The sequence below is a fragment of the Thamnophis sirtalis genome, unplaced genomic scaffold (assembly GCF_051295495.1).
Source record: "Thamnophis sirtalis isolate CommonGarterSnake01/CBP01778 unplaced genomic scaffold, rThaSir2_p1.2 scaffold_11, whole genome shotgun sequence".
NCBI lineage: Eukaryota > Metazoa > Chordata > Lepidosauria > Squamata > Natricidae > Thamnophis > Thamnophis sirtalis.
This window is the reverse complement of record NW_028261391.1, coordinates 2,366,793-2,437,967: the sequence shown is the minus strand read 5'-3', so window position 1 is coordinate 2,437,967 and position 71,175 is coordinate 2,366,793. Positions and strand designations below refer to the sequence as shown.

Below are 71,175 nucleotides of genomic sequence, written 5' to 3'. Positions count from 1 at the left end.
GGGCCGTCTGACTGGCTTATAGTAAATGCAGTGATTCGCTTAATGACGGTGGCTAGGAAAGTTGCGGGGTGGAGAGGAGGCTCCCCTGCATGAGCGTTTCCCGTTAGGCACCGAGATGTGGGGCTCAATTGTGGTCGTAAAGTTGAGGACTACTGGTAATCAGGGCCCCTGCTGCCTGGATGTGGGTATCAGCTGCCCGACGGATTAGCAGAGCCCCTGAATAACTCAGCCATTGAGCCTCAGATGGGAATTCCCTTTAGGGAGGGGGGAATGCCTTAAGGGGGGGGTTTATAAAGGGGGGGGGTGAGAAGGCCGCCATCTGACCTGGCCTGGCCTTGCCCACCAATCAGGGTCCTCCTTAAGCACCCCCCCTTTATCAGCCACATTCACACAACACTTTTGCCTAGCAGCTGAATTAACCCATTCCTGGTGTTTACTCATTGTGTAATTTACTCACTGTGTAACGTTACATAGATAGTCCACAATTGAGCCCAAAATTTCCACTGCTAACTAAGCCAGACGTTCGAGGAGTTTCCCACCCCTCGTTATATGACCTTTGTTCGCGGCGTTGTTAAGTGAATCAGTACAGTTGTGATCAGATGGTCGTTAAGCAAAACCATCCTCCCCCCCTTGACTTTTGCTTGTCAGAAGGCTGCAAAACACGACCTCGGGCACTGCGACTGTCGTAAGTACGACTCAGTTGCTGAGCGTCCAAATTTTCAGTTCCCCAACCAGTGGCAAGAAAGGTCGTTGAATGGGTCAAAACTCACTGAACAGCCATCACACTTAGCGACAGAAACTTTGGGCTCAATTGCGGTCGAAAGTCGAGGACTACCCGCAGTTGAAAAAGGCCACAGGAACGCAACTGGCAAAATGCCCCCCAAAAAATTCAGGAGGAATCTGGAATTCTGACTCGTGAATTCTTCTTCCCGAGACCAAAGGGAGATAAAAATCGATGGTTTTTTTAAAATGATTTTTTAAAATTTAAATCAGATTTTTTTAAATTTTTTTATCAAATTTATTTTAAATTTTGGAGCAAAAACCTATCTAAAGGTGGTTTTCTATTTAAGATACATTAATAATTGAGTTTTATTTGGCAGGAAATGCAGCCTATGAGGCTGTGCATTTTGCAATATTTACATTTTTGGGTAAACTTCATGCAATGAATCCAAGCTCTCTCCAAGCTGAGATGCATTCAGACAATTTCCCAGCGGAGATGACAGCTGCCCTTTAAAAATTATGATTGAAATCAAGCCTTTTTTTTAACTAGTGATTTAAATCGCGATTTAAATCGATTCGATTGAAATCAAATCCATCCTGTCTAGAGGCGGAAGCTTCTGTGAGCTCAGAATAAAATTTCAGGGAAGAGAAAAAGCGTTCCCAAGATCCTCCTAAAATTTGAGGTCTTCCAAAAATGCGGAAAGCATCTTTGTAATGCCGGCAGATTTATTTCCAATCCTAAAAGACCCCCCAAGGGTGGAATTTGCTGGCTTTTGGATTCTCCAGCTCCCACCCACCAAGTTAACATCTGTTCCTCCATCTGGTTCCTTCCCCCCCCCTGCAAGAAAACCCCCAACCACATCTGGGGAGAATATCTATTTCACTCATCTGGATTTGGGAGTTTTCCAGCTGTCAGCCGAGCATGGAACACACACACACACACACACAGAGCAACTTTTAAGACTTGTGGACTTCAACTCCCAAAATGCCAATATTTTGCGCGGCTGTCCAAAAGAAGAGGTGGGGTGGTCATCTTATTGTCCAAAGAAAGCAGGAGGAGCAACAGATGGAAACTTATCACGGAGAGAAGGAAGCAATCTTGGAATTAAAGAGGAATTTTCCGGACAGTGGGGGAACAATTAACCCATGGAACTACTGGCCACAAGAAGTTGTGGGTGCTCCAACACTGGAGGTTTTTAAGGAGAGATTGGACAGCCACTTGTCTGGAAGGGTATAGGAATTCTCGTTTGAGCAGAGGGTTGGACTAGAGGACTTTAAACATCCCTTTCAACTCTGTTGTTCTGTTCTGTTCTGTTCATTTTATTCCATTTCTATTCTGTGATTTTATTCTATTTTATTCTATTCTATTTCTATTCTATTCTGTAATTCTATTTTATTCTGTTCTATGTTCTATTCTATTTCATTCCATTATGTGTTTTATTTCTTTTCTATTCTATTCTGTAATTCTATTCTTTTTTATTCTATTCTGTGTTCGATTTCTATTCTATAATTTTATTTTATTCTGTTCTGTCTTCTATTGTTTTATTTCTTTTCTATTCTATTCTGTAATTCTATTTTATTCTGTTGTGTTCTATTCTATTTCATTCTATTCTATTTCATTCTATTCTATTTCATTCTATTCTGTTCTATTTCTATTCTGTAATTCTATTTTATTCTGTTCTATGTTCTATTCTAGTCTGTATTTTCTTTTCTAGTCTTCTGTAATTCTGTTTTATTCTATTCTGTATTCTATTCTATTTCATTCTATTATCTGTTTTATTTCTTTTCTATTCCATTCTGTAATTCTATTCTATTTCATTCTATTCGGTGTTCTATTTCTATTCTGTAATTCTATTTTATTCTGTTCTATGTTCTATTCTATTCTGTGTTTTATTTCTTTTCTATTCTATTCTGTAATTCTGTTTTATTCTATTCTGTATCCTATTCTATTCCATTCTACTGTTTTATTTCTTTTCTATTCTGTTCTGTAATTCTATTCTATTTCATTCTATTCTGTGCTCTATTTCTATTCTATAATTCTGTTTTATTCTGTGTTCTATTCTATTCTATTTTATTCTATTATGTGTTCTATTTTTATTCTATATTCAGTAATTCTATTATGTATTCTGTTGTTCTCTATTCTATCCTAGTTTTATTCCTATCCTATTCTATGTTCTGTTTTGTTCTATTCTAATTTGCTAAACAAATGGGTATAAATCAAGAATTATCTGCGTTCTAAATAAGGACATATTATTTAAGCAGAGTCACCCCTTATTCCTCAATTCTTTTTCAGAGCACTTTTATGCGCAAGAAATGTTTTCTCAGGCCAAAATTGCTTTGACTGACCCAAGGCCCGTCTGTTTTTCTCTGCAGTCAAGAATTAGCCACAACGCCTTTATTTTCCTGATTCATAGGAATATTTTCTTCCACTGTGTCCTTTGACACATTGTCGTGAAATTGTCTTTTTGAGTGTTTTGTAATCTCCTCTTGGGTAGTCCTCAATGTGCAGCCCATTCATTTCACGACTGTTCAAAGTTACAACTACTTAATAAAAGTGACTCCGTTTTTCACACTTACGACGGTTGCACATGGTGATCAAAATCTGATTGCTTGGACGATGTTGGAAATGTAATGCTGCACGAGGGACCTTCTACCATATGTGGTGGGAGTGCCCGAAACCGAGGGATTTTTGGCACCCAGTTGCAATAGAGAATGTTGGAGATGTGATTGTGTGGATGCTACATATTACCATATATGGTGGACTTGCAAAAAAGGTTAAAGGAAATATGGTGGATTATGCAAAATATTTTTAAAAAGGGTATAAAGTTTACCCCTCAGTTATTCTTGTTAGGTATAACTACTGATTGTACTGTCATAGAGACTAATTTGATTCTGAACCTAACAACGGCAGCAAGACTGTTGGTGGCGCAATACTGGAAGAAGGAAGACTTGCCTACTATTCAAGAATGGACGTTAAAAGTAACAATAGCAATAGCAGTTAAACTTATATACCACTTCATAGGGCTTTCAGCCTTCTCTAAGCGGTTTACAGAGTTCAGCATATTGCCCCCACAGTCTGGGTCCTCATTTCACCCACCTCGGAAGGATGGAAGGCTGAGCCAACCTTGAGCCGGTGAGATTAGAACCGCTGAACTGCAGATAACAGTCAGCTGAAGTGGCCTGCAGCACTGCACCCTAACCACTGCGCCACCTCGGCTCTGCCTTATCGCTTATCAGAGATGACTAAAATATCAGCATATCTTAAGGACTATTCAGATGAGAAATATAAGCTGGAGTGGAGAAGATGGATTGATTATATTCAAAATAAATATGGGACTAAGAAACTCCAGATAGCTTTTGACTGAAGAAGCAAGGAATGACATAATTTGTTTAGAGTTAACTTAACAAAAGAGGATTTAAAGTATAAATGAGGATATGTTGCTAAAGTTTTTTTTAAGTTCACTTTAGAATACGATTGTTAAAGATTTATACCCTGCATTTGCTCTGGGAATTTGGGGGGGGAGGTAAGGGGGGGAGAGGGTTCAGGAGGGGAGGGTGGGAAGGGGAGGTAAATATTTGTAAAAGCTTGTTAAATTTTCAATAAAAAAAAGAGAAAGTATTTGGAAGAGATGCTAAACTAAAGGATGGAGTTGAAGCAAGAATTATTTCTACTAAGGGATCACAAAAGGAAAACATGGCAAAGGTGGAATATATTTAATGCTGCATATTTTAACGGCGGCAAGGCTGGTTCTTGCACAAAAATGGAAAAATAAGGAGGCTCCCTCGGAACAAGAAATAATAAATAAGATACTGACCTGCGCAGAGATGGACAGACTGACTCTTAGAGCTCAAAGACACAGGAGAGACGGAATATCACGGAATCTGGGACAAATGGTACTGATGGTTAGAAAAGGCCGGGACAGAGAAACACAGACAAGTTAAGAATTGGAAAATATGTTATTAAGAAGGTGTGATAGGAAGGAATCGGATATGTATTTGAATAGTTAGTAATTGTATAAAAGAAAGGATCAACTGACTGACTACGTACAGCTATGCAATGGATATAAAATGTAATTGTTGCAAGATCTAATCACTATATGGAAACCTTTATGCCAGAAATGTCGCACTATCTCCGATGTTTTTAATGCTTATCTAATAAAAAAACGTTTTATTAAAAAAAAAATTGGCTGCTTGGCAAAGGACTCGCATTTATGACCGCTGCAGGGGTCACGATTCCCCCCCCTTTTTTTGCGACCTTCTAACCAGGAAAGTCCATAGCAAAGCTGGATTCGCTTAGCGACCGTGTTACTGACCCAACAACCGCAGTGAGTCGCTTTAACAATTGCAGCAATCGAAGTCATAAAACGGGTTAAAACTCAATTCAACTGCTTTGTAGTTCGTCAAGAAAGAAAATAAAGAGTATGTGGATTCCTGCACAGGATTTGGGGGTTAGACTAGATGACCTCATAGATCCCTTCCTACCCTGGGGGGGGCTAATTTGCTCCCTGATGCTTCAGGCTTTCTTTTTTCTTGCATCTTAAAAATATACCAAAATAAGGAGACGATACAGAACAGAATTAAGAGAATCAGGGCAGCCAATACATCTCAATTAGCCTTGCGGCTTGGCTCACTGACTTAAGCTCTCCCTTTACTCGATTCAAAAGAACCTTCCTTAAGCACCCTACATGAGAATCACAGGCAAGAAGCTAATTTTGACATTATAAACTATTTAAGAAGAGGGGGGGGAAATAACCCAAATCCTATATCCTTTAACACCCCCTCCCCCCCAAAAAACCCACAACTCAGATGCTGCTTCTTTAAATCTTGCTAAGGAAGAATCTTCTTTGTGTCAATGAGGCCTAGCACCATGCTATTTTCATTTTGGAAGGCCCAGTAGGGCCCCAGATGTTGAGTGGATTCCTGGTTTTAACTTGTTGAAGGATTTCAAACCCCCCTCCCTTGAGATTTCCTGCACTCTCCTTTGAAACAGATAGAGAAATGTGAAATACAAACGAATATAAATAATTCTATATTTTTTTTCTATTTCTAGGAGGGGTCACATTTGCTCCCAGAGAAGGGATCAATTTGGATGGGGGGGGGGGCGGAATCAAAAAAAAAAACTGCTGGGGGAATCAGGACAATTAATCCCACCCACCCCCTTTTAACTAACCCACATTAAACTGCATGGTTTCAGGCTGCAAAATTTCTTGCAACTTTTATTAGCAACTTTGCAACTGAACTCTGGTTAGGCAAAGCATTCCCCCCCCCCAATTGCAACCCGTTTTTCTTTCCTTTCATAAAAAAGTGTGCGGTTGCAACTACTGGAAATGCAACACACACACACACACACACACACACACACACACACACACACTCAATTCCACCAACTCCACCCTTATGGCAAAGCTTTTTCTGCGAATTCATATAGATTTTCTTTCGTTTCTGCTTTAAAATGCGGAAGGGTCGCCTTTTCTGGAAATGCAACACAACACACACACGCACACACACACAACACGACACAACTCTTCCCCCAGTACCAGAAACCAGGGGAACCCCAAATGCAACACAACATACGCACAACACAGACACAAATCTTGCACCAGAAACCAGGGGACACCCCCCCCCAAATGCAACACAACGCATACACACAAAACACAAAGACACAAATCTTCCACCAGCAGCAGAAACCGGGGACCCCAAACAAGCTAGAGGCACGGGGCCCATCCATCCAAGTTTGCGATAAACCAAGATCAACTGGGGAGGGGGGGGGTAAAGTTTGCAACCAACTTCCACCCAACGCGCGGTTCTTACCTTGCTCGCTGCCTCTGTCCAGACGTTCCGGGCGACCCTCCGAAGGAGCGGGCATCGATCCGGAGGAACCCCCCCACTCCCCAGCCCCAGCCTGCACCCGGTGGCTGCGTCCTCACCCGGCCTGCGATCCTGAGCTCTCGAAACACGCGCGCCGATCTTCCTCGTAGGAGTCACGTCTGAATGCAAAAGCGACCGTCGGGGAAGCGGCGCCCCCTGGCGGCTGCCAGGCGCCAAAGTTGCGCGGCTCTCGATTGTGCAGGCGGAGAAATGAATGGCCAGGTTTGAGTTTTTGCAAGCCGGAGCCCGCGGGCGACCGGTGGAAATGTCGAGCCGGGGGAAGGGGGGGTGAAAAGAACCGTTGTCCCGGGCGGCTCAGGCTTTGCAAGCGGGAGCCCGCGGGCGACGGGTGCAAATCTCGGGATGGGCAATGAGCCGTCGGGGGTTGCGCTGCGAGGTTTAAGCCTTTGCAAGCGGGAGCCCGCGGGCGACGGGTGCAAATCTTGCATGGGCAAAGAGAGATGCCCTGGTTACGACTTGGGGGCTGCCAGCGTTATAACGCCTGGCACTCGGTCCCCGCCCGGGGAAAACAGTAAGAGCAAAGAGGCGGGAGGAATAACAGCCCCGGAGGAAGAGGGAGGTTTTTAAAGGGCGGCTGGAGGCAGGCAGTCCCACCGGTGCAGCTTCCAGATGACCCGACGCCGCTGCATAAAGTTGGCAAAAAGCCCGGGGCACGGCAAGGACTTGAGACGGGGAGGGGGGAAATGCCTGCAAGACAAGCAAAAGCGCACCCGACGAGCTTTGCAAGACGCTGGGCAGAGCCCGCGGCGGCCCCAGGGCCGCTGCCAACCCGCAGAGAGCGACGTCTATGCTGGCACAGCCGCCTGGCTCAGTCCCCGACGGTCGGGAAGAGATGGCAGTTTGCATGCGTCTGGCTCCGGGCTGCAGAGTGCAAACGGGGAGTGCCCGTCCCGTGCAAAGGGCCCCCGTCTTCTGTCCCCGTCCCGGGTCGCTGTGCGGAGCAACGACGGCGTCAGAGGCGGTCCTGCCCCGCTTGCACCCCGCGGAGGCGGTTCCCTTGCTCCTGCACGCCGCGCCGCTCGACGCCCTCCTGCCCTGCCGAGTGGCTCTCCGCCTGGCAGCGGACCCAAGTCGGTGCCCCCAGACTCGACGGCTCGTCCCGGCCCTCCCGCTCGCTTTGCGGCTGGTGCTGGGCGCGGAGACCCACCTCCTGCTGGCCCGACGCCCGGACCGCCTGCGCCACGCTGCCCGCCGAGCCCGGCCAAAGCCCCGCTTGGGACCCCGACGGTTGGGGAGGCGATTCTGCGCCGGGCGGGCGAGGCTGCTCTTCCTGGACGCCGCAACGAGGCTCTCCGAGGCGGCCGGCCTGCTCCTGCGCCCCCGCGCCCTCCCGCTCGCCGGCCCACAGCACCCAGCCGCCGGCCCAGGGCAGCCCGACGGCCCGCGCCCGACGGCGCCTCCGACGGCCCGCCTGGCTGTCCTCCGCCGCCGCCACCTCCTCCTCGCTCCCCTCGGCGGGCCGCAGGGTCTCCTCCTGCACCCAGACGCCCCAGGCCTGCTCCTGGACGGCGCCCACCAAGCCGCCCGCCTCCTGGACGCCGCGGCTCAGCCCCAGCGCCTCCTGGCCCCAGCGCGCCCGGATGGCTCGGCTCCCACGACGGCTCGGTCGCCGCCCCTCGCCGGCCGAGCTCTCCTGCCCGCTCGGGGACGGGGGGAAGTCCGACGGGGCGCCCCTTGTGCGGCCGCAAAGGCTTCCCGCAGGTAGTGCGATCCTCCCGGGCTCCTACCCACGCGGGTCGCGCTAAGCTCTCCTGCCCAGTTGGGGAAGTTCGACGGGGCGCCAATAAGTTCGTCCCGCAGCTTCTGCGACCCCTGCCCAGACTCCTACCCACGAGGATCCCGCAAAGCTCCCCTGCCCGCTCGGGGAAGGGGAAAAGTCGACGGGGCGCGCCTTGCACGCCCACAAACTCCTCCCGAAGACTCTACGACCCTCGGCCGGGCTCTTAGCCACGCGGGTCACGGCGAGTGCCACCCGCGCCCGGGTTCCTACCCACGCAGATCACGCCGAGCTGTCCTGCCCGCTCGGAGACGGGGAAGTTCGACGGGTCGCGCCTTGCACGCCCACAAACTCGCCCCGCAGCTTCCGCGACCTCCTCTCGCCCGGGGTTCCTACCCACGCGGATCACGCCAAACTCTCCTGCCCGCTCGAGGACGAGGAAAGCTCGACGGGGCGCCCTTTGCGCGCCCACAAACTACCCCCCGCCGGCCCGAGTCGCCTCTCCGGGGCTCCTGCCCACGCGAGTTTCTTAAGGGGAACGCAGAGGGTCCGGGCTGCCGTCGGCGGGGGCCGTGGAAGAGCAGGGGTGTCTTTCCACGAAGCCGTGGGTGGGCTGGGGTCAGCCCCGCGCGGAGGTCGTCCTGCGTGGCAGCCCCCGCCGGAGAGCCTTAGACGGGAACTGCGGGCGAAAAGCGGCGGCGGGAGGCACCGAGAGTCCCCCCCCCCTTTCCTCACTTATCCACTCGGGTTATATAAGCGGGCCGCGATGACGACGCAGCTCCGGGAGGCAGCGCCGCGAGGCCGCGGGGTAAGCGCTTCCCCCAGCCAAGGAGAGGCGGCGATGAAGGATGCGCTGGTCCAGCCGTTCCTGCATCCCAGCATCCTTCCAGGACGCAACTCGCCGCAGACGCCGCCTGGGCTGGATGGAGGCGGCCGAGGAGAGTCGACCGGGGGTGGGGGGAAGGGGAAAGGGGGGGAGGGTGGCGCAGTGGCGAGGGGTGCCAAAGCTGCGTGGACACCTTCTTCCGGGCGGGGGGGGGGAGGGCACCGAGTTTTGGGGAGGGGGAGGCTGGGGAGGGGATCTGCCACCTAGCCGGACCAGCTGAGCAGGAAAGTTTGGGAAAGGGAGGTTGGGGAGGGTCTGTTCCTGTCCTTGGGTTACGCCGGGGTCCCCGGGGATACGGCCGCGGCTGAGCTGGAAGGTCACATTCCCCCCTCCTCCTCCCCCCCCTTCTTCCCTCTCTGCTCCTGCAAGCTGGCGCCCGTGAGCCTTCCGGAGCGAGTCAGCTGGACGAGACGCCGAAAGCGAAAGGAAGGTGGATTTGCAGGATAATTAATCTCTCTTTTTTTGGAAAAGTTTTTTTATTTTTTGTTCTCTGTTTACAATTATCGGTATACATTCACATAGTTGTTATTCTTTTTTTTTTTTTTTGCATTCGTCTTTTTACAGGTTTGTTATTCCACTTAAAAGGTTATAATATACAGTTTGGTTTGGTTTGTTTACCATTTCTTCCTCCTGTTTTAACACCACCTTCTTTTCCCTTTCTTTTCTCCCTTCCTCCCTTCTCTACTTTCTTCCTCCCTTCTCTACTTTCCCTTCCTTCTTCCCTTACCTCTCCCCTACTCCTACTCTTCCCCTTGCTACCCTCTCTCCTTCTCTTTCTCTCCCTTCCATCCTCCTTTCTTCCTTCCTCCTCTCCTTCCCCTCCCTTCTTCCCTTACCTCTCCCCTACTCCTACTCTTCCTCTTCATACCCTCTCTCCTTTCTCTCCCTTCCATCCTCCTTCCTTCCTCTTCTCCTTTCCCTTCCTTCTTCCCTTACTTCTCTCCCACTCTTCCTCTTCCCCTTCATACCCTCTCTTTCTTTCTCTCCCTTCCATCCTCCTTCCTCTTCTCCTTCCCCTTCTTCCCTTACCTCTCTCCTACTCTTCCTCTTCCTCTTCCCCTTCCTACCCTCTCTTTCTTTCTCTCCCTTCCATCCTCCTTCCTTCCTTCCTCTTCTCCTTCCCCTCCCTTCTTCCCTTACCTCTCCCCTACTCCTATCTTCCCCTTTCTACCCTCTCTCCTTTCTCTCCCTTCCATCCTCCTTCCTCCTCTCCTTCCCCTTCCTTCTTCCCTTACCTCTCTCCTACTCTTCCCCTTCCAACCCTCTCTCTTTCTCTTTCTCTCCCTTCCATCCTCCTTCCTTCCTTCCTTCCTTCCTCTTCTCCTTCCCCTCCCTTCTTCCCTTACCTCTCCCCTACTCTTTTTCTTCCTCTTCCCCTTCCTAACCTTTCTCCTTCTCTTTCTATCCCTTCCATCTTCCCCTCCTCGCCTCTGTCTTCCTCCCCTCCTCTTCCTCTCAACGGATGATTCATCTTTTTTGGGGGGGTTATTAGGCAGGAGGGGAGGGATTACACAATATGTTCATCCATCAGGTAACGAAAGAGGCTGGGATCAGGCTAAATACTAAATAATAACAACAACATGCTAAATGCTAAATAACAACAACAACAACAACAATAAATTTCTAAACTGGGAATGCACCTGGGAAAAAGGTTGACCTGACCTGAGTTTGCATGTCATGTGGAATTGTTATTGGGAAGGTCGGTCTGGCGCGGCTGAATTTGGCAGAGGGTTTGACCCAGAGGGCTGTCTGGATGACAGCTGTAGCCCAGCAGGCACCAGGATGGAAAAGAACAGAAAGTAATAAAACGCCTGAAATGGGACTTGTGCGAAGGGGAGGGAAAAAAATTGCATTCTGCTTTCTCGGAGCCCAGCTGCATTTTCTTGGCAAGTTCAGCACAAGTGCCAGGATGGCAAATTGGTGCCTGTAGATGTAGATGCAGAAACGTCCGTTCCCCCCCCCCTCCCGGGGGCTGCTTCTCTCTGCTCCTGTTGGGTGGTGGGAGATGGGAGGGAGGAAAAGGGGGGGAATGAAAAGGGAGGGAGGAAAGAAGGAAGGAAAACAGGGAGGGAGGGTTGGGAAGGATGGAAGGAAGGGAAGGATGAAGCGAGCTAACGGGTGGAGAAATGAAGGGAAAAAAGGGAGGGAGGCAAGAAGAAAAGAGGGAGGAAAGGATGGGAAGGAAGAAGGAAGGAAGGAAAATGAAAAGGAGGGAGGAGGGGAGGGCGGAAATAATGAAAGGAGGAAAAAAACAAGGGAAGCAGGAAGGGTTGGGAATAAAGGAAGGGGGGAAGGAAGGGAAGGAGGGAACAAGCTAGCAAGAGTGGGGGAATGAAGGAAAGGGAGGGAGGGATGGGAATGAAGAAAGAAGGAAAGGAGGGAGGAAGAAAGCAAGAGTGGGGGAAGGAGGGAGGGAGGAAAGAAGGAGGGAAGGAGGGAGGGTTGGGAATGAAGGATGGAATCGTGGATAGTTGGAAAACCACTGCTCTAACTCCTTCCTAAGCAAATCAGCTCTCTGGATTTCACTGGATAGCAGCACGGATTGGCTGAGGATGATGGGAACTGTCATCCACCACACCTGGCTGGCGCTCACCATTGGCCTCGACGTTCAGAGTTTTTGTATGGATAAAGTTCCTTCTGTCTTCCCTCAATGGGGGCTTGGGGATGATGATAATTTAATTAATTAATTATAATTAAAAGGGAATAATAATATTCAAAAACAATTGAGTTTGCATTCTTGAAAGAGTGGGGGGGGGGGTTATCTCCTTCTTTGGAAGATTGCAAACAAAGCCATTTTGGGTGCTTTAATCTGGATTCCTACATAAAACTGGGGAGTGGGTTGGGGGGAGATTTTTACCTCCTCAAGAGCCCCCCCCCTCCAACTCCAGGATTCCACGATGCAACACGGTCCCGTTCTGCTTCAAGATTCAGAAATCTGTAGTCATGAGGACTAGCACCTTGAGCCAAAATGAAAGGACACCGAACCACCACTGGGGTAGGCGCCTACCCAGCTTCTGTCCGATTTGCTGCAATAAATTTGCCCAGAAGTATTCGGAAGACCCTCCAAATTAACCACGGAGAAAGTCACCTTTTCTTCCGGAATACAAGGATTGTCTTTGTTGTTCACTTTATATTTCTATTTATTTATTTATTTATTTTATCCATTTATCTATTTATTTTATTATTTATTTATTTATATTTCATTTTTCTTCTTTTTCAAGTTTTTTTTTTTTTAGTTTTTTTCAAGCATCTCAGTGTGTGAACAGTGCGGTATTATAAAAAATAATATTAATCATATTTGTTTCATTTAACAAGCTTATATAATACTAGGAATAACACACATCTTTATATTAAATGACAATCTTTCATTGTTTAGCTATTCCGTATTCCAATATGTTATTCTTATACCAATCCCCTTATGTTCATTATTATAACTTTTAATATGAATAAAATATTATCAATCAGATTTGTTAACATTTCACAAGCTCATATAAATTAACATTAATGCCAACACATATATTACATTAAGAATCTTCCATTATTGCTTATTCAGCTTGTTATCTGGTTATTCAATATTTCCATATATTGTTGTTCTATCAATCGCCATATTCTACATAATACAACTAAGATATTATTAGTGGTATTTATTACATTTAGCATATATGTGCATCTTCATGTTTCATCTTTCTGAATGTCCCTCAAAGAGGAGCTCTATCCGGTGTACAATATAATGTAACCGATAAGTTAAAAATTAAGAATTAAGATAAGAAAAATTGACTCCATTGAGCCAACTGTCCTGTCGCACTTAGTAACGGAATCTGATGCTGTTGCTCCAGATACCGGATGCCAGCTTCAACCCAACCCCTGGAGAACAGAGAGTAGTAAAGCCGCTAATTTTCAGCATCTGTACCTAAATCAGGATAGATCTGGAAGGGACCTTGGAGGTCATCTAGTCCAACCCCCTGCACAAACAGGAGACCCTATACAATTTGAGACAAGTCCAGTTTTTATTCTTAAAAATCTCCACCAGAACTTCTGGTGGCAAGTCATTCCACTGGTTAATTATCTTCACTTGTCAGGAAGCTTCTCCTTAATTCTTAGTTGCTTCTCTCCTGGATTAGTTTCCACCCATTGCTTCTTGTTCTACCCTCAGGTGCCTTGGAGAATAGTTTGACTCCCTCTTCTTTGTGGCAACCCCTGAGATATTGGAAGACTGCTATCATGTCTCCCCTGGTCCTTTTCATTAAACGAGAGATACCCAGTTCCTGCAATCATTCTTCATATGTTTGAGCCAGCCTCCAGTCCCCCCCCCTTCCTTCCTTCCTTCCTTCCTTCCTTCCTTCCTTCCTTCCTTCCTTCCTTCCTTCCTTCCTTCCCTCCCTCCCTCCCTCCCTCCTTCCTTCCTTCCTTCCTTCCTTCCTTTCTTCTCCCTCTATCCATCCCTCCATCCTTTTCCTTCCTTCCTCCCTCCCTCCCTCCCTCCCTCCCACCTTTTCCCCTTCTTTCCTTCTTGCTTGTAGTCCTGCCTTCGGATGTTTTGGAGAATAGTTTGACTCCCTCTTCTTTGGGGCAGCCCCTCAAATATTGGAAGGCTGCTATCATGTCTCCCCTAGTCCTTCTTTTCATTAAACTAGACATACCCAGTTCCTGCAACCGTTCTTCATAGTTTTTAGTCTCCAGGACCTTAATCATCTTTGTTGCTCTTCTCTGCTTTTTTTCCAAAGTCTCTCAACATCTTTTTGGGAACCAAAAGTGGATGCCAGGATTCCAGATGTGGCCCTGCTAAGACTTTATAAAGTGGTACTAATACTTCACATAGTTTTATGCCTCTGTTTATACATCAAAGCAGTGTTTTTCAACCTTGGCAACTTGAAGATGTCTGGACTTCAAGTCCCAGAATTCCCCAGCCAGCATTTGCATTTGCTGGCTGGGGAATTCTGGGACTTGAAGTCCAGACATCTTCAAGTTGCCAAGGTTGAAAAACACTGCATCAAAGGATTGCATTTGCTTTTTTGGCTGCTGCTGCACACTCCTTCCCTTCCCCACCATCCGGTCAGAGCTGAAGAAGCTTCTTGGAGGAGAAGCGAAATGTCTTCGAAGTAAAATCAGAAAGTCCAAGTTGCCTCTTGGCGGAAAAAAAATCACCTTGACCTGGGGATGTTTGAGAAACTCCATAGTCATCCATCATCAAGGGTGATTTTCAAGAAGAGACTGGACAGCCATTTGACCGGGATGATATAATGATGGCAAAACCTATGGCACAGCTGGCACATGTAGCTCTCTCTGCAGTCACACAAGCCGTCATGCCAGCTCAGGTCCACCGTGCATGCGTGTCAGTGGTGGGTTTCAAATTTTTTTTACAACCTCTTCTGTAGGTGTGGCCTGCTTTGTGGGTGTGGCTTGCCGGCCATGTGATTGGGTGGGAGTGGATTGCCGGCCATGTGACCGGGTGGGAGTGGCTTGCCAGCCATGTGACTGGGTGGGCGTGGCCAACTTGTAAAATGTGGTGAGACTCACTTAACAACGCTCTTGCTTAGCAACCAAAATGTTGGCTCAGAAACTCTGGCATTTGAAGCACGCAAGTCTTAAAGCTGTCAAGTTACAAGACCCTCGCACCCCTAACCCTTTAGGAAAAAAAACCCAGGGGTGTTTCAAACTTGAAAGCTTTAAGACTTGTGGACTTCAACTCCCAGAATTCCTCCTCCAGCCATGTTGGCTCAGGAACTCTGGCATTTGAAGCAGGCAAGTCTTAAAGCTGTCAAGTTACAAGACCTTTGCATCCCTAACCCTTTAGGGAAAAAAAACCTCAGGGGTGTTCAAAGTTGACAGCTTTAAGACTTGTGGACTTCAACTCCCAGAATTCCTCCTCCAATCATGTTGGCTCAGGAACTCTGGCATTTGAAGCACGCAAGTCTTAAAGCTGTCAAGTTACAAGACCTTTGCACCCCTAACCCTTTAGAAAAAAAAAACCTCAGGGGTGTTCAAAGTTGACAGCTTTAAGACTTGTGGACTTCAACTCCCAGAATTCCTCCTCCAGTCATGTTGGCTCAGGAACTCTGGCATTGAAGCATGCAAGTCTTAAAGCTGTCAAGTTACAAGACCCTTGCACCCCTAACCCTTTAGAAAAAAAAACCCCAGGGGTGTTCAAAGTTGACAGCTTTAAGACTTGTCGACTTCAACTCCCAGAATTCCTCCTCCAGCCATGTTGGCTCAGGAACTCTGGCATTGAAGCACGCAAGTCTTAAAGCTGTCAAGTTACAAGACCCTTGCGTCCCTAACCCTTTAGAGAAAAAAACCCCAGGGGTGTTCAAACTTGAAAGCTTTAAGACTTGTGGACTTCAACTCCCAGAATTCCTCCTCTCGCTCTTCATCTTGATGATGTGCCGACGGGCGGGGGGAGGGAGGGAGCTGGAACCAGTTCTAAACGGCACGGTAGATTTATGGAAACTCTTCTATAGAAGAGGTTAGAACTGGCAGGAACCCACCCCTGCCACAGGTGCCACCTCCCACTGGCCAGCTGATTTTCAGGTCTCTGCCAAGCATGCAGCGGGGGGGGGGGGGGGGAGTGGGGGGAATGCAGCACACTTCCCCCCAACCATTTATGGTCCCAGGAAGCTGCAGGGAGGCCTGCTAGGCCCAAAATGGAGTGGGGGGGTTGCACATGCATGCAGGGAGCGGGGGGGGGGGGTGCAGGATGTCACGCACACATTGCATTATGGGTATTTTTGGTCTTCTATCCTTCTATCTTATTCGTCTATCTCAACCAGAAAGAGCATGTAAACATGAGAGGCAATTTGACTGTAGCTGCGCTTGTCAACCTTTTCCTGGCTACAAACTGGGTTAAGGTTTATTTATTTATATTTTTTCCCAGGCCCATTGTGCAGTCAGCAAGACGGTGATCAAAAGGACTAGCCAACCCACTGGGGATTTGTTTTGAGGGCTCAAAGGAAATTATGCTGGAATTAAAAGCTGCACATTGAAAGCTGTTTACAGTATTGCAAACTTAAAGGGACGGCCATAAACAGATCTCTGGCGCCACCTGCAGGTCAAAGGGTGTGCCTGCAGCCCTTTTGTTGGAACAGGTAAGTCCTCGACTTACGGCCACCACGGAGCCCAAAATTTCTGTTGCTAAGTGAGACACTGAAGTGAATCTCGCCCCGTTGTACGACCTTCCTTGCCAACGGTTGTTAAGTGAATCGCCCCCTTAGTTAAGTTAGAAACCTGGTTGTTAAATGAATCTGCCTTTCCCCCCCATTGACTTTACCTGTCGGAAAGTCCCAAAAGGGGATGGATCACGTGACCCCGGGACATTGCAACCGTCATAAATATGAGTCAGTTGCCAAGCATCCCAATGTTCATTGCGGGGCAGAACTAAGGAGAAATTTCCCGGCAGAACAATTAACCCACGGAACGGCCTGCCACCAGAACTTGTAGGTACTCCATCAGTGAAAGTTTTTAAGGAAAGGATTGGACAATGATTTGTTTGTAGGGTCTCTTGGCTGACTAGAGGGTTGGACTAGAAGACCTCCAAGGTCCCTTCCAGCTCTGTTATTCTGTTAGTGGAACAACTTGCCACCAGAAGTTGTGGGTGTCAAATCACTGGAAGTTTTAAAGAAGAGATTGGACAACCATTTGTCTGGAACGGTGTAGGGTTTCCTGCCTGAGCAGGGGGTTGGACTAGAAGACCTCCGGGGTCCCGTCCAACTCTGCTATTGTATTGCATTGTAAGATCTCGTCCTAAGATCCCCTTTTGGGTCTTTCTGACAAAGTCAAAGCCAGATTCGCTTAACAACCCTGGCTTATGGCCATTGCCGCATCCCTCCAGGCTCGTGGGATTTTTATTTGGAAGCTTGACTCGCATTTATGACGGTGTCCCAGGGTCGTGGAATCCCCTTCTGACCAGCAGTGGGGAAGCCAGATCCACTTAACAACCGTGTGACTAAATTAACAACGGCCGTGATTCGCATAAACAACTGTGGCAAGGAAGATTGCAAAATGAGGCAATGTCTCACTTAGGGACAAAGATGTGGGGGCTCAATAGTGGTCGCAGGTCGAGGACTAGATGCCTTTGCTTTCCACCACAAAGATTCCCATTTCTTTCTGGGTGCCCCAGTGGATTGCACTACGTGTCCCATCATTCTCTGGGGTGAAATGGAAGGGGAGGTTTATTTATTTGTCTCTTCTCTTCCCCTTCATACCCTCCCTCCTACTCTTTCTACTCCTCCCTATCTTCCTCTCCTTTCCTCTTTCTTCTTCCATCTCCTTTCCTCTCTTCCATCTTCCCTATCCTTCCTCTCTTCCTTTCCTCTTTCTAGTGTATATTTTCCTCTTCCGTCTGGCGAATTTTTGGGATGATTTTCCTGCAAACCTGGTTCTGCCTTTATATTTGCCATTTTACATTCAATTTTCCAATCTATTATTTGCACATACCTCATCCTTTGAACCTGTATTTGTATATTAATAATTTTCTGTTTCCTCCCCCCTCTCACGCCCCTTCCTCATTTACTAATGTGTCATCTGGATTTCTGTTTCCTTTTCAGGCGATTTTTCCTGCAAAATATTCTTATAAGAAATCCACTCGGCGTCACCTCCCAGCCTGATCCAGCTTTATTAAATCTCTTGGCTGCCCATCTCTCTCTCTCTCCCTCCCTCTCTCTCTCTCTCTCTCCCTCCCTCCCTCCCTCTCTCTCTCTCTCCCTCCCTCCATCTCTCCCTCCCTCTCTCTCTCCCTCCCTCCCTCCCTCCCTACCAAGCGATTCTGGATGGCTTACACTAGAATAAAGTAGGATCACCACTTGAAAGATCAGACATTAAACATTAAAAGATTAACATTAATATTAAAATGGATAATTAAATCCTGTAATTACTTTCTTCTCTAAGGCACACAGACCAGAGTCACTTGGAATAGAATAGAATAGAATAGCAGAGTTGGAAGGGCCCTTGGAGGTCTTCTAGTCCAACCCCCTGCCTCGGCAGGAAACCCTCTACCGTTTCAGACAAATGGCTATCCAACATCTTCTTAAAGACTTCCAGTGTTGGGGCATTCACAACTTCTGGAGGCAACTTCTGTTCCACTGATTCATTGTTCTAACTGTCTCCTCAGTTCTAAGTTGCTTCTCTCCTTGATTAGTTTCCACCCATTGCTTCTTGTTCTACCTTCAGGTACTTTGGAGAGTAGCTTGACTCCCTCTTCTTTGTGGCAACCCCTGAGATATTGGAAGACTGCTATCATGTCTCCCCTGGTCCTTCTTTTCATTCAACTAGACATCCCCAGTTCCTGCAACCGTTCTTCCTATGTTTTAGCCTCCAGTCCCCTAATCCTCTTTCTTGCTCTTCTCTGCACGCTTTCCAGAGTCTCCACATCTTTTCTACATCGTGGCGAGCAAAACTGGATGCAAATATTCCAAGTGTGGCCTTTCCAAGGCATCATAAAGTGGCATTAAGACTTCAGGTGATCTTGATAGAAGGGCGGCATCTAAATTGAATAAATAAATAAACCTCTCCTTCAATTTGCAGCCCAAAGACGTATGGGATACGTAGTGCCATCTGGAACCTGTCTACTAAACCCCTTTCAGATTATTATTTTTAAAGTCCTCCATGCAAAACTCCACTCCAGATTATTGTGTGCGGGTTTTTGTGTCTGTGTGTGTGTGTGTGTGTGCATGCGCGCCAAATCCCGAACCATCACTAGATGGCAGGAGAAGCCCCCTCCCCTTAAATTATAGCCCTTTGATGCTCAGCAAGGCTGACCTGCTTTGGCATCGTCCCAGGAGACCCTCCTTCAACCAGCCGGGCTCTGTTGACTTTACCGACAGAGGGAAGGTCCTGGTGTGCTTTGCCATCTGCTGAGCCGCGGTGAAGTCAAGAGCTCACAGCTCCTACGTGCGGCTTGTGCCGCTCGGCGTGTGCAAGGAGAGAGCAGCAGAGACAGGCCTCTGCCTCTCTCCTCCGGCACAGCGTTCCCGGCGTCTGGCCTCCGAGGCAGATGCTGATGTGATGCTGTTGTGCCAGAAAGGGGTACAGATGTTCCGAAAGCTCTTTGTGTTTTGTACAGATCCGTCTTCTCCCTTGTGTTTTCCCCGCGCAAAGTCTGTGCTCTGCCTCTTTTTTTTGCTCTTTAGAAGATCACAAGAGGGGAGGAAGAGGAGGAGGAGGAGAAAGGGAAGGGAAGAAGGAAGGGAAAGGAGAGAGGAGGAAGGAAGAGGTTAAGGAGGGTGGAAGGGAGAGAAAGAGAGAAGGTAGGAAGGGGAAGAGTAGGAATAGGAGAAAGGGAAGGGAAGAAGGAAGGGGAAGGAGAGGAGGAAGGAAGGAAGAGGTTAAGGTGGGTGGAAGGGAGAGAAAGAGAAAGAGAGAAGGTAGGAAGAGGAAGAGGAAGAGTAGGAGTAGGGGAGAGGTAAGGGAAGAAGGGAAAGGAGAGGAGGAAGGAAGGAAGAGGTTAAGGAGGGTGGAAGGGAGAAAAAGAGAGAGAGAGAGGGTAGGAAGGGGAAGAGGAAGAGTAGGGGAGAGGTAAGGGAAGAAGGAAAGGGAAGGAGAGGAGGAAGAGGTTAAGGAGGGTGGAAGGGAGAGAAAGAGAAAGAGAGAAGGTAGGAAGGGGAAGAGGAAGAAGGAAGGAGAGGAGGAAGAAATTGGTAAGGAAGATGGAAGGGAGAGAAAGTGACAGAGAGAGGGGAGGAAGGGGAGGAGGAAGTCAGAGTAGGAGAAATGGAAGGGAAGGATGGGGAAGGAGAGGGGGAAGGAAGAGGTAAGGAGGGTGGAAGGGAGAGAAAGAGAAGGAGAGAGGGTAGGAAGGGGAAGAGGAAGAGTAGGAGTAGGAGAAAGGGAAGGGAAGAAGGAAGGGGAAGGAGAGGAGAAAGGAAGAAAGAGGTAAGAATGGTGGAAGGGAAAGAAAGAGGGGAGGAAGGGGAGGAGGAAGTAAGAGGAGGAGGAAGGGAAGGGAAGAAGGATGGGAAAGGAGAGGAGGGAGGGAGGAAGACGTTAAGGAAGATGGAAGGGATAGAAAGAAGGAGAGAGGGTAGGAAGGGGAAGAGGAAGAGGAGGAGTAGGAGAAAGGTAAGGGAAGAAGGAAGGGGAAGGAGAGGAGAAAGGAAGGAAGGAAGAGGTTAAGGAGGGTGGAAGGGAGAGAAAGAGAAGGAGAGGGTAGGAAGGGGAAGAGGAAGAAGGATGGGGAAGGAGAGGAGGAAGGAAGAGGTAAGGAAGATGGAAGGGAGAGAAAGTGACTTAGAGGGTAGGAAGAGTAGTAGGGGAGAGGTAAGGGAAGAAGGATGGGGAAGGAGAGGAGGAAGGAAGGAAAAGATTAAGGAGGGTGGGAGAGAAAGAGAAGGAGAAAGGGTAGGGAGAGGAAGAGGAAGGAGAGGAGGACTACTAGTTGAGTATGGTTTGCCAGCCCGTTACAAATCCAACTGGTGCAGCGGTGGGATTCACGTAAGGTTTACCGCCGGTTCGCAGCTTTGCATGCGTGCATGCATGCATCACGCGTGCGCCTTCTGTGCATGCGATACGGGCATGAGAGCACAGCGTCAAAAACAAGGCTCTGTAGTACGAACCTGCAGTTCGCCACCACCAGTGTGAAAAGTGCTCTTTTCAACAGAATAACCGACTTGGAAGGGACCTTAGAGGTCTTCTACTCCAACCCCCAGCTCGAGCAAGAAACCCTGGAATAGACCATTTCAGACAAGGAAATTTTAAAGGATCTTTGCCCATTGGGGTACAGATGGGCCGTGTTAATACCCAGTTGTGACTCCTCCCACGGATCACTTCGGAGACCAGAAATTTCGGGTTTTAGCAATTTTTAAAACATTTAGATGAATCATCCCAAATAATAAGAAGGGTTAACTAACAATGATGCTGTTAATAGTCATATGGAGAACTCAAAAGTGTTTTTTAAACAAGTGGTGTTCTGTAAACAACATTGAACCCAGGAAGTATTTACAGCCAGCTTCCGCAAGGTTGTATAACACACAAAAAGGTGTGCTTGTGTTTTCTGTGCCTCTGAGTGTGTGAACAACTGTTGAGGGGGACCTTGGGGTCCCAATGGACAATCATTGAAATATTGAGACGTTGGGAAACTCATCAAGGAGAGAAGCAAGCTGGAATCAAGGAGAGACTTGCTAAAAGTTTAGAACAGGGGTCTCTAAACGTGGCAAATTTTTAAGACTTGTGGACTTCAACTCCCAGGATTCTCCAGCCAGCTATGCTGGCTGGAGAATCCTGGGAGTTGAAGTCCACAAGTCTTAAAATTGCTAAGTTTGAAGACCTCTGGTTTAGAACAATTAACCAGTGGAACGGATTGCCACCAGAAGTTGTGGGTGCTCCCATCACTGGAGGTTTTTCAAGAAGAGACGTCTGTTTGACCTGGATGTTATAGGGTCACCTGCTTGAAAAGGGGGGGGGCTGGACTAGAAGACCTCCAAGGTCCCTTCCAACTCCATTATTCTGTTAATCAGTGAGACGGATTGCCTCCAGAAGGTCTGGGTCCTCCCATCACTGGAGGTTTTTCAAGAAGAGACTGGACATATCTGTTTGTCTGAAATGGTAGAGGGCCTCCTGCTTGAGCATGGGGTTCGACTAGAAGACCTCCAAGGTCCCTTCCAACTCCCATTATTTTGTTAAATCAGTGCAACTGATTGCCACCAGAAGTTGCGGGTGCTCCCATCACTGGAGGTTTTTCAAGAAGAGACTGGACGTCTGTTTTGACCTGGATGTTATAGGGTCTCCTGCTTGAAAAGGGGGGGGGCTGGACTAGAAGACCTCCAAGGTCCCTTCCAACTCCATTATTCTGTTAATCAGTGGGACGGATTGCCTCTAGAAGGTATGGGTGATCCCATCACTGGAGGTTTTCAAGAAGGAACTCACCACAACCATTTGTCACAAATGGTCCAGGCCTAAGATCTCCTGCTTGAGCAGGGGGCTGGACTAGAAGGCCTCCAAGGTCCCTTCCAACTGTTATTATTCTGAAATGTCTGTATGTGTGACCCGCCATGTGCTAAATAAATAAAATGGGTCAAATCCAAAGCTTTTGGATCCAATTACGGCCTTGGGCTGGGCTTTCCTCCGGAGGACAAACCAGATGAGTCCCCTTCGGGGGGGGGGGGGGGGGGGGAAGGGCGGCATATAAATAAAATCAATCAATCAATCAATCAATCAGATGGAATAATTTGCAACCTTGGCCAGCAGCAATTCGACTCTTTCCAAAACTTTTTGAGAGCCTCTTCTCTTGGGACGTCCTTCTCACTGTCTCCCCACCCATGTCTTTCTCCAGAGTCAGAGCAAAGGGGGTTCCATTTCCTGGGTCGAAAAGCACGAGAGGTGGTCCTTGACTTACAACGTTTAGTAACCAAAGTTACAACGGCACAGAAAACAAGCAACGGAGGACCGTTTTTCACACTTACAACAGCCCCCATGGTCACACGATCAAAAATCCAGCCACTTGGCAACCGACTCGTATTTATGACGGTCGCGGTGTCTTTGGGGGGGGGGGTGTCACGTGATCTCCTTTTGCGACCTTCCGACAAGCAAAGGACATGGGGAAAGCCAGATCCACTTAGCGACCATGTTACCAACGTAACAATCGCAATTCATTTAACAACAGCGGCAAGAAAAGTCGCAAAATAGAGCCGAGGTGGCGCAGTGGTTAAATGCAGCACTGCAGGCTACTTCAGCTGACTGCAGTTCTGCAGTTCAAATCTCACTGGCTCAAGGTTGACTCAGCCTTCCATCCTTCCGAGGTGGGTAAAATGAGGACCCGGATTGTTGTTGGGGGCGATATGCTGACTCTGTAAACCGCTTAGAGAGGGCTGAAAGCCCTATGAAGCGGTATAGAAGTCCAACTGCTATAAAATGGAATAAAACTCACACCGCAAATGTTTTGCTTAGCAACATATATGTTGGACTCAATTCTGGTTGTAAGTCAAGGATTGCCTTTCTTTCAAATACAACATACCACTCCCTCACCCAACAACTGTCCCTTCCCACCAACCACACCCACCGCAGATTCCCCACAATAATCACATTTTCCAAGCTGTTCGGCTTGTGGTTTTTTTTCCTTTTAATGAAGGAGAAAATTCAGGTTTTGCATTTTTTCAAACAGTGATTGCATCGAGAGAGAAAGGTCTCTTTTAACGCTAGAGAGAGGAAAAGGTTGCAGCTTTTATCAGGGTGAACGACGACACGTGGTGCCTGGGGGGGCCCCCCGTGTGATTTTTTTTTTCTTTCTCTTTCCACAACTATATCTAATTTGCTTTTTAATTCACCCGGGATGCATGCAGTGCTAGGCAAACGATATATACACACACACACACACAAGTGCCTCTTGCTTTTATGGAAGACGGGGAAGAAAACGTCGCACGGGGAAAAGTTTAACTAAGCCACAAACGAAGAAAAGAGGTCTGAAGTGCAACACCGCCTTGGATTTGAACTGAATTACCGACACCCGGAGATGGCCTTAAAAAAACCGGGGGTACCGTCCTCTTTGCGGCTCAAGCAAGGTATTTTTTACAGCCAAGCGCGCCTGGGATTTTCTTCATCGCAAAAAGTCAAGTTTTCCACGTACAAATTCAAATATTTTTTTTAATTGTTTGGCCCTCTGCGCCAAACAACGCAGAAAACACAAGCCAGCGAGGGGTTTTGGAAAGGCAGGGCGAGTTGATTATGGTTCAAAGTCAGCTTAAAATAAGGGTTGTGCAAACTTGGGGCACTTTTAAGACTTGTGGACTTCGACTCCCAGAATTCCCTAGCCAGCCATGAATGGCTGGCTAGGGAATTCTGGGAGTCGAAGTCCACAAGTCTTAAAAGTGCCCCAAGTTTGGACAACCCCTGCCTTTTAAAAAGGTTCCCTACGGGTTCCTTAAGACCAGAAATCTTTCGGCTATAGAGATGGCAAGGAAAACACAATATCCACAACATCCGTCAACTGGCTTTTCCAGGCCTGGCCTGATTTCTGACTTGCCCAAGAAGATTCCTCTTATCCCAAGCGATTCCCACGCATACATCCACCCACCCAGGAAATCATTCGAAGCTTTTCAAACGAGAGAGAGAGAGAGGAGGGGGGGACAAGAAAAGGACACGGATGAAGATTTAGAGAAAGTCCATGTCCTTTTAAGTAACACGCGTGGCTCTAGCTTTTCTCTGGCATCACTCCTGCGTGCCACGCGCTGTTTGGAGAACAAGCCAGGATTCCTGGTTGAGAAAGGATGCGTGCACGCACAAACACACCTCGCGCGCGAAAGGTTCTCGCCAAGCCAGCACCGAGGGACGCTTCCCTCGCCCCCCCCTCGAGACAGAAAGAGAGAATTGTACCATGTTCCAAATAATTCATGTTAGATACTAACGACGATGCTCTGCAGGCGACGAGCATTTAAGATAAAAAAAAATTATGGGGAACACTGTCCCCGATAATTATAAAGACACCCTTTTAGTGCAACATATGGAGGTCACTGCCTCCGATATAACACTCTTGGTAGGCAAAAGCTACCTTGTTCTTGGACATTATGGGAGACCCTGCCCCCGATAATGGGATTCACCGTCACTCTGCAGGACTGGAGGCTCTTCGGCAGTGGCTCAGAGATGGATACGAAAGCCTGTAGCCGGCTCCCTTCTGCTTAGCCCTTGCCGGCAAAGGCATGGGGGGGGGCTAGGTCGAAGCCCACATGGGGAGGGGGTCTGCAGTGGCTGGCCGCTTCTGGATAGGCAGAAATCTAGGGAATGTGGACCAGGTCCCCCCTGAGTGTGTCGAGCGAAGCAACAATCCAGAGCAGAGGTCTCCAACCTTGATAACTTTTAAGGCTTGTGGACTTCAACTCCCAGAATTCCTCAGCCAACAGAGCTTATGACTCTCTTGCAATCCCTTCCTCTGCGATCTCTCCACTTTAGGGAGGGCAAGAGAACAGGAAACGCATATGGCGGGCTGGGGAATTCTGGGAATTGTAGCCCACAAGTCTTAAAAGTGGTCAAGATTGGAGACCCCTGGCCCAGAGGGATCGAGGCCAACGTCGGCCGTCAAACGGGGCCACCCTCCAAACACGACCAGAATTTAAAGCGGGCACAGCTGCTCAAATCCTGGGGGGCTCGGCCCAGCACATCTGGACGGTGCCAGGGTGTTTTCTGCCCTCTCACCACAACAGAAGAAGCAGCAACTGAAGACCTTCTCCCCTGTGAGCTCTTAAAATGCCGCAGCGGAGGGAAATTCACTTCCCCGGTTCTAAAACTTTTGGGGTCCCCCAAACCTCCAGTCCTCCTCACGGTTTAGCAGATGCTGCTTTTTATTACTTATATATCAAAAAAACGACAGTATAACTGTCATAATTATGGAAGTCACTGCTTCCGATAATTATATTCGGTAGAACACAAATAGCATTTATAGTGAACACTGTCACTGATAAATAAATAACTAATAAATATCTCTCAGGGCCAAGAGCCCAGGTGAACTCGCCCTCCTGCCCAGTGCAACTGATGGAAACTCACTCGTGTTTTCCCAGTAGGCCACAAAGCAAGAAGACAAACACGAACCCGGCTCTCCCCAAAAAGGGCTCCCCCGTTGCTAATTCCTAAATCGTGCCCACCGGACCCATCCCCTTCACCTCATTTCCCGAGTAAGCGGCCGGAGGGGGAACCGGACAGAAGGCTCCATGTTCCAGGGCTGATGCAAAGGCTCTTAATAATGTGCGGGAGACTGGAACTCGGCTCCCGCCTCCCTCCCCACAAGCCGTCGAGGGCTAGCAATTAAAGCCTTTTGCTCTGCGGGAGTTTAATGCCAACTGGAACGTGATCGGGCTTATGGACTTTCTGTCCAGCCAGGGCTCGCTTACTCAAAAAACAGAATTCCTCTGCACACAATTGGGCAGGGACAACGATTCGCATCTAAAATCTCTCCCAAGATTTGAATCCTTCCTCCTCGACTTCTGGGGCCTCTAAAAATTCTGCTGAAAAGCTAAAGGGAAAGGCGTAACTGGGCAACGGGTTGGGGGGGGGAAGAGGGTGTGTGGGTCTTTTGGAAGGGTGGGGTGGGGGAATCAGGGGCTTCAGAGTTCGTTGTTGATGTCCCAAACGTCGCCCGAGAGGGTGTTGGCTGCTCCTTGGATGGTCCACGTCAAGAGAGCCAGCTGGTTCCTGAAGAGGTCTTCGTCGAAGGCGCTCGAGTTGGTCTTCAGCAGGCTGACGTGTTCCAGCAGGGCCTGGGCGGTGTGGGATCCGGAGCCCAGGAGGATGTGGCGGAAAGGCGTATCCATGGGGGAGACGTATGGCGAGAGGAACTGGTACTCCACCTGCAAAGAAAGGCAGCGTTGAAGGCAGCGTTTGGCAAACGTGGCCACTTTCCCAAGAAGGGTGGACTTCAATCCCCAGAATTCCCCAGCCAGCAAGACTTGGTAAAAAGACACCGCTAAAAAGATGCTGAGACTTTGGAGAAAGTGAAAAGCAACTAAGATAAATCAATTAGCAATTTAATGGGTTTATATGCCGCCCAATCCCGGGGGGGGGACTCAGGGCGGCTTACAAGTACGAAAGGCCTAGAGGCTAAAACATACAAAGAAAGGCTTGCAGGGTTTGGGATGGGCCCGTTTAGAGAAAAGAAGGACCGATGGGGGACATGATAGCAGTCTTCCAGTATCTGAAGGGCTGCCCCAAAGAAGAAGGGGTCAAATTATTCTCCAAAGCACCAGAAGGCAGGACAAGAAATAACGGAGCGAAACTAAGAAAGAAGCAACCTGAAACTAAGGAGAAACTTCCTAAAAGCGAAGCCCATCAGTGGAACGGAAGTTGCCTCCAGGGGGAAGGGAGGTGGGGTCTTAGGGGGGAGGGGGGGATATATAGTATGTGCTAGATTTTAAAGTAACACGACTGCACTTGTATACCTGCACTCGTATACCGTTGCTCTTTAATTCCAGTGTAAAAATAGGAGAAGCTGAATATATTAATAGATAGTAGAAATACACCGAAGGGAGGAGTAGAGGGAAAGAAGAAAGAGGGGTAGAGAGGGTGGGAGAGAGGATTGGAGGGAGGGTGAGAAGGAAGGGATGGAGGAGTGGTAGAGGGGGAGGGGAAGTAGGGTAGAGGGGAATGAAGGAGGGAAGATGGAAAGTTGGAGGGGGGCGAAAGAAAGGGTGTATGGAGGGTCGAAGTGGTATATTGGGTTTGTATTTTGGGGGGTACTGTTGATAAGAGGGATGGCTGTGTTTATTGTTTAATGTTATATGGCCCCGGTTCTGTACAGTATATGTGTGACTGTACGAAAATGAAAATGGAAAATAAAACTATCTATACAGAGAAGTTGCCTCCAGATGTTGTGGGTTCTCCCCAACCTTTTAAGAAGAGAAGGGACGGCCGCTTGTCCAAAATGGTCCAGGGTCTCCTGCTTGAGCAGGGGACAAGAAGACCTCCAAGGTCCCTTCCAACTCTATTCTGTTCTTCTGAACACTTTAAGGCAACCAACACGACTCACTCTGAAAGAACCAAGATTAGTTGGCGAAGAGAAGTGTGGGAAACTACCCCATAATTGGCGGGGTGAAATTAGCTGGGATCAATAGGATAGGATAGAATATCTATCTGGATCAATATCTATCTGGATCAAAGAATCCCAGTGAACATTTGCCAAGAGCCATATGGAGAAAACAGTCCTGGGAAAGCTTTTAGATAAGGAAGCCGAATTCATTTCGAGTGTCTATGTGAATAGCAATACACAGATACACACAGAGATGAGAGGCCTCTATTATCTGAGATATAAACACACAGAATTAGCCTTGCATCCTTTTGCCGCCTCGTGTAACAAATCAGTCACTCCCATATGCCTAATGTAGCTCTCTGTATGATTTACAATTCCATACCTCCTCATTTCCCCTTATCAAAGAGTACCTTTTGTCCCTCCTCCCTGCCTTTCTGCCAGAATGTGTAATCAAGAAGTGATTTGTAACATACTGTGAGATCCTTTGTTTGTATTAAACTGCTGACTAGCTTTCTTTGAACTTTCCTAATAAAAAGTGTTCTGGTTTAGCCAGAAACCACCATTTTCACCCAGTCTGCAGTGTGTGTGTGTCTCATTGCCAAAGCAGCCTAGGAATTAGAATTCGTGAAGTGGTCCATCGGATTGTGAGAATGCTTGTATCCTCAATGCAAGCTCACTCTCACAGAGAAGAAAATTGAGAAAGGCACACTTTCTGCAGGGATTCCTATTGATGAGAAGGTGATAAGGAAAATATTAGAACGTGCAGAAATGAACAGATTAACATTAGCAATTAAGGAGAAAGAGCAAACTGAACATTACGTGACTTGGGAAGTTTTTTTTTTACCAACGGTTGGGGAATAAAAAAGGAGTTTGGAAATGAAGGAGGCTGAAAAATAACCAGAGAGTGATATAAATAAGATGAAAACTGTTAGTATGCATACGATGAGAATAATGGCGTTTAATGTTAATATGATATCATTACTAGAAGATAGTAAGAAGAAAAAGGGAGCGTTTTATAATGTTTAAATGCTCAATATATTATAATACTAAACTTAGGGAAATAATGTTAATGAGAGCGTGAAAGATGTTGCACACAGATGTTTGGTACCCAGACAACAACACTGCATAAGGAAAGATGGAATGTTTAGTTTTGCAATTGAAAAATAAAAAAACCTCTTTTATTAAAAATAAGAGAGAGAGAGAGAGAGAGAGAGAGAGAGAGAGAGAGAGAGAGAGAGATAAAGGCTCACTTTCATCAGCCGGTCATTCAGGAGACGGGACGCATCCCTGTCGTTGAGGTCTGTGTTTTTCACATCCTGGGTCAGCGCAGTGGTAGCGCGAGTAAAATCTCCGCGGGCCCGAAAGAGCCACTGGATCTCCAAACCTCGCTTCTGCAGCAGGAGAGAAGCAGGATTGTTAAGTTAGCAACAAGGATGCGCAACAGAGATGCCTTGCCATTTATTTCGGGGTTTGTGACTTTGTGAGACCGTTATTTGCATTCCGGACCCAAACCCGTTAACACGTTTCAATGTTTGTGTTGTGCTTCTCTGGCAGCCTTGAACCTTTCAACGCTTCCCCAAAATCTGGCAACATAAAACTTCAGTTGTAGCCCCCAACAGCCCAGATGTGTCCAGAGCATCTTAGGGGTCCTGGGTGCTCTCTGAGCTTGGTGGTTTTCTTGCATTTTATTGCCCAGTGAGGCGATGTCATCATTGCACACCTCCCTCCCTTTTAGTATTGATGATGTTACCCTGTTTGATCATGAGATGTCTGCAAGAAAGCTCACAGAGCACCAAGAACCCCACCGTCCTCCTTTTTCTTCCTCCCTCCTCCTCCTCCCCCTTTCTGAAGCCGAGGTGGCGCAGTGGTTAAATGCAGCACTGCAGGCTACTTCAGCTGACTGCAGTTCTGCAGTTCGGCTGTTCAAATCTCACCGGCTCAGGGTTGACTCAGCCTTCCATCCTTCCGAGGTGGGTGAAATGAGGACCCGGATTGTTGTTGGGGGCGATATGCTGACTCTGTAAACCGCTTAGAGAGGGCTGAAAGCCCTATGAAGTGGTATATAAGTCTAACTGCTATTGCTATTGCTATTCTCCAAACCCTGACTTTCTTCTAGCACTGATGATGTTAACCTAGGTTGGTTCATGAGATGTCTGAAAGAAAACCACCCATCTCAGGCAGCCCCTGCACCCCACTGTTCAGCCCCGAGCTATAAATATTTTCTTTGGATACCCGAGCATTTCCAGACCAGGGCACTCTGGATTCTAATTGATTTAAACTGTTAACAGGTTTTGATTTGACGGAGCTCCAAGCTGCCCAAAGTTGCTTTGACAATGAAGTGGGTGGCATATGCATTGAACAAATAAACGCCCCCCTCTTTCTATAGGTGGGCGCGATGCCTCAGCGGTTAAAGATGCTGAGCTTGCCTGCTGAAAAACCGCCGGCTCAGGTTCGAGACCCGAGCGCTACATGACAGAGTGAGCTCCCGTTCCTTGCCCCCCCTAACAGCTCAAAGGCACCCCATGCGATTAGATAAACAGGTACCCCCCCTTTGGCAGGAAGGGAGCAGCGTTCCGTGCACCCGTGGGGGGGTTAGCCATGCCGGCCACACAACCACAGAAAAGGCCTTTGGACGAGGGTCTACGACACCTCGCCGTGACCAATTCTCCATGGGAGAACTCGCTGCAGGACAAGTTACGCTACGATCGAAGAGATATCGTCAAATAGAATCATTTTTCAAAAAAGGATGCCGAAGGAGGGACAAAATAAAACGGGAATGACAAAAATTAAAACAAATCTTTGATTATTTTGAATAATTAAATGGAATTGCTGAATTGCCCCACAGCGAGTCGACTACGCCTAGTTCTCCGTGTTTGTTCGGACAATGCTGGCTCACTCCGATAAGAAACAGAGTCGGGACACGACTGGACAGGGGAAACCTTCTGCTTTTATTTTTTAACCTTTCTAGGGATGAGAGTCCTCTGCCCAGCTGCTGTTATCATCTCTTTTAACGTAAAACGAACCGTCTCCTTCTTACCTTCATTTCCCTCTGGTAAGGGAGCAGGCTGGTGACAAAACTGTGCAGCCGACTGTCGTAGCTCTTGTAATCCAGGTAGAGTTCCCGGTCGTGGGTCAACCTGAGCGCCATCCGGCCGGCGATTAGGGCAGCCAAACGCATCGCATTCTCCATCGTGGTGACGCTGTTGCTAAAGACCGCGAGAAGGTTGCCCGCATTGTCCTCCGCCGTGCCGAAATAGGGGTAGGGGTAGGAGTCTCCGCCCTGCGAGGGAGAAGCAGAACAGTGAGCCGTTCCCACGCTGAGTGGGGTCTTTTTCGGCGCCCACCGGCCTTGCCCCCATTTATCCTCTCGGAGAGCTTTCCACTAGCAAAGGATGGTCGAGAGAGAAAGTGGGAGTTTTGTGAGTTGTGGGAAACAACCCATTTTTCGGCTGCTTCCTTAGTGCTTAGAAGCAAGAGTGTTTTCCATATTTGAGACACATAAAGGTGAAGGTTCCCTTTGTACATATGTGCTAGTCGTTCCCGACTCTAGGGGGCAGTGCTCATCTCCGTTTCAAAGTCGAAGAGCCAGCGCTGTCCAAAGACGTCTCTGTGGCCATGTGGCTGGCATGACTCAACGTCAAAAGCACATGGAACACTGTTCCCTTCTCACCAAAGGTGGTCCCTATTTTTCTACTTGCATTTTTCTACTTGCTTTCGAACTGCTAGGTTGGCAGAAGCTGGGACAAGTCACGGGAGCTCACTCCGTTACGTGGGGCTAGGGATTCGAACTGCCGACCTTTCTGATCGGCAAGCTCAGCGTCTTAGCCACTGAGCCACAACGTCCCCTTTGAAACACACAAAATAAAATGTTCAAAACTTGTGGCAAAATTATGTCCCACCTTTTGCAAGATTTCACAGCACGGAAACTACCCGATCGCTGTTCCAATTGAAAGGCCCCCCTCTGCTGTACAGGTAGTCCTTGACTTACAACAGTTCATTTAGTGACCTTCCGAAGTTACGATGGCTTGGGAAAAAGTGACTTATGACCGTTTTTTCACGTATGCAGAATCCCCAGGGGGGGGTCACGTGATAAAAATTCAGATTGCTTGGTAACTGGTTCCTATTTATGACGGTCGGGAGTGTCCTGGGGTCATGGGATCCCCCCCTTTGGTGACCTTCTGACAAGCAAAGTCAATGGGGAAGCCGGATCCATTTAACGACCAAGGAAGGTGTGTTAAAAAATGGGACAAAATTAACTGCCTATTTCGCTTAGCAACAGGAATCCTGGCCTCAACTGTGATTGTACCTGCAGTCAAGCCCCCCCCCCCCCAAGACCTTAAGCAGGGGGATGTCCAATTTTAAAAGTTGTGAACTTCAATGGCCAGAATTCCCCAGCCAGCTAAGAATTCTGGGAGTTGAAATCCACAAGAACTAAAGTGGTGACCTCTGTTGTAGTCCACTGGTGGCTTCCTGAAGTCTGGGGAAGACTCTGATGAGGGCTCTGTGTCGGAGGCAGAGAGGGGGCCAGGGCCATCTGGGAGTTGCTGCCTCTGGAGCCTCCAGAGCTGGACATCAGCGAGGCAGAGGAACAGCTGGAGCCTGTTCCCAGTGTGCGCATGCACAGTTGCCAGAAGGCAAGAATAGTTAAGACAACAGGGGCGACTTGGGAGTAAGGCTTGGAGACGATTGGCCCCTCCCATAAGACATAAAAGAGGCACACACAGATGTGAGCCTTTGCAGGAAGCATTTTTGTTCGTGCTGGTTCTGTTTAAACTCTGAAGCTCCGTTTAGACTCTGTGCTCCTTTTGGCCTTGCAAAACTAATTGGCAATTAGGTCTCTGGCAGCCTTTCAAGGGAGATAAAGGCGGGTGCTTATCCAGCCTTATCCCGAAAGACTTTGGCAGACTTCTGTCAGACTCTTTACAAACTATTCGGGACTCATTACGGGCTGTGAATGAACATAATTCACAGCCTTTGAAATAAAATGAGGGTTTTTGGGACTAAGTGTGTACTTTTTACTGTATCCGGAAGCCTGGGTCAGAACCACCCCTGCCTTAAGACTTGGGAGCTTCATCCACTGGAAGCTTTCAAGAAGAGACTGGACAGCCACCTTTCGGAAATGCGGCAGGGTCTCCTGCTTGGGGTTGGACTAGATGACCTACAAGATCCCCTCCAACTCTTGTTATTCTATTCTGTTCTACTGGCTATCAGAGATCTTGCTCGATGAACGCAGAGTAAACATTTCAAAGCCCAACTACCGAATGTGGGTATTTCCACATTAACCTGGAATTCGCTGGCCAGCAAGAAACCCCAAATTCTGAAAGCAGCTTGCACCCCCCCCTCCCGACGTCTTCAGAGGCGGTTGGAAAAGCTGCAGCGCCGAAGGGCGAGTTCAGAACTCACGTTGTTGATGCTGAAGGAGACGGAGGGGATCCCCGAAGAGGCGATGAATGTTCGCGCTGCGTCATCAAAGCGAAACGGAACTCTGAGGATAAGGAAGAGAGAGGGGGGGAAAAGTTTCAGCCGCTGCTTTAGAACTTTTTAGAAAACCAGTATGACCTAGTGGTTAAGGTGCCGGTGTAGAAACCAGGTGTCGGTGAATTATAATCCCACCTTAACCCAAGACGTACTATTTCAGCTATGCTATTACGGACTTGAGGTCATAATGCGCCCCTCATACAATTTTCTTAATCTATGAAAATAATAGGTGGGATATGTTGTTAAATTTACTTTGTGTAGTTAACCATTTTCATTGGTTGATCAAATTAGCACGTTTTATAAATCCTATTCGCAACTGGAACGGTCCATTTCTAAAAATAGGGGTGTTCCGAACACTTCTGAAAACTGCTGCGGTCACTGTGACCCCAGGTCTGTGGTTAAGGGTTAAGCCAGCCGGGTGAGTTTGAAACCATCCCCAGGAGAACGTGAGTTCTGTTCCTGCCTAAGGCCAGAAAGTTTGGAGATTTTCTCTTATTGGGGAGGGGAACACTTGGTGTTTATAAAAATCTGACTATGAATGACAGCTGCTTCTCAAAAGCAGTGAGGAGCTGCAAAGCAGGAGTCCTGTCGCAGCCGCAAGATCAGGGAGAGCCAAAACTTTTACTTACTCTTTGCTTGCAAAAGCGGCACGGAGATTGAGTGACAAGAAAGCAACCTGCAAAAGGACACACAAGGAGGACCACATCAGACCCTTCCCATAACAGGGATAACCCACAGCCCATGCCCACCCCCCGAGACTTAAAGGTCTGTGGTCTTCCAAATCCTTCTCCCTTGCCTGAAATTTCTGCTCTTGCAGATCTCAGGTCAAACGGCAACAGATGTTCAACAGTACAGAAAAAGTGAAGTCTGTGTGTGTAACTATCTATCTCTCTATCTATCTATCATCTATCTATCTATCTATCATCTACCTATCATCTATCTATCTATCTATCTATCTATCTATCTATCATCTATCTATCTATCTATCATCTATCTATCATGTCTCTCTCTCTCTCTCTCTATTTATCTAACTCTATCTATCTATCTATCTATCTATCTAACTCTATCTATCTAACTCTATCTATCTATCTATCTATCTATCATCTATCTATCTATCATCTATCTATCATCTATCTATCTATCTATCTATCATCTATCTATCATCTATCTATCATCTATCATCTATCTATCTATCATCTATCTATCTATCTATCTATCATCTATCTATCATCTATCTATCTATCATCTATCTATCATGTATCTCTCTCTCTCTCTCTCTCTATTTATCTAACTCTATCTATCTATCTATCTAACTCTATCTATCTATCTATCTATCTATCTATCTATCTATCTATCTATCTATCTATCTATCTATCTATCTATCTATCTATCTATCTCTATATCCATCCATCTCCATCCATCCATGTTTGTCTGTCATCCATCTATCTCAGTGTTTTTCAACCTTTTTTGTGCAAAGGCACACTTTTTTCATGAAAAAAATCAAGAGGCACACCACCATTAGAAAATGTTAAAAAAATTTAACTCTGTGCCTATATTGACTATATATAAAGTAATTCTCCCACGGCACACCTTATGCTATGTCACAGCACACTAGTGTGCCGCGGCACAGTGGTTGAAAAACACTGATCTATCTATCCATCCATCTTTGTGTGTCAGGTCTGTCTGTTTATCTGTACATCCATCCATCCATCCATGTCTGTCAGGTCTGTCTGTGTATCCATCCATCCGTCCGTCCGTCCACCCTTTATAAAAGCCAGTTTGGTTTACTGGTGAAGGGACCAGGCTAGAAACCAGAAGACAGTGAGTTCTAGTTCCTGCCTTCTGCACGAAAGCTGGCTGGGTGACCTTGGGCCAATCGCCAGGAGACGGTGAGTTCTAGTCCCATGTTAAGATATGAAAGCCGACTGGGTCTGTAGATCAGTGTGAGTTCTAGTCCCACCACAGGCATGAAAGCCAGGTGGGTGAACTTTGGGCCAGCCCTCTTCTACCTGCCCAACCCACCTCACAAGGTTTGTTACGGTAGAATAAGTATTAAGATACGTTCGCTGCCTTGAGCTTTTGTTAAATAAAATTAGTAAAGGCAGGATAAAAAGAAACAAATCAAACGAACGGAGAGAAGTCCAAGGGAGCAGCACATGTTCCTTTCTGTTCCTGGGAGGGAGCAAGAGAGGCACCAGAGCTGCCTGGCTCCCTTATCATTTTGCCAGGAAACCATCAAACAGGCAGGCGCTACTCACATCTGTGACTGCTTCCTCCAGGAGCTTCTTCAACAAGGGGCTGGAAGAGAACCGGAATTCCTTGGATCCTGCGAGATGGAAAGAAGACACTTGAGCTCTGGAGCTACCGGGCGGCATGCGAAAAAGGTTGGGCAATTTTAGACTGGAGAGCCGGGTTAAGGTTGGCTGGCCTGGAGTTACTTATAAATTAACAAAACTGGGATAACAAATAAACACACAAACGAATCTTCCAATGTCCTCTTGAACATTTCTCTAGGTCTGTGCAAGGCTCAGAGGCAGGCGAGCAAGGGTGATGCCGAGGGAAGATGCTAAGTCAGCAGTGGCGAACCTATGGCACGCGTGCCAGTGGTGGCACTCAGAGCCCTCCCTGTGGGCACGCATGCTCCTGCCCCAGCCCAGCTCCATCGCCTTTCTCCCAGGGGGGGAGTGAAAGAGAGGGGGAGAGAAAGAGAAAGAGGGGGAGTGAGAGGGGGAGAAAGACGGAGAGAGAAAGAGAGAGGGGTAAAGAGAGAGAGGGGGAGAAAGACAGAGGCAAAGAGGGAGGGAGGGAAAGAGAGAGAGGGGGAGTGAGAGAGGGGGAGAAAGACAGAAAGAGAAAGAGGGGTAAAGGGGGGGGGGAGAAAGACAGAAAGAGAATGAGGGAGGGAGGGAATGAGGGAGGGAGGGAAAGAGAGAGTGGGGAAAAAGAGAAGGAGGGAGAGAAAGAGAAAGGGAGAGAGGGGGAGGGAAGGAGAAAGGGGGAAGAGACAGGGAGAGAAAGAGAAAGAGGGAAAGAAAAAGGGAGAGGGAGAGAAAGAGAAAGAGAAAGGAGGAAGAGAGAGAGGGAGGGAGACAGAGGGGGAAAAGAGAGAGGAAGAGAGAGAGGGAGGGAGGGAAAGAGAAAGAGAGGAGGGAAAGACAGAGGGAGGGAAAGAGGGAAATGATACTACAAGTTTTTCTTTTGTATTGCTGCTAAATGTAATATTTCAAAAGCAGAAAAAAAATGAAGGGGCATAGAAGTGCATTTATCACGTTATTATTTCTTAGAACAATTAGCTGGATCTGCCTTGTTTTATCATTATTTTAGGTAATAAAACCGCATTATTCAGGTTAAATTGCCGTGTTGGCACTTTGCAATAAATAAGTGGGTTTTGGGTCGCAGCCTGGGCACTCGGTGTCTAAAAGGTTTGCCATTACTGTGCTAAGTCATTTTCTTAAATAAAATATTCTAAAAGCTGAAGTTAAAGCAGGAAAGGAGATTTAGAGCAAGGGTCTCCAACCGTGGCAACTTTTAAAAGGCTTGTGGACTTCAACTCCCAGAATTCCTCAGCCAGAAAAGCTTACTCCCTTGTAATCCCTTCCTCTGCAATCTCTCCACTTTGGCGGATAAAGAGAAAAAGAAACACACACACACAGCTGCCTGAGGAATTCTGGGAGTTGAAATCCACAAGTCTTACAAGTTGCCAAAGTTGGAGAGCCCCGTTTTAGAGAGCAGGAAGAAGTATGCCAGCAGGCCGAATGCTGCTCCCGGGTACCAGGCAGGTAGGTATCCGGGTCTACTCCTTACACCAAGGACAAAGCACTTCCTGTCACTTCTTCCGCTCCTGCTTTTCAGGGCATAATCCAAACTTCGATTGAGCGTCACAGACACGTACCTGAAACGGCGGCGTCCAGATTGATGTACGCAAAGGCTTTCAGGTGCAGAGAAGCGGTGTAGCCCTGAGAGAGAGAAAAGAAAAAGTGGGATTTGTAAACTGTTCTACAAGTTATATTAATTTTTTTATGGACTCCATTTAGACAGCCGCCCAGTCTCGCAAAAAAGGAGCACGGGGACTTGAGCCGTTGGGAGTGCTGGGGAGGTGGTTAACAAGCCATGTTTGAAACCCCGCCGTGGGGCAGGGTTGAGTTCTCATCCTTCACTCCGGCTCCTGCCAGGGATGTGAAAGGAGCGCCCCCAAATGGTGTTCCCAAGGCAATGGTGATGTCACCGGCTAATCCTTTCAACTGGGAAAAGTTATGGTTTTCCTATTTGCAATGGAGGGCTGTGGAAATTGGACCACAAGGAAGAATGAGCATAAGAAAGAATGGAGGCCTTTGAACTCTGGTGCTGGAGAAGAAGACTCCTGCATTGAGTCCCTTGGACTGCAAGGCCATCCAACCGGTCAGTCCTGGAGGAGATCAACCCCGGCTGCTCTTTAGAAAGCCAGATCCTGAAGAGGAAACTCAAAGACTTTGGCCACCTAATGAGAAGGAAGAAGGACTCCCTGGAGAAGAGCCTCATGCTGGGAACGATGGAGGGCAAAAGAAGAAGATGGGGACAGCAGAGAAGGAGGGGGCTGGATGGAGTCACTGAAGCAGTCGGCGTGAGCTTCAATGGACTCCAGAGGATGGGAGAGGACGGGAAGGCCTGGAGGAACGTTGTCATGGGGTCTCAATGGATCAGGCACGACTTCGCAACTAATAACATCCATCTATCTATCTATCTATCTATCTATCTATCTATCTATCTATCTATCTATCATCTATCTATCTATCTATCTATCTATCTATCTATCTATCTATCATCTATCTATCTATCATCTATCTATCATCTATCTATCTATCTATCTATCTATCTATCTATCTATCTATCTATCTATCTATCTATCTATCTATCTATCTATCTCAAGTACTTTGGCTAACTAATGAGAAGGAAGGTCTCCCTGGAGAAGAGCCTCATGCTGGGAACGATGGAGGGCAGAAGAAGAAGAAGGGGACGGCAGAGAAGGAGGGGGCTGGATGGAGTCAATGAAGCAGTCGGCGTGAGATTCAATGGACTCCAGAAAATGGGAGAGGACAGGAAGGCCTGGAGGAACGTGGTCCGTGGTGCTGTGATGGGTTGGATACGACTTCGCAACTAACAACTCTATCTATCTATCTATCTATCTATCTATCTATCTATCTATCTATCTATCTATCTATCTATCTATCTATCATCTATCTATCCTTTCTCTCTCTCTCTCTCTCTCTCTCTCTCTCTCTCTCTCTCTCTCTCTCTCAAGTACTTTGGCCACCTAAGGAGAAGGAAGAAGGACTCCGTGGAGAAGACCTTCATGCTGGGAACGATGGAGGGCAAAAGAAGAAGAAGGGGACGGCAGAGAAGGAGGTGGCTGGATGGAGTCACTGAAGCAGTCGGCCTGAGCTTAAATGGACTCCAGCTGTCCATGGGGCGCAATGGGTTGGACACCTTTACAACTAACAATAATCCTTTCAACCCGGAAGCACTTCTGACTTTGGTGAGTGCAAACATCTCACAAAAAAAAAAGGCTCTGTACCACAGAAGTGCCTCCAATTTCTTTAAAAAACAACCAAGCTCTTACCTCCAGCCATTCTGTGGCACCAACGGCTCCGAATTCGCCCGCACTCCAGCTGGCAAAGATGATGCTCCGGTGAGGTTTGTAGCCATCTGGAAAACATGGGAGGAGAGAGAAGTCAGCGATCCCGTTCAGTTCGGGGGAGGTAGGAGGGGGGTCGCCTTCCCGCAAAAGAACAGACTTTCTCCTCTTGTTCCATTCTCATCTTCAAAAGCCTTACCAGTTTTGACCATCCCGGAGATGGTGTGGGCCAGCTCCAGCAACAGCGCCGTCCCGACAGCAGATTTCACCGTTCCGTCTTCCCAGGCGTCGCGCTGAGCTCCAATCACCACGTATCGATCTGCAAGGGAAAAGCGGGCTCGCTGAATCCAAAGTTGCAACCAGGTTAAGGTGAAGATGTCTAGGTCAGGGGTCTCAAAGTTGAGGCCCTGGGTGGGGGCGGCGGAAACCCTACACCACTTCAGACAAATGGCTATCCAACATCTTCTTAAAAACTTCCAGTGTTGGAGCATTTACAATTCTGGTGGCAAGTAGTTCCACTGATTAATCGTTCTAACTATCAGGAAATTTCTCCTCAGTTCTAAGTTGCTTCTCTCCTTGATTAGTTTCCACCCATTGCTTCTTGTTTGCCCTCGGGTGCCTTGGAGAAATGTTTTGGAGAAATATATACCAGGAGAGACTGAAAGAACCAACTTTGGGGATGCTTTGATTTGGGGTTCCTGGGGGGGATCCAACTGGAAGTGTCAAGGCTGCTTCACTTAATATCCAAGAAAGAAACCACTCAACTCCATTTTGCAGAATTAAGAGTACTTTTACTGATTGTAAGTAAATAGAAGCTAAGCAAAGCTGGATCTGAGCAAAAGCGCGCGCAAAGCAGTAGATATCAAGACATGACCCATTCCCCTCCCTTTGGTAACCCCAGTCCATAGTCCAATCCAATATCTCCACAGCTGTCAGGCGGGAGACATCTTCAAAAATCATCATCAGGTTGGTATGCCGGACAGTTGGCCTTGGCGGGAAACTCCCCTCCTTGCCACATGCGCAATAGATGGTGAGAACAACTCCCAATTAACTCCTGTACAGATTACTTCCCACTCCCAAATACCATGCTCTCCCTCCCCGTTTCAATGGCAGCCGAAAAGCAAGCAGCAAAACAGAGGCTGACAGGAAGGTTCAAAGGGACCAGAAAGGATGCCAAGGTGTTTAAGATCCCACCTTCTCTCAAACGCCCCGGCCTGAGAAACTTACCTGGCTCCACAAAACCTTTAATCACACCGAAGATGTTGAGGATTTTCTTCTCTACCAGTTGGTTGTTAACCCTGAGCCTCACGTTCGTTCCGGGCGAGGAGGCAGAACACTTGCGAAAGATCGTGCCTTGCCACGTGGTGGGGCAGTCTGATCCGTCCAGAACACTGAAAGTAGAAGCGAACACGTTACTCTAACAACGTTCAACGCGAGGGATGCCCTAATTAAATCATGAGCCTCGAGCCAAGCTTCAAAAGGAATCCAGTTATTTATTAGGAGCTCCATGCCAGCACCTTCCCAAATAAAGCAGAGCTCTGACCCCACGTAATTTACGGCCCAATTATGACCCTGTTTCCCCCCTACCCACCCACCACCCCCGGGGTGTGTCCCTAATCACATTCGTCAACGGAGCAATTTCGTGGGTTGTAGAGATCACTCCCCTCTGGCCGCTGTGGGTAACCCTGGGAGACAGCCTTGAGAAAGATATGTTTGAATGGGCTCCTGTCTTTGGCTGCCAGGTGGCTTTGTGGGTTTCACCACCCACTTTGCTTATGGCAACTCGAGAGCAGGCCAGGGATGCTTTGCAAGTTGACACTACATTAGCTAAGGTGCGCTTCTCCAACATCCCGTGACATGCTCAGGCATCTTCAGAATAGTCGCAGTAAACACCAACTTTCTCTCTCTCTCTCTCTCTAAGAGCCGAGGTGGCACAGTGGTTAGGGTGCAGTACTGCAGCCACTTCAGCTGACTGTTATCAGCAGTTCAGCGGTTCTAATCTCACTGGCTCAAGGTTGACTCAGCCTTCCATCCTTCCGAGGTGAGTAAAATGAGGACCCGGATTGTTGGGGGCGATATGCTGATTCTGTAAACCACTTAGAGAGGGTTGAAAGCCCTATGAAGCGGTATATAAGTCTAACTGCTATTGCTATTTCAAGGAACAGGATACGGGGAACCCTCAGTTATAGCCATTTGTTTAGTGTTCAAAGTTATAACGATATCGACAAAAGTGACTCATGGCCCTTTTTTCACTACTAACAGCATCCCCATGACAAAAATGCAAACTCTTGGCAATTGACTCATATTTATGACAGTTGCCACATCCCCAGAGTCACGCAATCATCGCCTTCTGCAATCTTCTGACAAGTAAAGTCAGTAGGGAAGCCAGATTCACTTAACCGTGTGACTAACTTTAACTACAACTATAAGATTCACTTGACAAGTGGACAAAATGTTGTAAAATGGAGCAAAACTCACTTAACAACTCTCTTACAAATTTTGGGCTCAATTGTGGTCATTAAATCGAGGACGACCCGTATTGTTGAGCCGTGGGGACGCAGTGGTTAGAATGAAGCACTGCAGGCTACTTCTGACTGACAGCTCCCTGCAATTTGGCAGTTTGAATCTCACCAGCCTCAAGGTTTACTCAGCCTTTCAGTCCTTCCAAGGTGGGTAAAATGAGGACCCAGATTGTTGGGGGCAAGAGGCTGACTCTGTAAATCGCTTAGAGAGGGCTGGGAAGTGCTTTGAAGCCCTATATAAGTCTAGCTGTGATTGCTATTCCTTCCTTCCTTCCTTCCTTTCCCTTCCTTCCTTCCTCCGTAGTTAGAATACAGAATTGCAGGTTGACTGTCCACAGCCAGCAGTTCGATCCTGACCAGCTCAAGATTGATTTAGCTTTACATCCTTCCAAGGTCGGTAAAATGAGGACCTAGATTGTTGGGGGGCAAGAGACTGACTCTGTAAACTCCTTAGAGTAGAGCTGTAAAGCACGGTGAAGCGGTATATAAGTCTAAGGGCTATTTCTATTGTCCTTTTTCGTTTAACTGCTACGGGATGAGAAACCTAATTTTTATCAATCAATCCCCTCCCCCACCCCCAGGGAAATGGTGATGGTTGTGCTGCAGCTGTATCTGTCACTAACAAGAAATTTGCACAGTGGAATTTCTATTTCTCAGCTTAATTTTCTGACTCTCGTGCAGAGAGGGAGGGGACAACGGTTGAAATAACAAGAGTTTTTATCAGTCTCGCTGTCAGCGAATCTCAAATGTACTGACAAGAAGTTTCAAAACAGGTGGACAGTTACCGGATTAATTTTTTTGCACCAGAAGTTGAAATGCTTGCGACGGGGATGCCGGGGAGGGCCGAAGACTGGACAGGGGGGAACTGAGTGTGGTTGAAAGAAGGGAAGCCAGGGGTGTAAGGGTCACCAGTACCAAGATGAGCCTGCAAAAGAAAAGGAGAATGTCAGAAAAAAAGACGTACCACAAAAGCAGATAAATTAAGCATTTCCTCCCACGTCCTTCATGCCACCAGCTCCGAAGTCTCACTGGCTCAGGGTCTGGCCTGCAAGTAGTCCTCAGCTTACAACCATTCATTTAGCGGCCGCTTGAAGTTACAACGGTACTGAAGAAAGTCACCGAGGGCCGTTTTTTTACACGTACGGCCATTGCAGGCTCCCCAGGATCACGTGATCAAAATCTAGAGACTTGGCAACTGGCATGTACTTCTGACGGTTGCAATGTCCCAAAGTCACATGATACACTTTTGCGACATTCTGGGGGACAAAATCTACGGGGAACCCAGATCTGTTTAACCACCGTGTGACTCTCTTAACATGGGGAAATTCTGGGAGTTGTAGGCCACGGCTGTTGAAAAGTTGGGAGAGTTTCTGCTTAAAAAGGAGGCGGCACCGAAGTTCACCCACAAGAAAACGGGTTCAAAACTCACGTGTCCGAAAAGAGCCACCGTTTCTCCAAGGCTCCTGTAATCAGCGGGATCCGGGTAGATCAACACCCCTATAGCGCCCCGTGCTTTGGCGTAGGCAACCTAGAGGGAGACATTGGGGTGGGTTTTTTAACGGGGCGTGGAAAAGCAGCAGAGCGGCACACAGCATTGTCAAGTAATGGGACACCTCTTTGTCGGAGTTCCCCAGAGATCCCTCAACTCTACGCCATTCAACATGTTCTCCTCGTTTTAACCTGCTTTGCGTTACAAGTGTACACTTTTTTTTAATGTCCCTTTTTTGTATCTGACCGCCCAGAGTCACACTCTTGTGAGGGACAATCAGTAATTTCTAAATGGGTAATAAATAAAAATAATTTTACCTTCTCAGCAAAAGTAATGCTGCCAGCTCGCACAATGACCACTGTGCCATTCAGGGTGACACCTTTGTCGAGGAGGACTTTGAAATCATCTTTACGGCCATAATTGGCGAAAACTAGTTTGCCCTGCAATAGAGGTGATTAGTCAGCCCGCATATAAATAAAAATAAATGAAACTTAAAATAAAACCTGGCCAACATTGGAGGTGGACCTTAGCAGGCAGGCAATCAATGAGATTTTGGTGGGTGTTCCACCTCCAGTTTCTCTGGATAAAGGACAAATCTTTGCAGAAATTAACGTAATATAATTCTTTACTCTTCTATTGGCCATGTGCAATTGCACAACCACAAGGAATTTGTCTCCGGTGCGTAAGCTCTCAAAGTGTGCAATACAAGCAACAAGTGAGACATCACGATCATAAGCACCAAATGCAATCACCATGAATCCTAAAATGCAGTACTCAAGTGATGTGTCACAGGGATACTCAATAAGCAAACGACCCAAGTCATAATAGGATGCTAAATTAAAAACAACATAAAACCCCAAAATACAAACAAAGGAAGTTATAATCATTAAGAAGCGAAGGAAATAGGTGAATGGGAAAAATGGAATAGGAAAAGATGAGGACAGAAGGTAACACAGGCCTAGGTGGTTTGACAAAAAATAACAACCATAAAATAGTACCCTGTGTGTGGGTTACTATAACTATAGTAAAACACACACACAACTATTTTAGTATTGTGTGTATTATTATATAGTATCACACACATACTATTTTATAGTTTTTTTTTCCCCCAAATGAATATAAAGGTTTATTGCAATATGTCGTTTAATCACAGGTGCGTCCCTACTAAGTTTATACATCCCGTATCTCTCTATTGTATATTTACTAAGCACCACAATAAGCTAGGGTTTAAAAAACAAAAAACAACAAAATAAAATAAGGGAGAGAGGAAAAAGAAAAAAAGGGTGGAGGCCAAAAAGGACAAGAAAAGGTCCAAGAAGGAAAGGGGGGAAAAAAAGGGTGGGGGGAGGGGAGGGAGGCCAAAAAGGACAAAAAAAGGTCCAAGAAGGACCTTTTTTTTCTTTTGTTTTTCTATTTTATAGTTTTTTTATACTATAAAATAGTATTTTGTGTGAATGTGCATTACTATATCTATAATAACACACACATATACTATTTTATAGTATTTTTATACTATAAAATAGTATTTTGTGTGAATGTGCACTATATCTATAACACACACACACATACTATTTTATAGTATTTTTATAACACACACACATATACTATTTTATTATGTGTGTGAATTGCTACATAGTAATACACACACACACACACAATTTTATAGTATAGAAATATTAATTTAAAAAAAAAATACTTGCTTCTAACCCCTGACAACTACAGATATATTTCCCCAAGCACTATTTTACCACAGAGGAACCCTTGGGGGAAACTTTTTCTAAATCTTTTTTGACGGGTGTCCAGTTGGGGAGAATAAAGCCATTGAGTTCTCGGAGGGACTTACCGAAACCTCGCCGTTTTCACTGTAGGCTACAAAAACCCTGGGCGCCTCCACCATTGTGTTTGTAGCATCTTCCAAAGAAATTACATTTGAAGACCTAGAAAAACAGCATTGTGGCCGTTACTGCATGCTTCCAAGCGGCATTTTCAAAGGATCTATTTCAATTGACTATCTAAAATACACGTAACTCTGACCGAAAGGAAAAAGCTACGTAAAACAAACGGACGGAAAAAAAAAAAAAAAAAACAAGAGCACAAGCAGTGATCACAGCAATTGGTCCCACAATGCAACGTCACATGGCCAGATGGGTTAATACATGAGCATCACTTGTGCCATCTTCCCAAATGGAACCAAACTCCCTACCTGGCTTGGAGACGGACATAATGCTCGTCATCCCAGACTTTGTCCAAGTTGTAAGACTCTAACTGTTTGTGGATGTCATAGGCCAGGAGCTCGTCCCGTTCACTGCCGGCTTCGTGATTCCCAGAGGACACTTTCCTGTAAGGGAAGCAAAGGAATCAAAAAGTCAGGAATTCTATCAGGCCATCGTCTTCACACAAACTGTTAAGGCCACTTTATAAAGGGAGGGCACCGTGATCACAATGCAGTACTGAAGGCAAATTCTGCTGCCTGCCAAGAGGTTTGGCAGTTCGATCCTGACCGGCTCAAGGTTGACTCGGCCTTCCATCCTTCGGAGGTAGGTATAATGAGGATCCAGACTGTTGGGGGGGGGGGGAAGAGGCTGACTCTGTAAACCTCACAAGAGAGGGCTGTAAAAGCACTGTGAAGTGGTATTTAAGTCTAAGGGCTATCGCTGTTACTAAAGACTTAGTAAGACTCCACTTGAAATACTGCATCCATTTTTGGTAAAAAAATATATGCTGAGATCCTAGAAAGAGTGCAAAGAAGAGCAACAAAGAAGATTAGGGAACTGGAAGCTAAAATATATGAAGAACAATTGTGGGAATTGGATTTGTCTAGTTTAATGACAGCAGTCTTCCAGTATTCGGGAGGCTGCCAGAGAAGAGGGGAGGTCAAAACTATTCTCCAAAGCACCTGAAGGCAGGAATGGAGCAAGAAGCAACGGATGGAAACTAATCCAAGGAGAGAAGCAGCCTAAAACTAAGGAGAAATTTCCTGAGAGTGATCACTGAACTTCAGAAATTATAGTGCCCCGTATCACTGGATGTTTTTAAGAAGAAACTGCCCAAACATTTGTCTGAAAAGGTACAAGGTAGGACTAGAAGACCTTCAAGGTCCCTTCCAGCTCTCTTATTCTGCATCCAACGTAGCAGACCCACGCCTATCCACATCCTAGAACCGTCTTCTACATTCGATCAAGGAAATCCTTACCGGATCATATCTTGGAAGGTAGCCTGGGCTAGCCGATCGTTCAGCAATTTCTTCAGGTCTCCCCAGTAGAGCACTGGATCGGATGGGGGATTGTTGGCTTCGGAGTATTCAGACGAATAGACCCCCTGACTCGATGACGCAGCGCCATTGCTACACTTTGGCGCTGGTGGCATCCGGGCACGGAAACATATGTAACCAAACAAAAATCCTGCAGAAGGGGAGCAGAGGGAAGACGTCAGGATCTCCTGGGGGAAAGGCCTGACATTGCAAAAAGAACGACACAATCCAGCCACAGCTGCAGTGTTGAAAAGATCCCAACTCGGCTTGCTTAGTTTTTTGTCTTGGAAATCCTTTCGCTTCTCATCCAAGAAAGCTTCTTCTGAAGTTAGAAGTGAAGAAGCTTTCTTGGAGAAGGGAAACATTTTCTTTCTTTTTTTTAATAACGTTTTTTTTTATTTTTCCCTTTCAAATCCATTCATAGATATACATTCTTATAGTTGCTATTTAACATTTGTCTATTCATCAGTCTCTATATTCATTTTTACACATACATATATAAAACGGTATAGTGTTTCCTGCCTAGGCAGGGGGTTGGATTAGAAGACCTCCAAGGTCCCTTCCAACTCTGCTATTGTATTATTGTATTGTATAATAGAGTTTGGGTCACTTTCTTGCCACCCAGTGCCTCCATCTTATTTTGCAACAACCTTACTCCTTCCATCTTCTTAACTTCCCTTCTCTACCTTCTTCTTTCCTCCTCTCCTTCCTTCTTTCTTCTTCCCCGCTCTCCTATTCTTAATTCCCCACCCTTACTTCCTCTGCTTTACCCTTTCTTCTTTAGAAGAAAGTTAGTCACACTGTTGTTAAGTGAATCTGGCTTCCCCACAGACTTTGCTCGCCAGAAAGTCGCTAAGAGAGGGGGAAATCACGTGACCATCTCCGTTAAGGGTTTCCAGCGGCCCATTGTGCCTCTCTGCTCATCTTACCTATTAGGAAGAGGAGGGCCACCCCGCCACACACACAGCACAGGTGCCGATGGTTCCTGGATTTGGCCTTCCTGGGGGGCAGATGGTCGATCATGCCGTTCTCCCCTGCTTCCTCTTCCTCGGCTGACAGTTTCATTTCCACGCGGCTGCAGTCCCCGTCCGGCTGCCGGGCCAAACTGAAGCGAGTATAGGAGAGGGGCTCTGCGCCAAACTAGAGAGAGGAGATTCGATTGTACAAGTGCGAAAAAACAAGTTGCCCTTTCTTGTACAAAGCGGTACAACCTCACTTCCTGTTATGAAGGATGCGGCTCATAAGCGCTACGTCCAAATGGGTGAATGGATGGACAGATCTCTATAGGTTTCTGAGGTTTTGTGTTTGAGATGCTCCAGGGGGTTGTGCGATGTAGTGAGCCTTGTCTCTTTTGCTATTCTAATGGTGGTGGGTAAATTTTGTCATGTCCTAAAGGTCATGTCCTGTTTCTTGGAGGAATGTAAATTCAGGAGCGCACATCCTTCTCCTTTCCTGGCCACTTTTATACAGAGGCACCGTTGAGAGCGTTTTAACAAACTGCATACCTATTTGGTTTGGTGGCAGCAGCGCCTCAGATAGAAAGTCCCTATAGAGAGTGGTGAGGACAGTGGAGAAGATTATAGGAAGCTTGTTTCCCCTTATTCAGGATGCTGCTTATAAGCGCTATGTGCTTAGAACTCAAAGCATCTTTAAAGACCCACACACACACAACTCACGGACTCTTTCCGTGGCAGGATTAGAACTCACCATTTCCTAGTTTTTATAGCCTGGTGTCTTCATCACTAGAACAAATAATTGGCTCTCTTTTATTCTCTCTCTCTCTCTCTCTCTCTATTGTGTTGCAGTCACAGGAGCTGAAACAGTTCTTTCTACACACATTTCAACAGCCCTGAAATGAAGCTGGCATTAAATTAAATCAGAGATTGCCTCATTGCTCCTCCTTGCTGCCTGGAGCGCTTCTCAAGGGCTCATTACATTGTGGTCTGACGTGCTCTCAGCTAGCTTCCTGTAGGAGTAAAAATCAGGCACACCAGGTTCGCTGGTTAGCCAATCAACATTCAGCAGTTTTAAGCAGGGCCTGAAAAGCATGCCAATTGGCAAAGGAACCAGGGACCCCTGTAATGGAAGGAGCTTGTAATTGCAAGTGGCCCTTGAGTTACAACAGCAATTGGGTGTGGAATTTCCTTGGCTAATGTAGGCAAAATGTGTGACACCGTATCATTATTGTTGTTAAGCGAGGACCTCCATGTAACCTGCCAGCTTCCAACAACCAAGTCAGTGAGGAAGCCGAGGGAAAGTTGCAAGTCCCAGGCGGTAGGCCAGCAGGCAGGCAAGAGGCTACTGTCTTAGAACAACTTTACTGTCACTTTGAATGTACCCTAATCGGCATATATTAAAATGGAATTTTGTTGCATCCAGCTCTCAAAGGGTCTCTACCTCCAATGTACACTACATAAACATGACAGAATAAATACAAAATTATGCCTACAGCCAAGCGCTGAGACGGTCAGAACTTTGAGGACCAGTCGTAACAGTCACTGAACAAGGGGCTGCTAAACAGAGACTGTCTACCACAGTGGGTTGAAAACAGATGACAGATGGGGCTAAAATGCATAACAATAGACAAATGTTACTCTAACCATACTCTGGCACATTCACTCTCATATACATAAACAGCCTTACCATGTTAAATATTGCTTTCCTGGCGTGATCCATAATTCCGGATTTCTTCAGCAACTTAACTGGTACCTAGAAGTCAGAAAACACAAGTTTCTTAGCAATGCTTCATTGGCAGGAAGGCTAATTTAACAAGGTACAGCTATCGAGCCTCTAGAAATTATTATGATTTATTTAATAATGCAATTGTATTAATGCAACACTCTTTGTGTTGCACAAGTTTAATTACAACTTGAACCTTGGATTACATTTAATGTAGTGTAAGTTTAACATACAACTTGTACATTAGATTAGGCTAAAACATATAAAGTTCGTTTGCAGAAATTGGGTATGTCTAATGACTAGGGGAGACATGATAGCATTCTTCCTATATTTGAGGGGCTTCCACAAAGAAGAGGGAGTCAAGCTATTCTCTAAAGCAGTGGTCTCCAACCTTGGCAATTTTAAGACCTGTGGACTTCAACTCCCAGAGTTCCTCAGCCAGCTTTGCTGGTTGAGGAACTCTGGGAGTTGAAGTCCACAGGTCTTAAAGTTGCCAAGGTTGGAGACCACTGCTCTAAAGCACCCAAAAGCAGGACAAGATCAAGGAGAGAAGCAACCTAGAACTAAGGAGGAATTTCCTGACAGTTAGAACAATTAACCAGTGGAACAACTTGTCTCCAGAAGTTGTGGGTGCCGCAACACTGGACGCTTTTAAAAAGGGACCGGGACAACGTTTCTCTGAAATGATGCAGAGTCTCTTGCTGAGCAGGGGGTTGGACTAGAAGACCTCCAAGGTCCCTTCCAACTTTTGTTATTTTGTTGAATGATATTAGAACATAGCACGTTTCCCATAGATTCGCCAAACCACACCCATTGCTTTCGCAGTTACGGTATTATTAATGAATAATACGGTTTCCAGGCATTAGCGCAAGTCCAGGTTTATTGACATTCTGCTAATAACCTGGCAACTGTGAGAAAGCAGAAAACTTCTGCAGGTGGCACCGCTCTCTCTACTCAGACGTAAAACATAGGCCCCCACCCCCAGGGAATTAATCCAACTTTAAGGATGCTAACATGTTCTTGCGTTGCACGACAGCAATGGGCAGCCCTAGGCCTGAGGCTTCAAGAGCCTCATATAGCCAGGGTGACGTTCAGCAAAATCTAGAAAATAAATTTGCACTCCCCATTGTAAACCGTATGCAAACTTGTAAAGCCGAGAAGCTGAAGTCGAAACAGGGAGAGTTATTTCCCACGAACTGCACTAAACAGGAAATATAACAAAATCAACATAAAATGTAGGCTTGGGATAAATTCTGGGGATTAAAAGATCTCAAAAGCAGGATTAGCACTAGAAACAGAGAACAAACAGACGCCCTTTTTCCATCTCAGATCCATTCAAGGCACAGAGCCATCTGAGAGCTATCAAGATACTCAGAAGACCACAAATGGCTTTTAAATTGCCATGAGATCATCTCACAGTGTGCTATAGACAAACACTGTCAATTACTTCCCTCTGCTTCCCCTACCCTTAACGCTGATTAGACAGTGATTTGCAGGCAGTCCTTGACTTACAAACACAACTGAGCCCTGGAATTCTGCTGCTAAACAAGGCAGTTGTTAAATCAATTCTGCCCCATTTTATGACTTTTCTTGCCAGAGTTGTTAGTTCAGAATTGCAGTGTTTCACCTCACAAAGAGGGTTATGGGTTGCCCCCTCCCCTCTTTGGAAGAGCTTTATAGCTCCCTCTGCCTTAAGAAAGTTCAAAACATCCTTAAAGATCCATCTCATCCTGGGCACCCCCCCCCTTTTTTTTTTGAACTATTACCATCTGGCAGACGGTACAGGGCAATAAAAACAAGCACAAGCAGGCTGAAAAACAGCTTTTATCCCAGGGCAGTAACTATATTGAATTCTACTGTATAGTGCAATATTAATGCAACATCAGGTTTTAAATTTCAATTATATAAAATGTGAAGGGTGTGTGTTTTCTGTTTTTATTTTTATAGTTGTAATGTACACCAAAGATGGCATTTAATTTCGCTGTACCAGGTGCACTGACAATGAAGTAAACTAAAGATTGCAATTCTTAAAGTGAGTGATGGGGTTGTGGAGTGAATCCAGCTTCCCCATTGACTTTGCTCCTAGGTGGTCGCAAAAGGGGATCGCGTGACCCCCAGGACACTGCAACTGTCGTAAATATGAGCCAGTTGCCAAGTGTCCGAATTCTGATCACGTGACTAGAGGGATACTGCAATGGTGCGAAAAATGGTCATACTTTTGCCAGTGCTACTTAACTCCGGTCACTAAATGAATTGTCAAGGACTACCTGTATTAAAATACTAACATTAAGTCCACCTTACTGGGATGTGGAAGCTACCAAAGTATTGTCTATCTTGAATTAACTTGCTTTGGTTTTGATAATTGGTTTTATTACAAGCTGCTTTGAACAAAGTCCACTACAAGGGGGAAAAAACCCACCCCTAATTTTTTATTTGGGGGGGGGGGGGGAGATTGGCTTCCTACAGGTAGTTTTCAATTTACAACAGTTCATTTAGTGGCCATTTAAAATTACAACAGCACTGAAAAAGGGACTTATGACCTTTCCCCACACTTACGACCGGTGCAGCATTCCCCCCCCCATGCGTGTGATCAAAATTTGGATGCTTGGCAAACTGGTTCATATTTATGACGGTTGCAGCGTCCCCGGGGTCACCTGGTCCCCCTTCAGCGACCTTCTAACAAGCAAAGTCAGTGGGGGAAGCTGGATCCATTTAACGACCGTGGAAGGAAAGGTGCTAACCGCTAACATAATTGCAGTGATTCAGTTAACCCCTTTGGCAAGAAAGGTCGTAAAAGCGGGCAAAATTCACTTAGCGGAGGGTCTCGCTTAGCCATAGAAATTTTGGATTTAGATGCGGTTGTAAATCAAGGACGGTGTTATTGTCCTGATAACTTTCCCCTGCCTTTTTTTATAGGTAACTCAACATGGGGGTTAACAAAGATTTCAGTTAGCAACGTATATTTATGGCTCAATTGTGGTCATAACTCAAGGACTGCCTGTATTGTTTCCAGCTGGCCTGCCCGCGTTTTAAACAAGGGTTTGACTTTCAGCCAGTTCTTCATAAGGTACACCAAGTGCTCCCTTTGGGAGCAGCTGATGAGGTCCATTGTGTCCTGCACCAAATTGTTCAGACTTAAATTCCCAATGCTCCTATTGCAGACCCTTATTTCACCCCCACCCCACCCCAAACTTGCACACTTTCTTGGGTTCCTTTAATGACTGTTTAAAATTAAACCGGCACTGAAAAAAAGTGACTTAAGACTCTTTTTCACACTTAACGACACATTGCAGCCTCCTCCCCGTGGCCACATGATCAAAATTTGGATGCTGGCTCGTATTTATGACAGTTGTCATGTGATCCCCTTCTGCGACCTTCTGGCATGCAAAGGGGAAGCTGGATTCACTTAAGAAACATGTTACTAACTTAATATTTGCCAGGTTTCACTTAACAACGGTGGGCAGGAAAGGTCATAATGGAATGGGGCAAAATGACCCAACAAATGTTTCACTTAGCAACAAGTTTAGGGCTCAAATGCAAGGTTTAAGTCACTTCCATGCTTTGTTCTTTTAAAAACAAAACCCAAAAGGTATTTTAGACGTCTGCATATTTAGAATCAATGGAATGAGAGCAATTTCTACAGCTAAAGGAGAAGCCATTCTCAAGTTGCAGGGCAACGATAGAAATCTTAATTCTTGGCAAAAGCTTGGGGCTTGCACATGTTCTGGCTAGAACAGATTAACCGTTTCACAGAACGCTGGATGCATTCTGGTTAGTTTGGACTGCTATGCGCGAGATATGAAGCAAATCAGACCCCGCCTTTTCAGGAGAAGATATGAAGAAATAGGCCACTGCAAATTTGAACAGGACTTCACAGTATAAAGATGGAATAAATGGAACATAGAGTCTTCTTTTGTAACAAGCCTTTCAGATTTATCTTTACTTACTGCAACATATTTAAAAGCTTCATACTTCTCATCTGCTCTTACCTAAGACCTGTTTTATGAGGAAGCAGCAAACTGCGGCTTTCTATTTCCCTTCTAGATTAGCTAAAATAAGGCACTCTAAATTGCATTTATACAAATAAGACAAAAAAGCGTTTGTGGATCAGTGTGAGAAATTATCTTTGATAATGGCTAATTTTTGCGTACAGGTCACCAGTGCAGACAGGCATTCATTGCCACTTGAACACAGCAAACTCCTGATATTTAGAAAGTCAGTGTGTCTGATAGCAAGATATACTAAATATTCAAATATTTCACATTTATAAAAGTATGACCGCAGTTGGCTTAATCTATCCAGTTTAAAGTACTGTTGCAACAATTAGAAGTTAATCTTCACTTGGCAAGCATATATAAAGCCATGGGGGCGGGAGGGGGGGGGGCGGGCACATAGAAACAGAGAGAACCTTATGCATTTCAAAGTATTAAAATAGTTTTCAATATCTTTAAGCCCAACCATATCTTGAAGCCTTTATCTGCTAGAAATAACAGATGAACAGGTCCAGCTGACATCTATTCAAATTTTCTACATTCAATGCTGAATCTCCTAACCAAATTATTTGCACTTCTTCAAAAACAAATGCATTTATACATACAGGGGCTTCCTAATATTATTTATACTAACTGCTCAAATTATTTTTTTGGTTTTAATGCAAGTTTTAAAAAAATGCAAAAAATAAGTATTTGACTGCATTTGTAGGATACTTGTAAAACTGTTAAATTAAAAACATTCTGTATATAAAACTTTACTACTGTATTACACCCAAGAAAGCATACTTGATAGCATGTTCAAACATATATTTGTAGTGTGTGCGTGTGTTTAAAGTGCATGCTGTAAAACCTATGGAGGAAGTAGTATAGCTTTTAAAGTAAATTTACCGGTTGGTAATATTTAAAGACAAATTTGCTTAAGGGGAGACTTAAAACTAACAGTCTCCTGTACAAATCTGTTAGTCAGCCCTTACAATGCCCGTGTCTGCAACTTCACAAACTTTAGGTTGACATTAAATTCTATTTTCCATTCCAAGTGTTATCAGGTGTACTATAAAGGGATGCATATAAGGAAAAAATAGCTTCTCCCAGAGAACTAGTCTTAGCCATGATTAAGAAAGGAAAAATAAGGTTATGGTGGACGATTCAAGTGCTGACTCAGGAGGCATTCGTAGGAAAAGGCAAGCAACATGATGGAAAGAATGAGGATTGGAATACACATAGGGATAGCAAGAAACTTGTTCCTAAACTATCATAAACCAAGAACAAAGCCCTTCATTCAGATTAGAAGCAAACTAATCTTTACAAAGATTCTAACATTAAAGAGAGAGGGTGGACACAGAATACTAAAGATGTAATTTCCTTAGGTTAGCTTTTTAGTTTGCATTATAAAAAACTGATTATAAAAAAATCTAAACTGATATAAATTATTCATTTTTTAATAATTCACTTGATAATTATAATTTTTATAATGTAAACTGATAATTATCAGTAAATTATAAAATGAACTAATTTACAAGTCAGCTTTTATATAATTCAATTACATGGGGTTTAGATTTTTATCCCCTTTATTCTTATAAATAACCCAAGGCTGAACACATCACTGATATGCCTTTCCCTCATAAAACACCCCAGCGAGGTAGGTTGGGTTGTGACAGAGGGACTGGCCCAAAGTCACTTAACCAGCTTTCACACCTAAAGACAGAATTAGAACTCACTAGTTTCCTCCTTCCTCGCCTGGGGGGGAACAATGAAAGTGACTCTTAAATGCATTTAAAGTTGCTAAATCATGGCTTAGAAGTGCAACAATCTTAATTTACTCAGTAAAACCATCAGCCAGGACTGCAATTCATTTTCAGCAACCACCAAAGTCTAGTGCTAATTGAGAGCTATACAGCTTCCTCCTTTAAGACATTAAAAGCGATTCCAACATTCAACTCTGCGCTGGCCAGCACTAGCCAGCATCCCCTGGGGCTTAAGTTTAAAAGGGGAGCTATTAAACCGGGTTTTCCAAAGATGGGCTGTCAAGGATCCGGGAGTCTAATTTCTGCAACATCAGAGGACAAACAGGTCACTTGCGAGATACATTATGGCCGAGAGAGGAAGTTTTAACTTCAAAGCACCTTAAGCCATTGGAGGAAACTGTGGCTCAAGGAGGAACCGAATCCTCAATGTCACAGTTAAACAAGGAAAGCAAGGCAGTTCCCCACCACGTACCCAAATCCAACACAAGCTTTAATCAAACCAACATGTAGATTTTAAAACAAATGTTACTTTCCGAGAGTGGTGGCCCCGATAGGTGCAAGAAGCATCATTCTGGACATCTCCATACTATTGTTATCAATGCTTTATGCCAAGGCTGTGCAATCTTGGCGACTTTTAAGGTAGGTGTGTGTGTGTTCAACTCCCAGAATTCCCCAGCCAGCTCTGCTTGGAGTCCCCAGGTGTCAAAAGCAGAGCTGGCTGGGGGAACTCTGGGAGTTGAACACACACACACGCATCTTAAAAGTTGCCAAAGTTGGACAGTCTCATCTATTGCAAGCCACCCAGAGACACTTTGCACAGCACATATATCGAGGCTGTAATATAAATTAATCGTCTACAATGTATATTTAGGTGCTTAAATATAAGCACCTAAAGGAGGGCTTATATTTAGGGGGGGGGTGTTTCGCCTGTGCAAGGACAGAAGCGGAAACCTCCTCCAAGGTGAGGATGTGGCTGGGCTACGCGCTCAAAAGACACGTGGCGGCCAGCCAAGCGCTCCACGCGCGTCCCCCCCTCCCACGACCACGCGAGTCCTGTCCTGGGGCTGCTTGGAAGGAGAACCTCCCCCCCCAAAAAAACCCCCTTCTTCCCAGCGTCCAAAATGGCCTCGCTAAGAGCACATGGTACAGGCCGCATTAACCGGGTCTTCGCAGCGGCTGTCCTTCCTTCTCTCTCCCCCCCCCCCGGGCAAGCAAAGCTTCCTAACAGGCCAGGAGACTCCTGCAGCCAAACAGAGGAGTATGCAATGCGGGCGTGCATAGTGCATGCATGCAAAAAAAAAGGCCCGCCACCACCACCCATTCTGCTGCCGCACGCGGTGTTTCACCTTCCCCGGCCGGTTCTTCCCCCGCGAAGGACAGCTCGTTCAGCGAGATACGTGACGCCCGCAGTAGTCCCCGCCCTTCCCCGCAGCCCCCGCCCTTACGCAACCTCACCCGTAAAGCGAGAGGCGCAACCTCCCAACTCGCTCTCTCTTCCCTCCAATGCACGCGGTCCTCTCCGCGGAGCCTGTATATATATAGAAGCCGAGGCGCCGCCCAATCGGAGCGCCGCGTTTCGCCGCACGCGCACCCGCCCGTCGCTGATTGGCGGCAGCCTCCGCGCCCCCTTCTCCCAATCCCCCTCTCCCCTTCCCAGTAGGTTCCGTGAGGGCAGGACTGTTTGGATTGGCAGCCGGCCTGACCTATCGGTCACCCCGGTGGGTAATCGAGCTTGGCGTTTCGCCGCTCGCGCCCCCTTCTCCACCCACCCACCCCCCCCGCCGGCACGTTCCATGCAGGAGGCGGGACTATTAGGATTGGCAGCCTGCGTGCCGACCTATCGTTCGCCCTTGCCGGCGGGCGATGAGAAGGGTAGAACGAGTCCTTTGGCGACCCTTGAGAAGGGGAGAATTAGATCTAACCCCCATGTTCAGCAGTATAACGTCAGAATCAGAAATGGGCATACGTGGGTCACGGCTCTAGGGTTTCTGAGGTGGGAGGAATCCAGATGAGGCGGGAAACGCCGGCATAGAAATCACCTCAGCCCTTCACGAGAAAGAACACCTTCGTCTTGATTGGCATTGCTACCGGCCAATCAGGAGGCGGGAGAAGGCGGGCGAAGGGCTTTGGCGGTTGGAGAGGGGGCGGAGCAAAGCAAAAAGGCGGGAAATAATCCCAGGCGGGATGGAAATCATTCAATATGTCGATATGCCAATTTCTTAAATCTGAATAAAAAGCGCTTTTATGTATAGAAGCACAAATGAAATCCTTCACCAGCTGCAAAAACCTAAAAGTGCATCACAAAGTGGCTCAGGGGGGGACACACAAATATAAGAATGAGCTGCAATTAATTAAAGAGCCAATGATTAAACATTCCTGATGGCAAAAGATTCATTGTGGACTCTAATGGCTAACAGATTAAATTCTATTTAATCCAGGGATGTCCAAATTTGGGAACTTTAAGACTTGTGGACTTCAACTCCCAGAGTTCCCCAGCCGGCCAAATTTGGACAACCCTGATTTAATCCCAGCTGGATTAGAAATTGGAAAATTCCCAGGCAGCCAGGTGGAATTCATGAGAAATGCAACAGTTATTGCAATCTGAAGATGACTAGACTTCAACTCCCAGAATCCCCCAGTCAGCTGTGCTGCCTGGGGAATTCTGGGAGCTGAACTCCATGCATTTTAGGATAGCCAGCTTGAAAAACACTGTTTTTTTAAAGCAGTGTTTCTCAACCTTGGCAACTTGAAGATGTCCGGACCTCAACTCCCAGAATTCCCCAGCCAGCATTTGCTGGCTGGGGAATTCTGGGAGTTGAGGTCCGGACATCTTCAAGTTGCCAAGGTTGAAAAACACTGTTTTAAAGTAATATTTGTGTTTGCAACAAAAGGAAACAGTTATAAGCTACTTCAGTTTTTCTTTTGCAAGAATTTCCACAGAAGGTGCTCCACAAGAGGTTCTTAACCGAATTATTTTCTATTTTCAAATTATCATCTTGTTTCTTTTTCTCCGTGATTTCCCCATCTTTTATCCAACCACAGGAAGTAAAAGTGCAATATGATTTCAAAACCGAATAAGGCAATGCTTCCATGCCTATTGGACGCTACTTTGTAGCTACTTTATAGTTTTAAACCATCGTTTGATTCACTTTACAACTGGGTTACAACCATGTTACCCAGCCAACCTGCTTTAAGAGGAGTGGACCTCAACTCCCAGAATTCCCCAGCCATCCTGCTTTAAGAGGGGCGGACTTCAATTCCCAGAATTACCCAGCCAGCCTGCTTTAAGATAGGTAGACTTCCACTTCCAGAACCCCCCATCCAGCATGCTTTAAGATGGGTGGAACTCAACTCCCAGAATCCTCCAGCCAGCAATGCTTTAAGAGGGATGGACTTCCACTCCCAGAATTCCTCAGTGAGCCTGCTTTAAGAGGGATGGACTTCAACTCCCAGAATCCTCCAGCCAGCATGCTTTAAGAGGGGTGGGCTTCAATTCCCAGAATTACCCAGCCAGCCTGCTTTAAGATAGGTAGACTTCCAGAATCCCCCATCCAGCATGCTTTAAGATGGGTGGACCTCAACTCCCAGAATTCCCCAGTCAGCCTGCTTTAAGGTAGATAGACTTCCACTTCCAGAATCCTCCAGCCAGCATGCTTTAAGAGGGGTGGGCTTCAATTCCCAGAATTCCCCAGTCAGCCTGCTTTAAGAGGGGTGGGCTTCAATTCCCAGAATTCCCCAGTCAGCCTGCTTTAAGAGGGGTGGGCTTCAATTCCCAGAATTCCCCAGTCAGCCTGCTTTAAGAGGGGTGGGCTTCAATTCCCAGAATTCCCCAGTCAGCCTGCTTTAAGAGGGGTGGGACTTCCACTTCCAGAATCCTCCAGCCAGCATGCTTTAAGAAGAGTGGACTTCAACTCCCAGAATCCTCCAGCCAGCATGCTTTTAAGAGAGGTGGGCTTCAATTCCCAGAATTCCCCAGTCAGCCTGCTTTAAGGATGATAGACTTCCACTTCCAGAATCCCCCATCCAGCATGCTTTAAGAAGAGTGGACTTCCACTCCCAGAATTCCCCAGTCAGCCTGCTTTAAGATGGGTGGACCTCAACTCCCAGAATTCCCCAGTCAGCCTGCTTTAAGAGGGGTGGGCTTGAATTCCCAGAATTCCCCAGTCAACCTGCTTTAAGGTAGATAGACTTCCACTTCCAGAATCCTCCAGCCAGCATGCTTTAAGAGGGGTGGGCTTCAATTCCCAGAATTCCCCAGTCAGCCTGCTTTAAGGATGATAGACTTCCACTTCCAGAATTCCCCAGCCAGCATGCTTTAAGAGGGGTGGGCTTCAATTCCCAGAATTACCCACCCAGCCTGCTTTAAGATAGGTAGACTTCCACTTCCAGAATCCCCCATCCAGCATCATTTAAGATGGGTTAACTCCACCAAATCTTAAAAATTGCCCAAGTCGGACCCCCCTGCTCTAAACATCCCAAACTCTGAAGGCCCAATTTTCAAAGGACCAAAAAATCACCCCATCCCACTTGACGGAAATTTCACGGGGTCAAGGAGAAACCACTTTGGGGTGGGGGGGGGTGGCGGCACAAAAACACACACCCCCGACATCAAAACAATCTCTTGGCAAGGCGGAGATGAAGGTCTAGCAATTCAGGCGCCCCAAGTTTACAAACCAGCGCCTGCTTTTCCAATCTCTTGTTTGTCCGAAGCGACCAAATATTGAAAATGTACTCAGAAGCACCGAGGGTCACGAACAGCTCTGGCGCCTGCTGTTTACCAGACAATAGGCATCTACGTGCCGAGCGGAGAGGTGTGCAATATTAGGATTAAACGTTATCTTGGATCCATGTATTACACATCTATTTGGTTTCAAGCAGCACGTATCGCCAGGTCAATCATAAACTTAATTCCTGCCTTCCTATCACATGCTCGGTTCGGCTAGAATCTCAGTGTTTCTCAATCTTGGGGACTTTAAGTCCTGTTGGACTTCAACTCCCAGAATTCCTCGTCCCACGTGCTTTAAGAATTAAGATGGATGGACTTAGACTTCCAGAATTCCTTGTCCCATGTGCTTTAAGATGGATGGACTTCAACTCCCAGAATTCCTCATCCCATCTACTTTAAGATGGGTGGACTTCGACTCCCAGAATTCCTTGTCCCATGTTCTTTAAGATGGATGGACTTCAACTCCCAGAATTCCTTGTCCCACATGGTTTAAGATGGATGGACTTCAACTCCCAGAATTCCTCGTCCCACATGTTTTAAGATGGATGGACTTCAACTCCCAGAATTCCTCATCCCACCTACTTTAAGATGGGTGGACTTCGACTCCCAGAATTCCTCGTCCCACCTACTTTAAGATGGGTGGACTTCGACTCCCGGAATTCCTTGTCCCACATGCTTTAAGATGGGTGGACTTCGACTCCCAGAATTCCTCATCCCACATGCTTTAAGATGGATGGACTTCGACTCCCAGAATTCCTTGTCCCACATGCTTTAAGATGGGTGGACTTCAACTCCCAGAATTCCTTGTCCCACATGCTTTAAGATGGATGGACTTCAACTCCCAGAATTCCTCATCCCACATGCTTTAAGATGGATGGACTTCGACTCCCAGAATTCCTTGTCCCACATGCTTTAAGATGGTTGGACTTCAACTTCCAGAATTCCTCGTCCCACGTGCTTTAAGATGGGTGGACTTTGACTCCCAGAATTCCTCGTCCCACATGCTTTAAAATGGATGGACTTCAACTCCCAGAATTCCTTGTCCCACATGCTTTAAGATGGGTGGACTTCGACTCCCAGAATTCCTCATCCCACCTACTTTAAGATGGGTGGACTTCGACTCCCAGAATTCCTCATCCCACATGCTTTAAGATGGATGGACTTCGACTCCCAGAATTCCTTGTCCCACGTGCTTTAAGAATTAAGATGGATGGACTTTGACTTCCAGAATTCCTTGTCCCATGTGCTTTAAGATGGATGGACTTCAACTCCCAGAATTCCTCATCCCACCTACTTTAAGATGGGTGGACTTCGACTCCCAGAATTCCTCATCCCACCTACTTTAAGATGGGTGGACTTCGACTCCCAGAATTCCTCGTCCCACGTGCTTTAAGATGGGTGGACTTCAACTCCCAGAATTCTGGGTGCTGGCTGGGGAATTCTGGGAGTTGCAGTCCACCCATCTTAAAGTTGCCAAGGTCAAGAAACACAAGGCTTCCTTAGCCTTTAAAACTCTGGCAGGTGCTTTTATTCGACAAGCAGGAACTGAAACGTGGTAACCATTAAAACCCAATTTAAGAGAAGTGAAAGAGGAAGGAGGACAGGCCGCAACAATGAATGGTGTAGAAAAAACTAGCCAGGGCCGTTAGTCATGATGCGCAGATGAAAAAGAGAACTTTCCAGACTAAAAATAAAGAAATCAATTGGGAATAATTTCCCCCTTTTAATAGCCAAGAAAATTGCAGGGGCTTTTCCCTGACGGTGCAAAGGTGAGTTTGATCAGATGAGACCACCCAGTTTTTTCGCGCATTAAAAATAAAACCAGACCAACCCAGGTGCTTTTCTGCTCACTGCAAAGAAACGGTAAATAATAGTTAAAGTATTAATCGGAGCCCAGGAAAATCCCTGCTTAATTGCTCTACAGATTAAGCTGGAGCTTTCTTATTTTTCTCACTCTTTCCACCACCTTAAATTTTTTTTGTGCATATATTTCTTTTGTTACAAACTTTCGGCCCTGTTTTCTTTGCAAATTACCATCTGAAATTTTAATTTTTCTTAACAAATAAACATAATCGTTTTTCGCGCTTCCGTAAATAATCTATCAACTTTATCATTTCATTTTCCATTCGTTATTTTTAGTTTCTATAATATGTAGCATATATCATCAAATTTCATTTTAACATAACAAGCATTGCAGCTAAGGGGTTATCCACACTTAATAATATTCTATTTAGCTATATATCATCAACAATATCCATATATTTCATTTTCTACCAATATATCTCCTTAATTTTTTAAAAAAACTTTTAGGATAACAGCCATTCGGGAGGGAGGGAGGCCTCGACTTACGACCACAATTTGAGCCCAAAAGGTAGAGGGCTCGGTGAGACATTTGTTAAGAAACAGATCGCTCTTTTGCTAATCTAAGCGGTCCAGCATTTAAACTTCCCACCGAGACCTTCGGCCTGATTTATTAGGGAATAAACATGGGACCAAAAAATAGAAGAAAACCCCGAATATTTCAAATGTTAACCATTATACCTCAATCCGCATACAATAAAAGAACATTTCCGCTTTTATGACCCTTAAATAATCTCTCAAAACCAGCTCTTCGGGTTTTCCAGTCTTCTCAGTATTTGCCAATGGTGGAAATGATTGAAATAAAAGGAGAGAAAAGGTTAAAATTGTACTTTATCCCAGAACCCTCTGGGAGATTTCAGAGAAGGCAAAAATCGTCTCCAAAAACCAAATCCTTCTTTAGAACGGCGGTGCCCAGCCTCGTCAACTATACGATTGGTGGACTTCCAACTCCCAGAATCCCCTTGCTACAAGTGAGAGCAGAATCTCCGTTGCTAAGCAAGACAGTTCCTAAGTGAGCCTTGCCTGGTTTTACAGGTAGTCCTCGACTTACAACCACAAGTTGAGCTTGTTGAATTTATTAAGTAAGTGAATTCCCCCCCCCCCCGTTTTACAACCTTCCTTGCCAGAGTTGTTAAGTGAATCACTGCCGTTGTTAAAAGTTAGTAACACAGTTGTTAAGTGAGCCTGACTTCCCCATGGAGCTTGCTTGTCGGAAGGTCGCAAAAGCGGATCGCGTGACCTTGGGATGCTGCAACCGTCACAAACGTGAGTCAGTTCCCAAGCACCTTGATTCCGATCACGTGACCATGGGGAATTCTGCAAAGGTCGTAAGTGCGAAAAACGCTCATTTTTTTTCCCCAGTGCTGTTGTAATTTCAAATGTAATTTCAAAGAGCCGAGGTGGCGCAGTGGTTAAATGCAGCACCGCAGGCTACTTCAGCTGACTGCAGTTCAGCAGTTCAAATCTCACCGGCTCAAGGTTGACTCAGCCTTCCATCCTTCCGAGGTGGGTAAAATGAGGACCCGGATTGTTGTTGGGGGCAATATGCTGACTCTGTAAACCGCTTAGAGAGGGCTGAAAGCCCTATGAAGCGGTATATAAGTCTAAACTGCTATTGTTATTGGTTACTAAATAAACTATTGTCAATTGAATTTGAATTTATTATTATATTTCTATGCCGCCCTTTTCCCCAAGGGGACTCAGGGCGGCTCACAATCCAAGTCAATCTTGCATTATTATTAGTATTAAGTGTTGTTAAGCGAATCATTGCAGTTATTAAGTGAATCACATTGGCTGGGAAGGTTGCAAAAGGCAATGTGGTGACCACAGGGCGTGGCAACCATTAAAACAATCCATTACTATGCTAGGTAATCTACTGTATCTCCTTCGCGATTGGCTTGCCAGCGCCTTAAGGGAAGCATATTGTGCCCACAATGATCAATAATCAATCAATCAATCAATCAGGGTTTGTTGGGTTCAGAGCACTGTATGAACACAAAAAAAACGTGTGTTGTGAGTACAGGCAGACCTCGACTTACGAGGGTCACAACTCACCCCAAAATTTATGTCGCTAACTGGGCTAGTTGTTATGTGAGCTTTGCCCCATTTATACAACTTTTCTTGCCATGGTTGTTAAGTGAATCGTTGTAGTTCTTACGTTAGTAACGCGGTCGCTAAGTGAATCTGGCTTCCCCGTTGACTTTGCTCGTCAGGAAGGTTGCAAAAGGGGAATCACATGACCCCGGGACACTGCGGCCGTCATAAATGTGAGTCAGGTGCTGAATTTTAATCATGCTGCAGCGGTCGTAAGTGTGATAAAAATGGCCAAAAGTCACTTTTTCAGTGCCGTTGTAACTTTGAATTGGTCACTAAGCAAACCTAAGTCGAAGGCTGTTTGCATTGTGCAAGCAGAACACACATACCACAGTAGCACAGTGCTGTTTTCCACAATCAGGTGTGTTTTGCGCTATAACCACCAGGTAGACGGGGGGGATGTTGGCGAAAATGGTCACAGAACTGAAATTAAGGCGGCTTAGAAGACTTCGCTCTTGTGAAACTATTATCTCCTTGGGGAACGTGACGCACATCCATGCTAAGCTCCGGTTTAGCAACAGCTTATTAACCTAAGATAAGGCATAAACAATACGTTATAAATCCCAACAGCTGATTTTGTTCAACACTCTGGAGCGGGGTTTCTCAATCTTTACAACGAGTAGACTTCATCTCCCAGAATTCCCCAGCTAGCCATGCTGTCAAGGTTTGAAAGACACTGACAGAGGAATTCTGGGATTTGAAGTCCATCTTAAAGTTGTGAAGGTTGAGAGACACTGACTGATGAATTCTGGGATTCGAAGTCCATCTTAAAGTTGTGAAGATTGAGAGACATTGACTGAGGAATTCTGGGATTCGAAGTCCACCTTAAAGTTGTGACGGTTCAGAGACACTGACTGGGGAATTCTGGGATTCGAAGTCCATCTTAAAGTTGTGACGGTTCAGAGACACTGACTGGGGAATTCTGGGATTCGAAGTCCATCTTAAAATTGTGAAGGTTGAGAGACACTGACTGGGGAATTCTGGGATTTGAAGTCCACCTTAAAGTTGTGAAAGTTGAGAAACATTGACTGAGGAATTCTGGGATTCGAAGTCCATCTTAAAGTTGTGAAGGTTGAGAGACACTGACAGAGGAATTCTGGGATTCGAAGTCCATCTTAAAGTTGTGAAAGTTGAGAAACATTGACTGAGGAATTCTGGGATTCGAAGTCCATCTTAAAATTGTGAAGGTTGAGAGCCACTGACTGAGGAATTCTGGGAGTTGAAGTCCACTCGTCTTAAAGTTGTCAGGGTCGAGACACACTAAGGAATTCTGGGAAATGCTCATACATGAGAGGCATCCATGAGACCAGACAGTCTTGTCGGTGGTTTCCATGCAGCAGTGAGGCAGAAGGGAAGGTGAAGTCCTTTCAAGGCACACATTTATGGTGTGAACTCCAGAAAGAACCAAAGCATAGAATAACAGAGTTGGAAGGGACCTTGGAGGTCTTCTAGCCCAACCCCCTGCTCAAGCAGGAGACCCTCCACCATCTCAGACAAATGGCTGTCCAGTTTCTTCTTAAAAACGCCCCAGTGTTGGAAGAACACCCACAACTTCTGGTGGCGAGCAGTTCCACTGGTTGATTGTCCTCACTGTCAGGAAGTTTCTCCTGAATTCCCTGTTGCTTCTTTCCTTGATTAGTTTCCATCTGTTGTTTCTTGTTCCGTCTTTGGGTGTTTTATAAAAAGAAGCTAATAGTAGAAAGAAGGTAATGAATCTTAGAACAGTGTTTCCCAACCTTGGCGACTTTAAGTCCTGTGGACTTCAACTCCCAGAATCCCCCAGCCAGCATAGCTGGCTGGGGGATTCTGGGAGTTGAAGTCCACAGGACTTAAAGTCGCCAAGGTTGAGAAACACTGTCTTAGAAAACCAAAGAACCAAGATCCATTAAAAAAAAATGCAGGAAATTGGCTTGTTGTGGAAGAGACATTGTGGTGCATTGATGCGTTTCTGATCTCCGGCTTCAATATTTCCAGAGAAATATCATCATCTCAGAGTCACCTTGGGGTGGGGTGGGGGGAGGTATTCAATGCACGAAGGTCCCCAGCCGAATTCTGCACATGGCCTGGAAGACGTGCAGCTGCTTTTATCCCGAGCCCTGCCTTGGCTCACGTCCAGATAAGTCGCTATCGCCAGCACATCTGGTGGCTGGAGAGACCTTCTGAAAGGTGATAAATCAGCCTGAAAAGGAATGTGGTTCGATAACAGTGGACGATTCATATCTCCTTCCGTTTGCTTCCTTGTTCTTTTCTTTTCTTCTCTTCTTCCTCTCTTCCTTTCAATTCCATTTTCTTTCTTTCTGCTTCTCCTTCCTTCCTTCCTTCCTTCCTTCCTTCCTTCCTTCCTTCCTCTCACCCACTCATCTTTCCTCTTCTCCTCCTCTCCTCCTCTTCCACCTTCCTTCCTCCCCTCCCTTCACTTTCCTCTTACTCCTCCTCCCCTCCCCCTCTCCTCTTGTCTCCCTTTCCTCCAAGGTGGCGCAGTGGTTAAATGCAGCACTGCAGGCTACTGCTAGATCAGCAGTTCAGCGGTTCAAATCTCACCGGCTCAGGGTTGACTCAGCCTTCCATCCTTCCGAGGTGGGTAAAATGAGGACCCAGATTGTTGGGGGCAATATGCTGACTCTCTGTAAACCGCTTAGAGAGGCCTGAAAGCCCTATGAAGCGGTATATAAGTCTACTGCTATTGCTATTGCTATTCCTTCCTTCCTTCCTTCCTTCCTTCCTTCCATCCTTCCTTTCTTCCTTCCTCTCACCCACTCATCTTTCCTCTTCTCCTCCTCTCCTCCTCTTCCACCTTCCTTCCTCCCCTCCCTTCACTTTCCTCTTACTCCTCCTCCCCTCCCCCTCTCCTCTTGTCTCCCTTTCCTCCTTCCTTCCTTCCTTCCTTCCTTCCTTCCTTCCTTCCTTCCTTCCTCTAACCCACTCATCTTTCCTCTTCTCCTCCTCTCCTCCTCTTCCACCTTCCTTCCTCCCCTCCCTTCACTTTCCTCTTACTCCTCCTCCCCTCCCGCTCTCCTCTTGTCTCCCTTCCTTCCTTCCTTCCTTCCTTCCTTCCTTCCGTCCTTCCTTCCTTCCTTCCTTCCTTCCTCCCTCTCTTCCTCCCTCCCCTTCTCTGGCTCATTTCCTCTTCCTCCTCCTCTCCTCTCCCCATCCTGGATGCCTCTGCCGCGCCTTTGCATAGGAGAAATACTTTTTGCACATGTGGGGAGTTTAAAAAAAACAACCACCCATCTCCTAGAAAAATGAAATATCCTGGAAAATATTGAAAAGGCAGAATATTATATTTTCCCCGGTTCGGAAATGGAGAAACATGGTTTTAGGCAAGGAACAGACTCACTTTTAATAGCCCCCACTCTTTGTCACTGGGCCGTTAAAAACCCTGCGCCGGTCTATTCTACATAACAAATATCTCCACCCTTCAGCTCCAGGGTGATGGGATTAAAGCATGATAGTATTAGCCCTTTACCCATCTCACCACAGGGCACCTGGGAAAAAGCAATCCTCAACCAAACATGGACTCAAAACATAGCCTACAACCAATCAGAATGCAAGATCAAGATCAAAGGCCAGAAAGGGCATAAAACCAGGGATTTTCAGCATCTTGGTCTCTTTTTCTTCGTCACCCAACATCTGGAAGGATGGGATCCCCCTTTCCTGCTCAGGAGCTCAAGCCATGTGGTCCTGTCCACCATTAAAATCATCTTTCCAAGCAGCCTTCGTGTTTCCATGGTCTTTATCCCCACTTGGAGCTGAACCCAGAAGGACGTTTCTTCCAACACACATCCAAAAGGATTCATCCGAATTGCTCACCAACAAACACAATGTATTTATCCAACCACAGGAGCTGGGCTCTTTGCTTCGAGCGCACTCACTTTTCTACCAGGCTGGAACTTAATTCCGTACCACACACGTGTTCCTTCAAGAGACCAGCCTGGCGAAACCCGAAATGATTTGAGCGCTTCGCCACAAAAAATTATATGGCTTAATCTGGGGCTTTCAGGGAGCCACCCAGAAATGGTGTTTTGCAGATTTGGGGGTAAGCTCATAATTGTATGGTCTACTCTAGGGGATTTGCTGAGGCAGCTGCAAAATTTATTTGCTGCTATTCCTGACTTTAACAGAATAGCAGAGTTGGAAGGGAGCTTGGAGGTCTTCTAGTCCAACCCCCTGTTCAAGCAGGAGATCCCATACCATTCCAGACAAATGGTTGTCCAATATCTTCTTTAAAATCTCCGGTGATGGAGCATTCACAACTTCTGAAGGAAGCAGTTCAATTGTTCCAACTGTCAGGAAATTCCTCCTCAGTTCTAAGTTGCTTCTCTCCTTGATTAGTTTCCACCCATTGCTTCTTGTTCTGCCCTCAGGTGCCTTGGAGAATAGTTTGACTCCCTCTTCTTTGTGGCAGCCCCTGAGATATTGGAAGACTGCTATCATGTCTCCCCTGGTCCTTCTTTTCATTCAACTAGACATCCCCAGTTCCTGCAACCATCCTTCATATGTTTTATCCTCCAGTCTCCTAATCCTCTTTCTTGCTCTTCTCTGCACTCTTTCTAGAGTTCTGGAAATTGGTTGGATTATCTGTCTGTCTGTCTGTCTATATTTATCTATATCTATGTCTGTCTATCTATATCTATGTCTATCATTATCTGTCCATCTGTCTATGTTTGTCTATGTCTGTCTATCTATATCGTTCTATCTATATTTATCCTTATCTAGCCGTCTGTCTATTTATATTTACGTCTGTCTGCCTGTCTGTCTGTCTGTCTGTTTGCCTGCCTGCCTGCCTGCTTGCCTGCCTTTCTTTCTTTCTTTCTATCTATCTATCTATCTATCTATCTATCTATCTATCTATCTATCTATCTCTGTCTGTCTGTCTGTCTGTCTGTCTGTCTGTCTGTCTGTCTGTCTATGTTTATCTATGTGCCTGCCTGCCTGCCTGCCTGCCTGCCTATCTATCTATCTATCTATCTATCTATCTATCTATCTATCTATCTATCTGTCTATGTCTATGTCTATGTCTATGTCTATGTCTATGTCTATGTCTATGTCTATGTCTATGTCTATGTCTCTATGTGCCTGCCTGCCTGCCTGCCTGCCTGCCTGCCTGCCTGCCTATCTATCTATCTATCTATCTATCTATCTATCTATCTATCTATCTATCTATCTATCTATCTATCTATCTATCATCTATCTATCTATCATCTATCTATCTATCATCTATCATCTATCATCTATCATCTATCATCTATCATCTATCATCTATCATCTATCATCTATCATCTATCATCTATCATCTATCATCTATCATCTATCATCTATCATCTATCATCTATCATCTATCATCTATCATCTATCATCTATCATCTATCATCTATGTCTGTCTATTTATCTGTCTTTCTGCCTGTCTGTCTGTCTGTTTAGTGCTTCCTGTATTTCCACTACTCCCATTTCTGCTTCAGTCCTGAAGAAAAGAGGAAAACCAACCTTGGCGACGTTTCCTATGATGTAAACTACAAATGACACAACTTTCATTGAAGTCTCTTGCTCAACACCTCCTCCAATTGCAAACGATGCAGAGTGGCCCAGGGAAGCATCCGTAAAGGTGGGTGGGTGGGTGGGGGGGAGAAACTCCCCCTGTACCCATGCATGGCTTCCAGGGAATCAAAATAAAGGAAGCAACCGATAGGCAATTTGATCTCATGGTTAACGCATCAGCCTAGAAACCAGGAGACGGTGAGTTCTAGTCCTGCCTTAGGAATGAAAACGGGCCGCGTGACTTTGAGCCAATCACCAGGTGGCGGTGAGTTCTAGTCCCGCCTTTAGCATGAAAGTCAGCTGGATGGCATTCGGCCAATCACCAGGAGACGGTGCGTTCTAGTCCCTTCTTAAGCACGTTTGGGTGACTTTTGATTCAATTACCAGGAGATGGTGAGTTCTAGTCCTGCCTTAGGCAGGAAAGCCAGCCAGGTGACTGGGCCAGTCCCTCTCTCTCTCAGCCCAACTGACCTCACAGGGTGGTTGTTGTGGAGAAAAACAGGAGGAGGAGAGAGTGTTGGGTATGCCTTGAGCTGTAAGCGGGATGCAAATAAACACATAATAAAATTAAGATACGAGCGAGTGAGAGAGTCCGTTGTGCACACACACCCCAGGGTCTAACCCTCCGGCCCAGACTTTCCAGTTCACAGAGTGCAAACTGGAAATCTGATCTCCCTTGCCACCAAAATCTCACCCTGCCAGTTTTTTAAATACCCTTTAACACAAACCAACCAGCAGTTATGCAAGGAACAAGAAATCTTGCATTAGATTGATGCCTCCTCTCCTCCCTCCTCCTCCTCCTTCTCACTGTTCTAGATGGTTCATCTAACCATGGTTCAACAAACCCCAGATCCGAATGCTGAATCCTGGCCTATTCAGCCTGCCTTACCCACCCACCACCCACCACCCACCCCCCGGCCCAAAACCGTGCCGCTTAACGCAGGTCGTGTGCCACGCATGTGGTCCGACACAACTTGCCAACTCAAACGGTGGCTTTTCCATCTGGGTGGCATCTCTCTTTTTTTCCCATTCCCTGGCATTCACAGGCACACACACCGCCTGGCCAGCTGCTTTCCTGCCTCTGCCCCCACTGTGTGTGTGTGTGTGTGTGTGTGTGTGTGTGTGTGTGTTTTTTCCTCCTTGGCATCAGTCCCTTTCCCACTTTGGAGATTATACTTGGAGGGGGGCCATGAAAACAACGGAGGCAATTTCAGAAAGGTTTGGATCAGCCTAAATCCTTTCTTGGAAGGCTCACTAGCCTCATTATCTACAATGCAAGTTGGAAGGGACCTTGGAGGTCTTCTAGTCCAACACCCTGCTTTACGCGGGAAGCCCTACACCACTTCAGACAAATGGCTATCCAACATCTTCTTAAAGACTTCCAGTGTTGGGGCATTCACAACTTTTGGAGGCAACTTCTGTTCCACTGATTAATTGTTCTCACTGTCAGGAAATTCCTCCTCAGTTCTAAGTTGCTTCTCTCCTTGATTAGTTTCCACCCATTGCTTCTTGTCCTACCCTCAGGGGCTTTGGAGAATAGCTTGACTCCCTCTTCTTTGGGGCAGCCCCTGAGATATTGGAAGACTGCTATCATGTCTCCCCTGGTCCTTCTTTTCATTCAACTAGACATACCCAGTTCCTGCAACCATTCTTCATAGTTTTTAGTCTCCACTCCCCTAATCCTCTGTGTTGCTCTTCTCTGCACTCTTTCTAGAGTCTCCACATCTTTTCTACATCGTGGCGACCAAAACTAGATGGAAATATTCCAAGTGTGGCCTTCCCAAGGCCTTATAAAGTGGTATTAACCCTTCACGTGATCTTGATTCTCTCCGTCTGTTGATGCAGCCTAGAACTGTGTTGGCTTTTTCGGCAGCTGTTGCACACCTGGGTGGCATCTCGCTTTTTTTTCATTCCCTGGCATTCACAGACACACATCGCCTGGCCAGCTGCTTTCCTGCCTCTGCCCCCTGCCCCTCTGTACATGTGTACGTGTGTGTGTGTGTTTCCTCCTTGGCATCAGTCCCTTTCCCACTTTGGAGATTTATACTTGGAGGGGGGGCATGAAAACCACAGACACAATTTCAGAAAGGTTTGGATCAGCCTAAATCCTTTCTTTGAAGGCTCATTAGCCTCATTATCTCCTTGATCTGACATTTTATTTTCTCCAATATCTCTACACCCCCACCCCACCCCACCCCACAAACCAGGTTTATGGGTTTAATTATGCTGGGATTAGCAAAGAGCATTTGGCAATGAAATCAAGAATGGCACCGCTAGGCATAAAATTCCTTTATCGTGTGAGCCAGAATCTTCTCAAAGCGAGGGGGTGAATTTTCAGCGGGTGGGGGGGGGAAGAGATAACGTTCCCCTCCCTCCCAAGCGAGGCCTCTGCTTCACCACTGATAAGTTTGGTAGTTATCTCAGTTTAGGGCAGGGTTCCCATGGCTGGACAACTTTTAAGATGCGTGGACTTCAATTTCCAGAATTCCTTACCCAAAATGCCATTCTCAGGTTTCCTTAGCCAGCAAGAATGGATTTCAATTCCCAGA

At 46.4% G+C, this 71,175-nt stretch overlaps 2 protein-coding genes across 2 annotated transcripts in view; both read right to left on the bottom strand.

Annotated features, from left to right (window-relative positions):
• Positions 1–6,548, bottom strand: part of TNK2 (tyrosine kinase non receptor 2) — a 101,957-nt gene extending 95,409 nt beyond the window's left edge. Inside the window, exon 1 of the mRNA XM_087725033.1 lies at positions 6,532–6,548. The gene's annotated coding sequence lies outside the window, so the exon portion shown is untranslated. The remainder of the gene's footprint in view (positions 1–6,531) is intronic.
• Positions 6,549–24,506: 17,958 nt separating this feature from the next.
• TFRC (transferrin receptor) lies at positions 24,507–55,979 on the bottom strand. Its single transcript, XM_087725027.1, has 19 exons — positions 55,867–55,979; positions 48,639–48,704; positions 46,925–47,135; positions 45,939–46,146; positions 44,949–45,083; positions 44,589–44,682; positions 43,063–43,185; positions 42,686–42,784; positions 42,042–42,181; positions 39,962–40,125; positions 38,934–39,053; positions 38,720–38,805; positions 37,016–37,079; positions 35,382–35,449; positions 33,753–33,799; positions 33,049–33,130; positions 30,683–30,925; positions 28,896–29,036; positions 24,507–26,470 (listed from the first exon to the last, which is right to left on the bottom strand). Exons 2-19 carry the CDS (start codon positions 48,669–48,671, stop codon positions 26,228–26,230), a joined length of 2,301 nt encoding a protein of 766 aa, XP_087581153.1. The 5' UTR covers positions 48,672–48,704; positions 55,867–55,979; the 3' UTR covers positions 24,507–26,227.
• Between the last annotated feature and the right edge of the window lie 15,196 nt (positions 55,980–71,175).

Coding starts and splice junctions, on each gene's coding strand:
- TFRC (XM_087725027.1), bottom strand. CDS start 48,671: ATGGATCACGCCAGGAAAGCAATATTTAACATG. Junction 47,136..48,638: donor GGAAAGCAATATTTAACATG/GTAAGGCTGTTT, acceptor TCCTCTCTCTAG/TTTGGCGCAGAGCCCCTCTC. Junction 46,147..46,924: donor GGCCCTCCTCTTCCTAATAG/GTAAGATGAGCA, acceptor CCCCTTCTGCAG/GATTTTTGTTTGGTTACATA.